Source organism: Hippocampus guttulatus, chromosome 12 (assembly GCF_054856545.1).
Source record: "Hippocampus guttulatus isolate MCC_2025c chromosome 12, RoL_Hgut_1.0, whole genome shotgun sequence".
Lineage (NCBI taxonomy): Eukaryota > Metazoa > Chordata > Actinopteri > Syngnathiformes > Syngnathidae > Hippocampus > Hippocampus guttulatus.
In genome coordinates, this window is record NC_141272.1 from 5,027,151 (window position 1) to 5,099,239 (window position 72,089).

The 72,089-nt window shown below is 42.1% G+C and overlaps 1 protein-coding gene across 2 annotated transcripts; it reads left to right on the forward strand.

Annotated features, from left to right (window-relative positions):
- The first annotated feature begins 1,225 nt into the window (after nt 1-1,225).
- zbbx (zinc finger, B-box domain containing) lies at nt 1,226-17,740 on the forward strand. Of its 2 annotated transcripts, none has more exons than XM_086125540.1 (8): nt 1,226-1,771; nt 2,067-2,180; nt 4,787-4,874; nt 5,073-5,127; nt 6,016-6,128; nt 9,409-9,619; nt 11,231-11,375; nt 16,420-17,740. In XM_086125540.1, exons 1-8 carry the CDS (start codon nt 1,602-1,604, stop codon nt 16,475-16,477), a joined length of 954 nt encoding a protein of 317 aa, XP_085981666.1. In that variant the 5' UTR covers nt 1,226-1,601; the 3' UTR covers nt 16,478-17,740. The 2 variants fall into 2 exon arrangements, with proteins under 2 accessions (XP_085981666.1, XP_085981664.1); XM_086125538.1 differs by lacking the exon at nt 16,420-17,740 and adding an exon at nt 11,963-12,106.
- Nucleotides 17,741-72,089: the final 54,349 nt, after the last annotated feature.

A 72,089-nucleotide genomic window follows, 5' to 3' on the forward strand; every position in this document is an offset into this window, starting at 1 on the left:
AGAAACGCTAATTTTGGCTACTATTTGTGTATTTTGGAAAATGTTTATTGATGAGATAATAATGACTGCAAACGAAAGGAATGCTGGGATCACGTGCTTCGGTTGTCGCGGAAACCGAAAACAACATCGCTGAACGGTCACGTGCTTCTGGTCAACAACAAACGACAACGAACACGTTTTTTACGACAACTTGAATAAAACGTTTTAATATTCTCTTCGCTGCTCTAACAGTCAGCCTCACACCCACTGTTTTAAAATATCACGTCAGGTGAGTTTAATCTATGTCGCTACTTGACGGTTTTAAATCGTCGCAGACACGAATATATTTGTGTTTGCCATGATGTGACTTGATATTTTAGAATGACTAAATATGTTTAAGGGTGACTTAATGTTCGTGTGTTAGTGATGTAATATATTTGCTTTGGTGACTCGGCTGCTTTGGATATGTCTGTTTTGAATGAAACAGTCGTTCTTATCATGTAAATGCTAGTGCTTGTTTATTTATTTACCGTATTACACTCTGTTCCTTTTTTCCGGCTCAACTCACACTAATAGCCAAGTTATTTAAGCAGCATTTCTCATTTAACTGTTTTATGTTTACTGTCTGAGCCTGTGAGTGGACAATTACCAATGTGAATATCTCAACAAGCCAGGATGACAACAATCTGGTTTCCAAACATAGTGACACGTCCTCAGGTATTTTTGGAGCTGAGTTTTTGTTGTTGTTTTTTTTTCCGATCGATATCTGCTCTGTGATTGACTGGTGACCAGTCCAGGGTTTACCCTGCCTCTTGCCCAAACTGAGCAGGAATAGGCTCCATGATCAGCCGCAGACAATTAATACATTAAATCATGATTATAACTTTATGGATAGATTGATGTTCATGCACTGTCATGACAAGATGAACTATTTATCACCATCACTATACTCTACTCTTATCTCAATAATTGATTAGAATTTGACAGTCTATTGAGGCAGTACAGTGTACGAGTGGTTGTAGTATTTGACAATCTATTGAGATGTGCTTCATTGTTCAGAGATTTGGGATTCAAATCTCAGCTCTGACCTCTGCTTGTTCTCCCAGATCTTGATTGGGTTTTCTTCTCTGGTTACTGCACCTAACTATCACTTGCCAAAAACATTTACGTTATGTTTACTTACATGTGCCCTGCGATTGGCAGGTGACTAGTTAAGGGTGTACCCCACTTTAACCCGTTAGGCTCCAGCTCCCTCACGGCCCTAATGAAGACAAGCGCTATGGAAAATGGGTCAACTGTTGATATTCATATTGTAAAATCTGAGGTGAAATGGAAATATTTGCTTTGCCTTTTGTTGGATGTTTCCCCTTTTGAATGAAATTTAATAACCCGCATTCCAAAGCCCTTATGCTTTCATCTGTGTTGCTGGCTGTTTCTCTGCTCTCCTTATCACAATCCACCCCAATATGTCTCACTTAACTAATTTCTCAATAGCCCTTTAAACAATTACTGCCAGTTCTTTTAACTACCCTGCATAGCCTTTGGCAACTCTGTCTGCTCCGGTCATGGTTTCTCAGCAGCATCCATTCAGAGGTCATTGACAACAGTGCTGTACTGTGCGTATGTTATTTCAAAGTGAGTGTGAGCGTGCACTTAACAGCATTACGAGTGGATCTTATTGCAGACGTAATAAGCCACCAGAAAGACCCAGGCCACCGAACCCAAAAGGAGACATGAATTTAAATGACTTTGTGGCGCTTCCCAAAGCAAAATCTTTACAGTTCAGTGCCAGGTAAGTTGAAATAACATCAATGATGCGATCAAAACAAGTTCATCCATGTCATTTGTCTGCCATGTTTTTTTTTTTAACTTGCTTGGTTAGACATACACCTCATTTTGTAACCAGAATTACGACAGTTTGCAGTTCAGCATGTTTAGTTACGCCACTGCACTGTCCGTGTGTACTTACCCTGTGACTACACGGATCTGCCATTTGTATGATTTACTATCATTAACGGGCTTCATAAAAGTGTGTGTGCGTGCATGTGTGTGTGTTTGTGTGTGTTTGTGTGTGTGTTACCCGATAGGAACCCACAAGGCCAGCAGTTGGAGACGGTGACTCTGGCCCAGCAAGGCAATGAGCTGGAAGAGAAACTGCAAAAGCTGAAAGAGAGTATGAGAAGAGAGAAAGGCGAGAGAGGGTGAGTATCAATGCGGTGGGGATAGAGGAGGCCTGTAAAAGTCAGGGGAAATGGAAGTGGACATTGGAAAGTGTAACAGGAGACAAATAGCAGAAAATATCAGAAATTAGTGAATTTACTTTAAGCTGTTAAGAAGCCTCAAATAGTGGCACAGCCGTTTATTTACTTGACTATGTAGAGTAGGGAATCAGGTGTTTGGTAGGAGTAATGTTGTTTTTATGCCAATCACACCATTTTGAATTGTGACAATGACTTCAACGGTCACCATTTTGCGCACATAAGTTTGGAGACCTGATTTAGTTTTCTGACATGTTTTGTGAGCAATTTCATATTTGCCATTGTAAATGTAACGATAGATTAGCACATGAGCATTATTCCCCAATCATATCATCAGTTCTTTTCTGATTGGCAAAGTACACCTCTTTTAATGTTCCGCTTTAGGACATGCAGGATTCTTAGAATGAAATCCTCTCAGTATATTCCCCCTCTAAATTTTCCTCCTCAGTACAATAGGAGTGAATCTTTGACAAGCCTGCCCTGCAGCTCTTCAAGCTGTGATTTATACTCTGGTTCTACGTGTTGTTGTGTTTCTTTATTATGCACCACTTTTGTTTTTCTCTTTGCTTGTCCCCAAGATCACACCGCTCCCAGAGTAGATGAATGGCTTATCCTTGCATTACAGGCGGATTCCGTTATTTGGGCCCCAAAAAAATAGCTGGACAAATTTAGTTTGCTGAGAGGAGGTGGAGGCTTGGAGCAAATATTGGAACATCCTTCGATGATCGGGTCTGCCTGACTCCTAGCTGTGGCTTTGACTTTCGGGCTCGAAGAATTGTAGACACTACTAGCGCTTCAATACATAGTTCGTCTTCATGAATTATTTTCCTTACCTTCTCTTTGGTGGAAAATGGTAAACGCCTTTACAGAAGATAGATTTAGCAGAACGATAAGTTTTCCATCTGTGACCTCTGAGAACTTTAGTTTTTCAATCGGTCGAAACACATGAATACAAAGCAGAAGGGATGTTGAAATGAAATTATTATCACTTCATGCAAGTTGTAAATGTAAGTATGTGCTTCTGAGAGTGTTTGGCACTCCACTGTAATTATGGCTTCATAAGTCCGATAAACAAGATTGTGTGAATGTGCCCTTCTTGTTGAATCTCTAAGAGCAACTTTATTCTTATGTGTGGAGCTGTGTCTAGATTCAAGTGGAGTCTGTCTGGATTAGATATTGACATATTTGTTAATTTAAAGTCCACATAGATTGGGAGCAGGTCCTGAAGGGACAACTTGTCACCCGTGCACCAGCAGAGGTGCGCCGGAGTTGTCTCCCTTGGCGATAGTCAGTTGCCAGGGAGATGGCGCTGGGGCGATTACCTGACACCCACCCTTTGTGTCAGCACAACACACTAACAGAGTTCAGGAAGGTGGCAGCTCTGTCGGCACATTCAAACACACATTCACACTCACACGCATATATTGTTTGACGTTCTGTGACAGGTTGCCAGCTCAACCAAAAATAAACAGCCTTCACAATCGCATAAATAATTCAATGTGATGAGCGTGAATAACTCCCGTCTGAATGAAGAATGCTTTTTTTTTTTTTCATCTTCACAAAACTATTTCGTTAATTTAGTAGTCCTGTTGCATTGTATGTTGCCGGAGAAATTGCTTCGACTACTTCTAATACTTCTCCATGGTTTTAAACCGTTGGTGGTGATTCGTTATGACATTTGCTCATCCAGCTAATAATGTCTGTCTGTTGGAAGTATGCCAAATTGTGTGTGTGTGTGTGTGTGTGTGTGTTATTGTATATCGATGACTGAAAAACATGATTTATCGACACATCCAAAGTATGACATGTGACTGATACAAAAAAAAAGACTTGGGGAGGTGGAGCAAAAGTAATAAGAAAACTTCCATATTCACTTTTACCATATTACCATACCATATTTTGTGTGTGTATATAAAAATGTATATCAGAATCAGATTTATTAGCCAAGAAACATAATTTTTCTTTCCCCTCATTGGATTTGTTCCCTTTTTTTAAAAATTATTTTCAGTACAATCCACACATTCTGCAAGATATTTCATTTGTTAGATTGGATCCAAGAATGTGAAGGTGTATCTTTGAATCCAATATCTTTTGAAAAATGACTTTGTTGTTGAAATGAGCTGCTCTGAAGTGGATGCTTCCTCTTTTCACTAACTACATAGCCTCTTGGTACCTGTGCCTTCAATAACATCAATGACTCTCTTTTATTTTACTGGTGGCAAGTGGGTCAAACCAAATGAGGTGAGAAATCAAAACAACAACCAAGATTTATTGGCGAAACAATACGCTTCCATGCTATGTCCAACCCGGTATGTTATCCGTGAGTAAAATGATAAAACAGGGCTGTGAATATGAGACACCAACTACAGAACAACACTGTGAGGCATAGGTATGAGGTCCCGATTATACCGGTGAGTAAAGGATCTCGGGTTCACATGAGGGAATGTTTAAAAACGAAAGTATTTAAGACTCTAGAGAGGTACGTGCGTGTAGAATTGTTGATCAAACAAAAATTGACCAATACCTACTCATTGTCTCTCTTTGTTTAGGCAATCAGGAATTTTTCATTGGAAATCAGAACAATTAACATCAATAAACAGCAGCAGTATGACGCAAGGCACCAAGAAAACCCAAAAGGTAGCAATTTTTTTTAAACTCGATTTGTACATGTGGTGACATCCATTGGATACTATTTGAATGTAAAAAGAAATAAATGATGTCGCCAACTTGAAAACAGACATGAACGCAAATGTGCCACCCCAGGACTTTGCAGACAAACCTATTAGGTAAGAGCCTGTTGTTGCAAGCGTAAAACTGTTCGTTCCCTGTCCCCAGCAATTGTCAGCAGGCAGGGTGAAGATCCGAGTGCTGAAGGATGAACCTGTAACGGGTAAGTCATCAGTGACGGTCTGGGCTTGATTTCTGCCACTGTATTTCAAAGTGAATGCCGGGTTCCTAAATTTCTCTCAATCGCCCACATGAACGTTAATATTTAAGAAGCTAACAACAAAGCAGCACAGTTGTCTTAAGTAGATGGATGATATTGTCCATCCCACCGTCCTTGCAGCGTCTTTTGGCAACACTGTCGTTTTTTTTTTTGTTTCCATGTCTCTTCTATTCTTTCTTCTATTTCCTATTGCATATTGCTGTAAATGGATACACATGACTTAATGAGAACATGTTCAACTTAAATACAAAGAAGGAAATTCCCATGAGAAAAGTACATATGTTGATTTGGTGCCGACCTACATCCCGAACAAGGAGTAAACATTTATGATCATGAAATTACGTGTTGTTTTCGGTGCTTATCCATTTCCCGAAACGCACAAAAATACACAGTATGTTTGTGGAAGAGATAAGCCAAACAAGGTACAGTATGTCAATTTTTTTTAGGATCGGAAATGCTTAATACCTGTCAAAATGCTGAGTGTGGATGGAATGGCCACTCCAAGCTTAGTAAAACACACCAAGCAATTTATGAAGTTAAGTCCACTGACTTGCATTAATCTACAGTGCTAGTACACTGACAAAAATGGTGTGTTACTCCATTTTATTTTGTCAAGTGGTTGAGCAAAATAAAATTATCTGGATCAAAATACAGCGATATACATCTACCTTAAAACAAACAAACATCGTGTGGAACCACTCGACAAAATAAAATGGAAAAACTTCAACATACCCTATTTTTCAGCATATGGCACGTTCAATATGCCAGACACACTTGCAAATCTCATTTTGACGACAATGGTGACATCACGGTCTGTCTCTGCCTCCTTAGCTCCACCTCATCTCCCTCTGTGCGAAACATGTTGCTGTCCTCAGACGACAACCAGACAAAGCAAAATGAAGGGATCATTCTGTGGACAGGGAGACAGCAGGACTGGTCAGCAGGTATGCAGAAATCCACAGCGCTCGTTGATGGGATGTCAATAAAGTCTTGCTATCCGTTATGTATTTTAAGCCTTTCTTTGTGGGCTGGTTGAAAGAATTCATCGGGTTTTATGGCCTCACAAGATGCACAAGCATCCACGTGGACCAGACTCGATATTGTTTCCTTTCCAGTTTCCAGTTTTGCTCTCGGTTATATCATCACGCAGCCTTTTCAGGAGTTTCAGAAGAGGGGGGAGATAATGTCCCCACTTTTCAAATAAATCCTGATGATGAACTTGCATTTTACCTATTCCATATACAGCATGTCTGCCTATTTTCTGATTGTATTTTTAATACTACTGTTCCATTTTATGACCTCTGCCGCTTTTAATTCTGGTTTTCTGTTCACTCCCATTCCTATATCAGATGTCCCTCCTGTCAAATAAATGTCCCTTCTCTCTCGCATCTTTTGATTTACTCCACTCTGTGCCAGATATTAACACCTTTTCTTTTCTCTTTCCTGTGGGCCTCCTTTGCCCCCATGCGAAATTGGATTCTCTCCCTCCCTCATGTCGCTTGGTGTTTTTCTTTCTTCTTTGTTTCACGCTGATTATGGTTTCGCTGCTCAGATTTATTCCAAATGACGTGTTTGCACCGTACTATCCGATGAGCTGGGTCAACTGACCTTTTTCATTTTTATTTCTTAAATTAAGTTAATGCATAACATGCACATATGGTCATCAACATCAACGACATGCAGAGATGCTCGCGAGAGATTTAGCAGAAAGCTAAAGATGATCTGTCACATCTGAGAACTTTATTTTTCAATTGGTCAAAATGCACTAGTATAAACCAGAAGGGGCGGTGCTTGAGTGACGCTAAATTGCACCTCTATGGGCTATATATATCTGCAGTAACCCTTGTGATGGGCATAATTACAAACATTACAATCATCAGGAAGAACATAGTTCCAAAAAATTATGTATAATGGCAAACTTGTCACGGTTGATTTGTTCGGGACCAACAGGTGGCTCTGTGGGGCTCCTCCTACAGCGGCACACCTGTTGCTCATCATATCATTAGTAGGTATTCTGTTAACTCATTCAGTACCAGCCAATTCTGGACCAAGTCTGAAAAGACGTTTAAAAACGTCTTTGGGAGTGAATGAGTTAAAAGGACTCCCAGCCCGACCACTCGGTGCCAGGTCATTGTCGTCGTTTCTGTCATTGTTGCTGTCACTGCTGCTGACTTTGTCCCCTTGGGTTTTGTTGGTTACTTTGGATTATTGTTGTCCCTAGGAATTTGTTTGTTCCGGATTTAGTTTCCTCAGTATTTTGTGAATACAGTTTGTCATGCCTGCTTTTTAGGGTCCTCCACCACCACGCTCGTGACAAAACTGCTCTCCAGCTTCACTTATGCACCTCCGTCACATCTGAAAATACCAGAAGACAAGAATTTATTGGGGGTGGCATGGTAGTTTACTGGTTAGCACGTCATTTATAATGACGGCATATATCTCTCTGAATCGTTGGAATATGGGCGGAAATCAGAGTACCCGGAGAAAACCACACACGCACGGGGTAGAACATGCAAACTCCACACAGGAAGGCCAGAGCCGGAATCGAACCTGCATTGTGAGACGGACGTGCTAACCAGTCGATCATCTTGCCATCCTAAAAATTAATTCATTCAGTAATTCAAGATTTATTTCTTGCATGACTCAGTGTGCAGGCGAGGGGAAAGTGACAACAACAATATCAAGGAGTGAACAACACAGTGAAATTATGATTAAAAAATAAATTATTTGTACAATCACGACAACCATTTTGCATCGGCCAGAATGATGTGCCTGAGGTAACTGGCTCATTGTCATTACCACCACCTAACAGCCCTGCTCCTCATTACTCGTGGACCCCACTTGAGACACACACACACTATGCTTAACACTGTGCAGTATTCCAGACCCATTCAGGCGAAAAAACAGGGAACTAATTTCCTCCTGTGTTGCACAGAAGAGTGTAGTGATATGCTGCTTGTTGCCTGATAGTATGCTTGATCCCGGGAGAGTGGCTTTAATTTATCCCCTGGCGAAAGAGGGGAAATAAGGGCCAGCTTTATAGCACCATTAGAAGGCAATACACCCTTGTGCAGTCCAATGTTGTACTTTTGTGAAAAACACACATTCATGCACACATGCACACACAGAGGTTTGTAACATAGGTATTGAAACACAGAGTCCATTCATCCATCCATCCATTTTCTGATCCGCTTCATCCTCACAAGGATCGCGGGGGGTGCCGGAGCCTATCCCAGCTGTCTTCGGGCAGTAGGTGAGGGGACGAAAGGGGAGAAATAACAGTGCTACCCAGTCACCCAAATAATGCCAGATTGCTTCCCGGCCATTGGTGAGGTATACGCAAAGAAGCTTTGAAACCCTTGGACCTACACAGATAATGTTCTTTGAAAATGAAAATAATCCTTTTTCTCAGTGTATTCAGGCACCTGTTCATTCTCAGCCCCTCACTCTGACCTCTCTTCTTGTGTGCATGTAGGATTGTACGACATACATTTACAGTCACAGCATCATGCTAAGCATGCAGACTTGAGAACACAGAAGAAACATCAGTGTGCATTATAGATGTGGTTTGCCAGAGTTCCCCTAATGGGGGCACGAATTCACCATATCACTTTCAGGTGTTCTTAATGCTCTAAGCAGGCTCACGAGATTATATATATATATAAATATATATATATATGTAGAGAGAGACAGAGACAGACTGTCAATCGTCAACGGATTAAATGAATTTCAAGCATTCTGACTGATTACAATTCAACGCATATGTAGGCCTTATATTTAGAAAGTGAGCACACAGTTGACATTGATATGGCACGTTGCACTTATGTCCGCTTCAATGAGGAGCTACCCAATTAGTTTTTGATTACACTATTGTCACCAAGCATCTACATTGCGCTTTTGTATCAAATGGCAATGGAATTTTTACTTGTTTTTGCCCGCACAAATTGGCAATTACATACGCATGGGCTTGGAGAATCTCATTAAATGTCCCTTCCATTTTGTCCCTTCAATTTACTCGGCTATGCAAAGGCAGTAGACAGTATACCGATTAGAATTGGTGATCCTTCATCAGGAAACATGATTTTTGTGACAAATTTAATTTCTATTCATGTTTTACAGTGCTGTTATAGTAGTAGATTAGGGATGATTAGCGTGAATCACATTTTGGCACGCTTTCTAATTCAGTGCTTGTCCCTTAAATTTTTTTTGTTTGTTTTATTGCAGATGTTTATTAGGAATTATGATGAAAAGACAAGAGCGGAACTAACTAAGAAGGAACACAATAAGGATGCGAAAAACGATTTTGCCAAATCTCTTCTCGGTGGAGAGTATGACGAGGAGGAGTCGGCTAGATCTTTCCAGGAGGCTCTCAAGGAGTGGAGAAACCAAAGGTGTGATGATGCCATCGAACCAGTAACAATCTGGACTCAAACAGGTGAGAAATAATGCAAGATCATCCTTTAATTTGTGGTACATCCAAGTTCAACGGCTAAAAATCAATGATCAATTGGCTTCAATTTACATTCTACCATCACCATTATAATTCTTTTTTTTGTATTATTATTTTGATACAAACAGTACCCAAAACACTGCTTTGAAGTCTACACCCTGAGAGAAAAGGGAGATTGGCTATTGCAGAACCATTTTTTTCCTCATGCCCTTATAAATGTATTTTGTTGAAAATGTTTTAATTTTGGGCGCTCCGGTGGTGCAGTGGTTAGCGCTTCGACCTCACAGTGCAGAAGTTGTGAGTCCCGGCTCAGGCCTCCCAGTGTGGAGTTTGCATGTTCTCCCCGGGCCTGTGTGGGGTTTCTCCGGGTTCTCCGGTTTCCTCCCACATTCCAAAAACATGCATGACAGGCTGATTGAACACTCTAAATTGTCCCAAGGTGTGAGTGTGAGCACTAATGGTTGTTTGTCTATGTGTGCCCTACGATTGGCTGGCAACCGGTTCAGGGTGAACCCCGCCTACTGCCCGAAGACAGCTGGGATAGGCTCCAGCACCCCCCGCGACCTTTGTGAGGATTAAGCGGATCGGAAAATAAATGAACGAATGAATGAATGTTTTAATTTTGAGCCGTGCGAGCATCACACCTTCCAGGTTTTTGAACAATTTTCTTTTTAAGTAGCAAATGATAATGAATGAGTTTCATGAGAAAACATGCCCTCACGGTAATCCCACTGTCTCCAATTACATCGAAATTCCGGCAAAACTTGTTCAACAGTCCTATCCTGCCCGCCGTGTTCATGCGACATCCCAACTTTCCTACTCCTGTGCTATTTTCACAAAGTCCCGAGTGGTTCCCGCTGCCCCCTTTCCTTTCCCTCTACGCTGATGTGTTCGGGGCTTCCAGAAAGTGCTTGCCGCTGCAGCAAGAAAAATAATCCACGGCGGTTGCATATTGCGATAATGAGAGAAGGGCTCTGGGTGGCTGTACGCCACTCCACTGCCCCGATTCCCCTCAGCCATGTGCATGTGGATGTGTATTTGTGCAAACCGCCTTCCATCTCATATTGGCTCTGCATGTGCAGCAGAGCATATGTCTGCATATTTATGTCTGTGCTACTCGTGGTGTTATTCTAGTTTTTGTGTGTCTATAGTGCTTCCCTGTTTTCTCTGCCTTACTATTTTTTATACAGACCCCCCGCCCTCTCCCTCTCTGCTCTACTCTGGAAATTACTGCCAACCCCTTCAGCTCTAATTATTTCTGTCAAGCCACTGGCACACGGGTCCCCTTTCAAGCTGCCACTGTGGACTTCTTAAGTGTTGAGAGCAATCATAACGTTTTTCTTTATTTCCTCCATCTGCATTTTTTTACTTTTGTAGTTGTTCCTGTTGTATTTCATACATCCCGTTGCTAGTCTATATGGACCTTACTGATTGCCTGCCTGTGTTTGTCACTGACTGTAGGCAGCATTGAAAAGACGTTTTCCCCTTTTTAGAGAAGACCTTGTTGTTGCACATTCTACTTTGGTCTGACACATTGGCGGGCTTTGTTTGCTCTCTCTCTCTCAGCCAACTTTATTTTTGTATATTCTCCCCCAGTATCAATGTCAGGTAAAGCAGCCCAAACTGACTTCCCTCCAGAGAGAGGCCATGAAGGAGAAGGCAGCAGCGTACCCGTCCAGGTGCAGTTCCCTGAAACAAGTCTTTCCTATATGGACAGGTTGCTTCTCAAGAGGTACCGCAGGTACAGATTCATCCACATGCAACACTTGAGTATTGTTTAGTATTTCAGTATCGGTGTTTTATTACGTTTTACAACATTTACTTCTACGATTAATACAATGCAGCTGTAGTAGTGGTGTGCAAGACAATTCAATACATATCGCGATACAAGGGGTGCGATTTGATTCATCCAGTTCATTTTAGTCGAATAATTTGTTTTTAGTTCAGCGAGATGCAACTTAATGTGACCTGACTCAATTCACGAGGGTATGATGTGATGAGTTGGTTTGTTGTCATTTTATATAAATGACATCGTCAGTACTGTAAATGTGGCCTTCAAAGGTATATTCGTTTGGTCAAATCAAACCAGCAGTCAAAAGCAAAATTTACTTCTTAAATTTTCCAGCCACGCATGAAAGGGCAAATTTAAGGAAGTGGTTAAAACACATCCTCCTTTTGTGTTTGGGTTTTCTAAACATTAGCAGTCAAATGGTTGGACACATTTCCTCAGGCTATTGAATAACAAACTTTGATTGGCAGTACATATTGTTCTATATAAACGTCCTTGGAAAACGTGCACTTACCCGTTGGTTGTGCTACTGTGAACAGGTAAATTGCACGAACATTGATGGCGGCCAGAGACTATGTCGAATTTCACAATTCAAAGACCCATCAAGTGGACCAACATCAGTCAATGTGCAAGAACATATGACAAATTAATGTGATTAATGCTGCGTAACAAAGAGTGTTAGATTCAACACGTGATTGAAAATAAATCTTAAAACTATTGAATTCTCGAATAGCTGTGCTTTTACTCTATATTCCTACACTTTTTTTTTCCAAGCCTAGATGTCCATTATATGTTCACGAATATGCCTCCTTAAAAGAGTCCATTTCCGAATCATCTTGATCACATTTTTTATATTTGAGGTATATACTGACTTTTGGGGGCTGCTTTTACTATTGCACTCATGCATGCACAGTTTTTTTTTTTTTAACATTAACATCCTGCCTTGCCAATGCCTCTCTTTCTGCCTCTCAGTCTCCACATGCCCCTGGTTCACAAGGCATTCTCCCAGCACACGTTGTGCTATTGACTTCACGAGAGCTCGGCTTCCGCAGATCCCCGTAATTATAGCCCTTTATTTAAGCGCCACCTCTCGGACTGAGTAGCCCACCGGAGACCGGGGATGAGCGCTAGAGTGCACTTTTAGGTCCCACTGACCACCTGAGCAGGACCGCTTGAAGTCCCCCGCTGCAGCAGCCTTTGAGTGAGGAACAGAGCAGGGAGCCAATCTAAGTGCAATAAGCCTGCAGCCATGTTGGTGGCAGAGCTTAATGAAGAGACGGAGGGACCGGCTGGCTGGTGGAAAGAAAGCGCGAGACGCTGAATTTTAACACGTATCTAAGAGTGAAGGTTGGAGTGTGAGCTGTTTTATCGAACTCACTGAGGAAAGAGGTGTATTGAAGTCGTAAACATCACCGGTCCTGTGACTTGAGGGGTTGTCAGGACGATGACCTAAATTCTCCGGGAGCACCTCCTTCCATCAATGTCAAAGTCAAAGTATCTGTGATTAAGGCGCTGAGCCCTTTGAGAAAATCTGTACAGCGAAAAGTTGATAACTTGACTTTATCACCCGTGCCAATCAGATTATGGATCATCACCTTTTCTTTGTTCGCATAACACACACTAGAAAAGATGAAACCAATTTTTAGAGAATATTGTGCAGAGCGTGTTGAAGGTAAAAAAAAAATATATATATATGTGGATTGTTTTGGTGCATAATGCACTTCAGACAGGTTATAGTGTGGTGCCATTCTTTCAAAGATCTCTGTTCAACTTTCACACCCTGTAGTTTTGCAAAACCCATCTCAATCCAATGATCGTCACAGACCCTTGTAGCCTGCAGAGCCGATGAAGAAATTAATCAGAGTCTCATGTAAAATTCTACAACCTAGCTGGATCATAAATCAGATGTGACCTTGGAAGGATCTCGTTTTCACATTTCATCCTCTTCCCCTGCTGCTTCTTGACACCTCTGGGAAAGATCTATATTGGTAGACACTGCAGTTACGCTCGACCTTAAAACTGCCACATCCTGATTTTTGTGCTCGGTTAGCTTGTCCGGTCAATTTGACCATGCCAAATGTTCCGGCGGACCATGGGCATGCTCTTTTACATGACCTCGGTGCACTTGACAATTTGGTGGCTGAAAATGGACTAAAATCAATGTCACGTTTTGGATACAAACATTTAGTTCGTGTAAGAGATTGATGATCAATGAGCAGAAGTCATTATAAACACTCCTCGGGGAAGTTTTGCTGTAAACAAACAGCGCATGCAGTGAAACACATTCTGAATGTCAAATGAGCAATGGCCAAGATGGAAAACATAAACAAACAAAAAAATGATGTCACTCTGACCTCCATCACGTGTTGACCATGGTTATTATTCTTGACGAAAACTAGAGAAATAAACAAAGCTAAAAAGAAAAACAAAACATTTTCATGAACAAAATAAAATGAAAATAAACATGCTTAAAAAAAAAAACTTATTGGAACTACATTATACATTTGCAAAACTAATGAAAACGAAATAATTCTGACCTGGTTTCTGAATCTGAGCCGTGATTGGTTATTACCTGAGCCCTGAGCAACTGTGATGTTATTTTCAGTTAAAAAAAAGTGGCAAAATAGCCGTGCCCTGAGATGGCTAACAACAGGTAGATTTGGCTGCTTAACTCATATTGCACAAATGCAATATTCATCAGAATGCCATCAGAATGCAAATGTGGGGGTTGTCTTCCCCTTTAAATCTGTGGACTATATTTGATCTCTACGTGTTTGTTTTTACAATGGTTTTAAAATAACCTTTCTTCTTTACTGCACAATACCTATGGTGAGATTTTTTTTTATTTTTATCTTGCACACAATACATACACACACACACACTAACGGACACACAAAACCTAAAGCTCATAAAAACCAAACTACAATTAAGCATTTTCAAGAAAAAAAAAACTTTTAAAAAATAAAAATGAACAATCATGAAAATTGAAAGGGGAGCCATTCACCATGCCGTCTTGCACTACAGTCACAATCATGTACGGTTTTCTTTTCTTTCTTTCTCTGACATATTCAAACGATTCACATCGGAAGAGAATGTTCTGAGAGTACAGGATTGACTTTGTATCAAACACTTCAAACAATGGGTCTGATTTGTATGCCGACGGTAATAATTGATATGGCATTGCTTGGATGGTAATTCGAAGACTCCTGTGACTTTAGGGAAATGCAAAATTAGATAGATGCTGATAAGCTATTCCTTCCAACAGTTACAACTTTTATAATGCATAATAATTACGTGTTTGCCAGTGTCTCATCTCCTGTCTTTGATTTTGAGAGAGTGGGTGGCCATGAATAATTAATTGTGTTGGCATGACATCCTGTGGGAAACACTTTTTTTTTTCCACTGTCATTTTTACTGAGCTGTCAGGTAGTCCCACATGATGAGATGGAGGGAGTGTTCGCGGCAGTCTTGAGTCAATGTCAGCAATGAGGGCTGTGGGACAGATGGGGGGAAACTTGCAGCGACTGAAACATAGATCAAACAGTGTTTGATTTTTACTTATCGTGCACAGTTTATGTCAGGGTTGTAGTGGCCATTTGCAATTCGGGAAAACCTCCGTACGGCTGGTGCATTCTGGAAAACGATTTTGTTCACGTCGGCCACTGTCCCAACAAAATGTTGGTACACTATCTAGCTGATTTCTGTACAGGTACAAAAACAGTTCTTTATTTTCTCCAATAGTGGCTGTCAGTGGTCTAATAAGCATCCATCCATCCATTTTCTAATTTACTCAGCCTCACAAGAGTCAGGGGTGTGCTGGAGCCTATCCCAGCTGTCTTCGGGCAGTAGGCGGGGTTCACCCTGAACCGGTTGCCAGCCAATCGTAGGGCACACATAGACAAACAACCATTAGTGCTCACACTCACACCTCGGGACAATTTAGAATGTTCAATCAGCCTGCTAGGCATGTTTTTGGAATGTGGGAGGAAACCCGGAGAAAACCCACGCAGGCACGGGGAGAATATGCAAAGACCACAACGGAAAGCCGGAGCCAGAATCAAACCTTTCACCTCTGCACTGTGAAGCCGGTGTGCTAACCAGTCGTCGACCGTGCCACCTCCCAATAATCATATGAACGAATATTTATCCAGTTTATTTGAGCCAAATGAATCCTTTCGCATGAATCCAATTGAGTGTCCTGATCAAGTGGCTTTTGAAAGTAGTAATTGTTCATACTAATATTTATAAATCACACCAAACCTTCTGGTGCTCCTTTGAGAACCACATTTTGTGCACCCATGATTACAAGAATGATTTTTTTTTTCTAAAATTACGATGGAATTTCCAAACAATTTAAATACCTTTTTTTCTTAACACGTTTCAAGAAATATTTTCAATAACTTTGTAGAAGCTATTCTTGTGTTCAAATAAAAATTATGTGATCGTAGAAGTAACGAGCACATTTTCTTTGCTTTGCGCACAGTGCTGGCCAATCAGTAAGTCATCACACTCCACCGCTGAAAGTCCAAACATTTCAACGTCAGCCACACGGCCACAGAGGTCCTCTTCCTCTCCCACAATCCACACATCAAAACCCCACTGTGGTTCCCCACAAATCTTGCACTTGCCATCATTTCCACATCATCAAACCGAGATCGCAAACATTTCCCAAACTCCTCTTTCATCTTCTCCTGATCTCTCTATTTATGCTAGTGTTATATGTGCATTTCTATCCCTTTCCACCGTCCTTCTCTTTCAGGTCAACTTTCACAGGTTCATCAAGTACAGCCTCGCTCCCCCTAAGATTGCCAATCAAACCCACCTCTCCGATTAGAACAGTTACAATCATCCCGGTTGCTCCCAGAACCTCATCTCATCACTGAAGCTTTCAATTTCCCAATCACCACCTAACAATCTCCAATCTCCAAACCAATCCTCCCAACAGTCTCCTGGTCAATAATTGACTTCAATCTTCTTTATCACCACTTTCTTGCAGCACAAATCCACTTACAAGGAACCTTAAAACGGTTACGGTCTCGTGCACCTCTTTATAGCAAGGTGCCCATTGAATCCACGTGGATCAAGCTCATCTTTCAAATATGAGCATAATACAGGTTTTATGCTATCCACGCCGATGACAAGTGTCACTTCCATGACATCTGATGAATGGTATCAAAGTTTCTGTGAGAGTTGTCAGGACGGAAGCCATACCAATAGGTATGTTAAATTTGTGATATCCTTGCTACTCATGCACGCATGAGTATTTCTACTGCGCATGTGTCCTTTTTTATTTTCCCATGGGCATCGTGCTGCATGATCCATATTTTTCCCATCAAGGCAGCGAGGACGAAATGTCCCGTGATAGTTGGGATTTGGCCCAATATGAAGCTCTTCAAAGTGTATCATAAAGATCAATATTTAACAGGTGGCAGAGAAGAAGAAACCCAACAGGTACCAAAACCACAACCAGTGATTCAGACTACCAATACCAGACTTGAAAGTGTTACTCAACCCGGTTCGGGTATCCACAGCTGTGTGGACCCAGGTGGTTTTGAATCCGTTCAGGCGATTGTGATCTGATATACCAGCACTATGCTGTAACATTTTTCGTCATCCCCACCCCCACCCCACATGTTTTGTTATTAACCACAACCAAAACGTGCTGTTGGTGTTTTTGCAAGTGATTCGATTTTGAAAATTGTCTCCCGTGTCCAACTTTTTGCCTGAAGATGCTTTCCAATTTGCAAGCATTTCTCATATCACAAAGGCCCCCTAATAGGATTTAGAGCAAATATGTAAGAACGCGGAGCTTACAAGAGAGATGAAAATGAGTTTTAAACCCAGAGGAGTGCCGCTTGTGTGCTCGAAAACGAGAGAAGAGGGACAATGCTTCTCGATCCAAGGGGAGATTTCCTCAGATGTCTCCTTTATTTTCAGCATCCATTCATCTTCTGAACGGCCGATCCAATTTTTGTGTTGATTTAACACTGTATGTCAACGTTTTCAAATTGTGGTCGGATGCAAAGACCGACTTGTGATTACCCCCGACTCCCATTAAGGAATGCTGTTCAGTTTCTCTGGAATTTAATACATCTCCTATAACTGAAACTAGTGTTGTTTGCTGATAATACCAAATATTTTCTGGTTTGGCAGAAACAAACTCATAAAACTTAAATGAAAAAAAAATAATGTTGTTTGGGTATTGCAGATCAAATCTACAAATACAAATCAAGATCGATGGAGTACGGATTCTGATTGACAGGGTTCCAGAGCATAAATTCATAGGTGTTATCAATAGTACATTAATAGCAGTACATTATGAGTGTGTCAGGCTTGGTATACGTGTGTGTTTTTCTTTCATGATACCCTGACGGAGATAACCAATGAAATTATTACTGTATATGTTTTATGTTCAATAAACAAACCAAACCAAACTTCTTGGTCATTTGCTTGTCACCAAGGGGCAGACCTCACAACCTCTTGAGTTGTGTGGTCACAAGTGTATGTGTGCACGTGACATCTTATGGTCACCCCTTCGTAATTCATTGTGTCAGCTTGGCTACACCACTGAAAAATTCGCCTCTCCGCCCCATGACGGACCATGCGCGCCTTTGGTCTGAAAATCAGTTTTTCAGTGAGAATGAATTCTCGCAGATTTCCATGCAAGTGAGTTATTTATTTTATTTAATCTTTTTGAGAATTGCTTTTTTCAAACACTGGTTGACCGCCCCTGCTCCAAACGGTGTCAAAGATTTTCGCTATTGATGGGCCAACCCCGTGAATAGTATATATTTTACTGCTGGAAATGAGGGTCCTCTGTGGACTTAAAAAAAAAAGAAAAAGACAGATACAGATACAGAAGCAGGCTTGCAGCCATTAAAAATAGCAATTGCTTGTGGAAATGGGTCATATATATATATATATGTTTATTTTACCTTTAACAAAAAATAAATAAATCTTTAGTATGCCTACACAATCTCAATTGTGCATGCTTTTGTTTTAGGTTGGGTAATACTGGTGTTATTTGTAAATCACAACCCGCCTCATAATATTCTGATTAAATCAGACCACACATTAACATTTATTGAGCCACATGATGCTCATTCTGTTTACTCGCCTACTCGAGGCTGTGATATTACCAGCATTTCTTAAATGCGCATCCTGTTGCAATTTAATCTTATTCATTGATTTTTTTTTTCATTTTTAATTTCCTACTATGCTTCCATAGCAAATGTCCTGGGGGGGGGGGGGGGTTCCCGTCAACATTCTGGTTCATCAAGCTTTTTCTATAAGTGTGTCCATTTCAAGCCTGTGAGGTTGACAACGAGTTACTCCACAAGTCTCCTTGTCTCAGCGGGCAGTCAGCACTTCGGCAAATACAGCGCGGTCTATGCCACAATCGGTAAAGCTCCAACTTTAATGAGAGGGAGATGAATTGAGATGGGTGGGAGTGGGGTTTGGGAGGGAGCAGGAGGTTGAACAGGGGATCACCTTGACAACACTTCACACTCATTTAAGTCCCTCGATCATCTCCATCTGCCCTCTGTCATTTTTTTTTTCACGGCAAGGCTGTGATCCAACCGCGTTTATAAGCTCCACCAAGCAGTCAATCAGAAAATTAGGTAGTTAGTGTGTAATCTATGTCAGCCATACATTCACACAGACACAAAACATCACTTGAACTGGTTCAGTTTTCATTTTGTGTCATTGATTTTAACAGGCAACTGGTTTGAACAAATGATTCACATCCACCTCAGAGTACAGATGTTGTGGGGTCCGGGCTCCGGCCTTCCCGTGTGGGGTTTGCATGTTCTCCCTGTGCCTGCGTGGGTTTTCTCCGGGCACTAAGGTTTCATCCCACATTCTAAAAACATACTGTACATGGTCAGTTGATGGAACACTCTAAATTATCCATTGCTGTGACTGTGAGTGTGAATGGCTGTTTGTCTTGTGCCCTGTGATTGGCTGGCGACCATTTCAGGGGGTACCCTGCCAACTCCCACAAGACAGCTGGGATAGGCTCCAGCACACTTGCAACCCTCATGAGGACAAGTTTCAGAAAATGGACGGCTGGATATTCAATCAATTAACTGAAATGGAACCGTTTCAAGGGACCCAGCATGATGTGCAACACATAGGTGGCATCCTTGTTATCGTGCAAATACTCTGTAGTGAACATTTAAATGAATCAATTATTATACATTTGCATACTAATCAATACCTAAGGCCACTTTTGGAACGGAGAGATCAAAGAAAAAAAAACGTCAAGTTGGATCTCTTTAAAAATGCTCTGGTATATGCCGTCTATTCTCAACTCTTCTCTGTTCACATCCCTCAGGATTTTCCTCTTTTCTCTCTCCTCAATTCAGACAACTCTGTATAAATAAGCCATGGTTCTCTGTAGTTTTCTTTTGAACCTCACGGTTATTCCCACTTTGGAAATTTATGTTCATGTTCCAAAACACACAGGGATGTGTGGAAGTGCATACTAATGGAGGACGGCTTGACTCAGTGAGGCTACTATAAATTGTGCCAACGGGGGGTAGCAGAGAGCACTTTTTGCCACCACGAGTGGCATTTCATGCGCCCTGGCAGGCTGTCAACTTACTGAAACCTATTTAAGAAGCAGGTGAGACCAATAACACTTGGCACAACAAACGTAAACATGAAGCACACAAGTGATTTTAACTTCTCACTTGCTTTGGCAATAAAAACTTTTAATGGAGGCCTTTTGGAGAGATAAGATTCGTATCTGGTTCTGCACTCTAAATGTGTCACTAAGCTAAATTAGTGACTAATCTTTAGCTCGCCGTGTCTGCGTTGTAACTGATTGAACCTATCTGTATGTGCCGGCGCATTTCCCAATCCCACGTGTCGCTTAGTTTGACTGTGCAGGTGGTGCTGTAGCACAAAGTGGCGCCAGTTGACAGGCAGGAGCAGGCTCTGTCGGGGATAAAATGCAGGAAGAACGAGCACCGATTTAAATCATCACACAGACACGTCACTGCACACCGTCCCTCAGAAGGGCCGTTGGTGCGTTTCCAATGGACGGTCAATCTATTACCATGGAATCGGAGGGATGACACGATACTCTGTCATTGGGATCATTTCTCTATCTCGAGCTTTATTTCTTTGAACCCCCTTCCCATTTCACCCGCTCCCCTCCCAAACTAACTTGCATCGAGCGATCCACTGATACGGTAACTCCCTCAGCATACATCAGCAAGTACATGAGTGTCGTAACTGCCATCCATGGACTAGTGCAACATGTTTGCCATCTGAATCACGGTCTCGTTGTACACGTTTAGGCACATGTATGCAGACACAGTCCCAAGACAATCAACTCATACGATTGATACATGCGGTCTCTGTAGCGTTCTGTCGTGGTGAAGAAGGAGCTGAGCCGGAAGGCGAAGCTATTTATTTCCTGGTTGATCTATCGACAGTACGTTCATACCCTCAACAACGGTCATGAGCTTTGGGCCATGAGCAAAATAACAAGATCCCAGATACAAGCGTCGGAAGTGAGTTTCCTCCGCAGGGTATCCGTGCGCTCCCTTCAAGATGGGATGAGAAGCCCGGACATCCGGGAGGGACTCGGAGTTGAGCCGCTGCTCCCCCACGTTGAGAGGAGCCAGATGAGTTGGCTTGGGCATCTGATTAGGATGCCTCCTGAATGCATCCCAGGTGAGGTGTTCTGTGTATATCCCACTGGCCGGAAGCCCCGGGGAAGACCCAGAACACCCTGGAGAAACTGTCATCCCATCTGCCATAGCAACGCCTTGATCCCTCCAGTAAAATTTTACGAAGTGGCTGGGGAGCGGGAAATGCGGGCTTTCCTGATGATAGCACATGCTGAATAGTGTGTCTCCTTGCTGTGCCACATTCCGAAATGTGATTGCATTTCAATGTTGACATGAGTATTTAGTAAAAAGAATGTGTATATAAGTATGCGCCCCCTGCCCCCTCTAATGGGGAAGTCACTGCCACTCTTGTTCATCCAATATCCACGACGAAAGCATTTGCTTTGCTGTGATATTTTTGTTGAAGTTTTGTGATCAGCTTTCTTGTTCCTGTTATTCACACCATGAGTCGCGTGTCATCCATTTCATCGTCACCCTAACCGATTTGAACAATTCTTTACCATAACAGAAGTCAAGTTTGTGAGAGGGGAGGGGGGACAAAGCCGCTTTGTTGTGCTTCATCAATCTCGCTCTCGGTCTGTACTGTTGACTGTGTAATGGATCATTAGCCACTTGAAGGACTTCTGCTTTGACAGCTTGCTGTTGGCGAGGAGGCCTTAATATGCTGTTTAATGTGTGTGTGCGTGTGTGTGTGCGTGTGTGTGTGCGTGTTTGGCAGTTGTTGCTGTTTTGTGTGTATGCATGTAGCAGGCATAATCGGAGCTGGAGGCCTTAAGATGAGCAGAGTACTGTGAATATCACACTGAGACGTGTAATACCAGATTAACACATACCATACTGAGGGCTTCCTAAATAGCTCCTGACATCTTTCTCACACACACACACACACACACACACACACACACACACACACACACACACACACACACACACACACACACACACACACACAAACAATGATAATGCTTCAATATCACTGCAAAGATCTTATCTGTGTTGTTCCTGTTTTTCAGTATTTTTGGTTAGGGGGCTTAAGACAGGAACTAAGCCTCTAATTTTCTGTAACTAGTCTACAAAGGATGCGGTTTTAAAATCCCATAATCATACAATTCAACACTTTTCCTGGAAAAATATGTCGCAAAGAACCAACGTCAAGACTACAATCATGTATGAAAGTTTGACCAAAGTAAGATTTCCTGCAGGTGTACATACTCATGGTTGGATCGGTCGGATTATTTTTTGCCAAACGCTATTTCTGGCTTTGGGGCATGCGTGCACTTTCAGTAAGAATCCTGCTCACTTTGATAAGTGAGGCCTCTGGTATCCAGGCTTTTATCTATGCAGCTCTTGCATTTAGGTATAAAAAGTAGATAGATTTCCCCCCAAAAAAACAACAACAACCAAGGTGAGACTTGAGACAGAAATGCAGGTGACAGAAATAATAAATGGTGATCACACTGTGACAATTTTTTTACCTGGCAATGTGAAAAGAACAACAGCGATATTTTTCAAATCTGACCCAAGCCTCTTTCGTATGCAGATATAAATCAGATGTGTATCCTTCTGACTGCAGTCTGAATGCTCATGTTGCGCTCATCTGACCCATTTGTCATCATAATGTAACAAACATCACAATTGTTTGATAAAACAGGCTGGCCCGAAAAGCAATGGCAGAACAGAAAACAATTCAGTGGTGAAAAGAAAATACTGGCTGGGTTGCAAACAAAAAAAAAAAAAATCCTTGAAATTGCCAAAAAAATGCATCAGGATGGAGACCTACAGGAGAGTGTGTGTGTGTGTGTGTGTGTGTGTGTGTGTGTGTGTGTGTGTGTGTGTGTGTGTGTGTGTACTGCATTCAAAGTGAAAGAGGGACACGTACTACTTCTGTCATCAGTTTGTGCTTAATAAGGTTAGGGTGGCACTGTATCAGGTCACATTGCTCATGCATATAAACACTGTCTCTCACCCCCCCCCCCCCCCACTCACACACACACACTCGTCCCAGCACCGAGGTTACCTTTGAAGGTGATGAATTAGTTTAGAGGATGGTGCCCGTGCCAATGGCAGCTGCTGCCCCCTCTGTGTAGGTACTTGCAAGAGTGCAAAAAGATAAACACCAGGAACTGAAGCCAGTTTGTCATCTCAGTAGCAAATTATTCAGGCAGTCTCTTCTCTCTCTCTCTCTCTCCTCCTCTCTTTTTTGATCTTGGTGTGTGTGTGTGTGTGTGTGTGTGTGGGTGTGTGTGTGTGTGTGTGTGCGTACCAGCTTGTTGTTGTTTAGCATTAGTCCTACAAGCCATTGCTTTTCAGATCTTGGCTATCCGTGTCCTCAGCTGAGTTCACCCACCCCACCTCGTCCCTCACCAATGTATATTCGAAGACCGCACGACAACAAACCAATAGCCAAATTAATCAATTGTGCCTGCATTTACATTCACATTTACAGCCAAATGTGGATTGATTTGAAAGATATTATGGAATGCCTCCCGAAAAGAAAAGCCGGTTTTATTGCCGGTTTTAATCACTCACGGCCACTGGGACTCTAGTAAATCAGCTGCAATCATCACGAATCTGACTGTGAAAAGGCAGCTTCAGACAGGCAATAAGGGAGAGACAGGGAAGGATGATCTTTGTCTGTGTCTACTGAGTTTATTACTTACGAAGAAAATGGCCTGATTGATCTGCTATGTCGATTTTGGGATGTTTGCATGCACTCACACTCACTCGTATTCACACTCTCTTGACAGCGTTTGTGTGTAATTTCATTCAGCAGGCACCACCAATCGAAATTGTGGGCATTTATGCTATTGAATCTGTTCAAACTTTTGACTGGTACTGCATGGACTGAAGAAATCCAGAGTGCAAAGAAAATGTTCCCTCGTGAGGTGAATGAAGGGAAAAACGTCATCTTCGATAACAAATAGCCTGAAGCCTCGTCTTTTCCACATTTAGACAAGGGTCAAATACTCATGAGCATTTTGGTAGTGGTGCATTCACACAGCTGCCTTTCAGACATTTTGCCGAGGCTTGGTTCTTGGACAAGGTCCTATTTGACCAGTGATCATTCTGGGGCATCGTCTGCCTGTCACCCAAAGTCAACTGGTACAGATGACTCCTTTCCCTATTTGCGGTTGCCATTTTCGATGAGGTTTTTCTGGACAGATCCCAAACCTCCTGACTTCTCTATGCTTGGGAGCTGCACTGAGCTGGGCTGCCTTGCCCTCTACAGCTCCCCAAAATGGAAATGAATGGCTGCATGGATGGGAACATGCACTACACACTGCTCAACATGAAATATTGATTGTGAAAGAGAACTCGAGGTTTTCTAAAAAAGTATGTCGAGTGTTCTCATTTATGTTGAGCACCGGAGATATGTATCCCATCCATCCATCCTGCCACCAAGGAAGTTGAAAATAGTAAAAGATAATGAGATATGTTGTCCGTCTGCCACATTCTTCAACACAGTACAACACTCAGACATTTAGACCAGACAAAAAAAAAAGAGATTAGCGTAATTTGTATGACCACCGCAGAAAGTTGAACACATATGTTGCGATGGAGGAATGAAAAATTCTCAAAACACGAGGGTGTAAATGTCCTTTTATTTGCAGCCACAGCTGCGAGTGAGAATGTGATCCAGTTCCATAGGAATGTGTTACTTGCCCCTCTGCTTTCCCGAACCGTGTACCCATTCCTCGCTCGACATGACGATCCATTTCTGCAGCATTTCCCGCACTGATTTGCAACTTCCTAATTACATTTCTGTCTTCCTCCTTAGTACTGCTTAGTACTTTTGTTGTTTATTTATTTGTAGTCACTCCTGATGGTCTCCCCAGTGTTCCACACTAATTTCTCATTCAATCCCTCCATGTCCACCCCAGTTTCACGGCACGTCCCCGTGCCCTGTGTAAGCAACCCTGGACCGACTGACAAATCAATACATCACTGTAATCGATTCTGTCGTGTGCTGGGGTGTTTAATGAAAGCCCCTCCTTCCTCTTTCTCCCTTTTGCACTTGGGTTATAGCAAAGTCCAGTTTAATGCGAATGGAGCAAAGGCATCCATGTGCAACAAAGCGCTACCTTCGGATGTGGGAGAGAGAAGGGTGGCTGACCGGCTAGTGAGGTCGATGTGATTGGTGAGGGGGGGGGGGGCAGGTTGTGTTGTTTTGGGTTTACCAGCACAGTTCCCATGGTGATGGATCGCTCAGTTGGTTAATTTGAGACGGTAAACTTTCAGTGTAAAAATGTTTAACCTTGGGAGCAAAGCACATGGTGCCAGATGTGACTTAAAAGTGTGTTTGTGTACGTTTGCACTCACAGCTTCTCTTTGACAACATCAGTCTCGTCCTGCTGCTTGCAGTTTGATCAATTGCAGGATGTTCCAGCTTTGACCTACTCCCGCTGTGGAAAAGAGGGATGCAGACTTCACGAAGGACATCAAGAAAAAGTCAACCACGAGTGAAAGAGAAATGTTCAAAAGAGACAATGGCTGACAAAAAAAAGACAACAAAAAGCATCCCTGTGTCTATAGTTACAGTGTATGTTACTGCACAGCTCGTCATTTCATATGAATTTAAATTTTCATACTGCGAGACAGATGCCATTTGACTGTCGTTGCTGGACAGTCCCGGGGCGCTTGTGTCTTGCGCCTGTTATGGGCAGCATTTTTCACAGCCCCACTTTGTTCAGCGGAGAGATCGGTGCTGTTGAACGGTCTGCGGCTGGATGGATGTAAGGCTTGAGGAGCCGACGATGAGAAGAAAGGAGCGTTAGCGCGGAGCACCGATGCGGATGTGGAACTGGGAGTCGCGGCTTGGAATTGAAGTGGATTTACATGGGACAGGAGATGTGAGCCAATCTCTTTTTCGTCAATGGACGCTACAGCTTCGTGTTTGCTTTCAAAAACTTAGCTTGTAGCAGACGTGTGCACATTTTCAGCATGACGTCTCTGATCCACTGGTGAAAGGACACTTTGATCCTCTCCTCTTTCATCTAGAACTGCTTCAGACAACATAGTGTATGCAGAAAATACGTGAAAATTGCACGACTGTCTGTGTCCTGTGTTCTGTTATTTTTGTTATTTTGACATCAAAATGGCGCCGCGAGAGTGGCTGCCTTTCCAGCAGCTCCTATAGTTTGTTGTTCTACTTCTTCCTTTCATAACTTTGCTGCTGTGAATCTGGAATTTCTCCATTGTGAGACTAATAAAGGTTTTCTTATCTTTCTTATCTTATTATCTCGCCACTCCATCCATCCATTATTTTGACCGCTTATCCGCACGAGGGTTGTGGGCGTGCTGGAGCTTAATCCAGCCAGTAATCGAGGTACACCCGGACCGGTTGCCAGTTGCCAGCCAATCACAGGGCACACATGTGATGTTTTTGTAATGTGTATGAGTACATAAAAGATCGGCTTTAACAAAAAATGTGAATTGGGCATCATGCCCTACATTGTAAATGCAGCCTACGTAATGGAACAGGCAAACTTCAAAGTACGATCCCAAAATAATTTCATTTCATGTCAAACTCTGATTACAACATTACCCTAATGGCTTAAAAATGTTTGGATCGTGACAGACATTTGGCAGATATATCCTGAACAAGCCTGAAAGGAATGCAAAATGCTCCGAATGGTGAATCGTGATTTCCAGCAGCCTGTAAAACATTAATGAATAACACGGGAATATTTGAGCTCATCCCTTTCCACCCTTTCACTCTTCACACTTTGTGCTCTCTTTTCACAAGATTTGCTTCGTCCACTTTAATGAGGAACACCTGTTTAGAGCTCCTCATTAGGCATCTCTTGTCAGGCCCCTTTTAGATTTGCGGTGCGTCTCACCTGCATTGAGTGCGTGCGTGTCTGCACCGGTTCAGTAATGAGCATACCAGAAAAAAACATTTTGCAAATGTGGGTGGTTGTGGGTCCTACTAAATGTTTCATCGACTGTATTATGTGTTCTGCTTATCCTCCGCAGGATGGCAAGGGAACAGGATGTTATCAGAGCTGAAGTGGAGTCCAGCCTCCATACATCACCAGTAATTCGGAGTCGTGTTGTATTTAAACCAGGTATGTATGGCTATAGATGACTAGAATGTGTTCCATGGGGCCCCTTACAGCTATTTGGGAGACAGTGTGCTACTATATGTTACGGAAAAGTTATTTGACAAAAAAATTCCAACAAGTTCAACTCAAATCAAACTTAGAATGAATGTCAGAACTTTCAAAAAAGGGGAGCAGGAAATGCCATTTTAGGCCCATGTTGAGAGTATTGTGACACGTGAGATGTGTCATTGTGTGTGTGTGTGTGTGTGTTTTTGGGGGGCAGAAATGACCACGACACCTAACAATGAATCAACAGTACCTTGCCATTGTGATGCTTCAAGCAGGACGCTCACAGACGGAAGTGGCCCCTGAGCTTCGAGTGTCATTAGCAGGTTGCAATAGAGATACCGAGAGACTGGAAGAGTCACAGAAAGGACGTTCCTCGTGTCATGATTCGTGTTTATTATTATGTGATGACAATACCACACTTTTCATGCAGGTCATATCATATTATTTTGTTGTCTTCATCCGGCCTTTAAATATTGTCTGACATTAAACCGGACCGTGGGGCAAAAAAGGTTGGGGACCGCTGTGTTGGGGTGCTTGTGAGTGTATTTTTGTACTGCAATTGTTGGGGCTCAACACACAGCTGGGCAGTTGGCGGCTCACGTTTTATTCAAGCTCCATATAAAAGCTGAAGCTTCTTTTATTCCTTCCGAGGAAAAAAGGGAGCATTTCAGCACATAATTAAATTAGATGAAAGGCGAGGAATGAGCGACTTCCTCCTCCTTAAACACAAACGACTTAATCCGAACCTTGGGCCAAATATGAGACAGACGGCTACAAGATCATGGGGAGGATAAACATCCCTTTCTGTGCATCTCTGCGTTTTGTCACGTGTCTCCTCTAAACGTCTCCATTATCTGTCTGAACCGACGGAATATTTTGTCAGATTTCTTTTATGTATCCTTTCATCTCCCCTTTTCCCACATGCTTGCGCATGTTGTCATCTCTCCTGCGCCCTTGTTTCCCGAGTTCACTTTGCCCAGGTCTCTTAGAGCAGTGAATGCACCTCCGGCGACACACGTCATTGTCAGATTCTGTGGGCATTGAATGCATCGTTGTGGAATAATAATTCTGTCACAGATGTCATTGATCTGTCACTCTGCGTATGCCTGGAGAGACTGACAGTTGATTTCGATCTGCTCCCTTAAACGATTGCTTTAATGTCGAGCAGTTTTCATGCATGAATACCTGGCTCCAATACTCTACTTTGTAGTCATGGAAATTGCTTTTTTGAGTGTTAGCCGTCACAGAGTGAAATAATTTGGTGAAAAAAAAATCCCATTGTCTTTATTCAAGGTGCAACACAAAAAAAGCCAGGGGGGCAGCCGGATCATACAGTAACAAGGCTCGCCGCTAAGTGAGATTCAACTTTGGTTGGCAGGCTCCTCAACTCAACTTTGTTATGCATTCACAAATGAAGTCGTCATATTTAACAGGCTTTGATGTTAGCTTTGTCCACATTTTCATCATGTGCAATTGGAAATGAAGTTATTTGTTCTCAGGATATCGGGCCGTCTCAGTGTTATGGGCTTACCCCTGTTGAGCCCCCCGCCCATGCACCATCTTCCACACTGATGCAATAAAAAGGAGGAAACTGTGGATACCTCCCAAAAAAAAAAAGAAGGAAAAAAAAGATAAAGAGGATTCATATTACTGATAACATTTTTATTATGCTAACAGTCATTGCAGTGGGAGTTCTGTTTGTATTTTTTTTCTTCTCTCGTATCCCCACGTGAGGCAGAACAAAAGCACAGAAGTGTCGGCTGCACTCACAAGCAACACACTACCAAATAGCGTCTGTGGGTCACAGTGGGTGTTGTATTTTGTACGGGGGTGTTGCAATGCGCATGCTCGTTCCATGTGTGCAAGCCAGCATGGAAACCTGTTGTTCCACCAAGTCTGCAACAGACCTGAGGGAAACCACATGACTGCTAATTAGCGGCACAGAGGGAAGTCACCCCGGCGGCCAATCAAATCTGCTTTTGAAACAGTTTTCCCCCTGAGACGCCTTAGAAACGGGGCGGCTGAACTACCAAGGCGATGGGATATGATGTTCCAGCCGATCACCAAATTAGAAGAAAACGCTACGGGAAATGTCCGACTGTGTCACTCGCCATGTTTTTCTTTGTTCTGCTTGCTCTCTGTAGTGCAGTTGTCTTGTTCTGCCATGTTGTCTTTTCCGAGGGTAAATGATGAATCTGTTCAGAGACAGAGGAGTTCATTCAGAGTGCATGCTCAAGAGGCTTTGTTTACGTCACACAGCATTGGAATCTATATACAGTACCGCAGTTGATCTGATGAGCACACGTACTGCACTGTGTATGTCACCGCTTACAGTTACTTCTCGTCATAAGACGCCAAAATCATGAAATAAACAGGGTGACATTTGATGCACCAGGATAAGAAAATGAAAGAGCATAGATAGATGCGCGGAGACAGTGGCATACATTCAGGATGACAATATGACACATTACACCGAATTTGCAATGAGTTCAGATAAAGGGGGCTCATAAAAAAGCAATATAACAATGCAATGAATTGGATCTATGCGGTCTATAACTGAAGGGGATCCTATTCATCTCCAAACCAAATGAGCAGAGCTGTACAGTGCATACACATACACATCTTTGTGCGCGTGCTAGCAAATTAGCATTTTCTTCATGACAAGAGCCAATAGATTACTTTGAAACATATGATTTGTAGGACCACTTCCATCTGCACTCCTATTTATTATTCATCTCCACGTCCATCTGTCCCTCACCAAGATGACAAAGGTCAAACTGTCCTTTGAGCCGTGTTTGTGCTGACACACATAAGTACACTTGGATCAATAAGCATGTATGTATTGTGCCGTTTCTTTGTCACCCCAATGTGTGAACCCAAACAGGCTTCCTTTTAATCCCGGAAGGGACAACATGGCCCCCCAACCAAGAGCTGTCACAGCGAAAACTCCAACACCGTTTGGGGGCGCTCACCGACAGTTGTCGTCATTGAAAATGTCTGAACAATAACAGGCCAATTTTAACATTCCTTAATTCCTTATAAATTAACCACTGGTCATGTAAAAGCAACAGAATTTATATGTGTTTATATACTTGGCACATAGTGTTGCAAATGAATTTTTTTTTTTCAAAAAGTCAATGGAAAAGGGAAACGAGTAAATCCTCGGATAATCGCTTCACTGAGCCTTCGGTATATGAGGTCACACATGATGTGAGTGTTAAGAGGCTTATTGTTCCCTTTACACTGGTTGTGTTTTGTTGGACCTAAGTGTGGTTCCTAAGTGTGGAACCTAAGTGTGGTTCTATATTCGAAGACGGGTCAAGTGGAGGCAAGTAGATCATCGTAAGCATCGCATTGGCTCACCACAGGCATAACGGCATTTCTCGAAGCAAGAACTAAGCAGGAAGAACTATAAATTGTACTTGTGATAACAATGGTACAGAAACGTCATCGTTTCACACCTTTACGTTCATCGTGACGGGCAGACACCGTGGAGGAGAACACAAAGAGAAGGCAAGGGGATGATTGGCTGACCTTAGGTCAAGTTTATTGGCTGACACGGAAGAAAGAGCGGTTTATGTGACGAAATGAAAGCAGTGATCGACTGACAGCGGGCGGTGTCTCTCTCAATGCCGTTGTCATGGCAAAGGTTTATCGGGTTGCAAAGTCATGCTTGCACAACCACTGAAAATGTCTTCCATACGTTGACATTTATACACTTTATCATTGAACACTTTGTTGTTCTCAGTTGCCATGACCTTGAAGTGATTGTAGGCAGTGTCTGTCTAATAACAGCGCCCACTCAGTAACAAATTGTTTTCCAATTGATGTCACCCTCGACAAGATGTGCACTTGCGTTACCTTCTGTTTTATTAGTTTAAATGACCGACGAAATCAGATTACGCCATTTGCTGTCATTTAAAGTCCTCCGTCATTTTAATTTTTATGGAAGTCATATGTGAGTTGTTAATGTCGCATCTAATGAGAACACCTGCATTCATTTTTTCCCCCCTTGTCAGATTTATACATTAGTACAACAGTGATTACTCGGCAATGTTATTACTTTGTTGGCAACGGATTTAAATATATATTTTTCAAGCAAATAATGACCAGCCAATAGTCAATAAATTAGCGATCATACATTTTAACCTTACGTTAGAAGAGTTAGATATAAGCAAGGCAGCTTTAGTCGTTATTTAGATTTTTCATCGTTTGAAAAGAATCATTTTGTATTTATTTGCAAGGCAGCATATTTCGTTTTCTGTTCAATTTGAGTTCAAAAAAAGTCAGTGCCTGGGCATTACATTTGACAATAAAGTTTATCCAATTACATGTGAAAATTAAGAAGATGAAATGAAACGATCTTCATTTCATAATCAGTCGTGCGATGTTCTTCTGTTGGAGAATCATCAACTCGTGCTGTATGAGTGAGGGGGTACTCATGGCGTGACGAAAGGTTTTGGGAGTACAGAAAGTGTAGGAAAGTTCTGTGCTACAGGAATTTGAACCTATAAGACATATGTATCGCTGAGGACATTTAGTCTTGCTATTACAAACGATGTCAAATGAAATCATTCAAGGAGAAACACAGAAGACTTTTAAACACATAAAACAAAGGCACCGAGGGGACACACTCACTTGTATACTAATCGTCATCACACCAAGAGTGACACCCTCCATGAAGGCTGGGTGCCTCTAACAAACTATATCTAGTCCTAGTCATCACCAAGCCATTTCTAGAATGTAGAGCCCAGCGGTTTGCATTTTTAACACATTAAATACAAAAAATTGGAATGGCAGAGATGTCCTTTGGGGGGGGACGTCAAATCACGAGGGAAGAAATCAAAGTGGCTGAGGAAATCTCATAACAATAGATCCACTGAGGACATGAGGGAATGGGAGAACTACGTGCAATTTGGATGAGCCAATGCATCGCATTTTAGCAAGAGGACAAGGCACTGGAAAGATGGAGCGGGATGAATTAAGGCAAATGATTTGGATATTTTACAAAGCAGAAGCAGGCTTATGCAGAGAGAGCATGGTGTGTTGTGATCTAGACCTCATTTCATGAAGGGAAAAGGCATCTTTTTTGAATATCTCTCAAATCAATGTTCTACATGATGTGCAAAAAATACACACTTTCTGGTCTGGTTTTCTTTCGGGTACATCCACTCAATGTAATGAAAGATGCATGATATAGCACACATGGCCTGTCTCAACGTGTTTGCCATATCAAAGATAACGATATTCCATTTTGACTGTGACTGTCACAAAGGTATCTATTTAATAGTACGTGTGAACCATATCTAGTCTATAGTCGGATGTAATCGTATGGATCACAATGACTTTTCTCTAAATTCATCAAACTCATTCAAATATGTAAGTCTTATTTTTAAAAAAAAATAATGATTATGACTTAGCTCATAAAATCTTCTCATGGGAATGACTGAGGAATGACAGTATGTTGCTCGCATGCATGGCTATTTTCACTTTGTTTGGAGTTGGAAAAATAACAGTCAAACTTTGTGTGACAACTTTCTAAGACTGTCCAGTTTTGTGCAGTGGGAGCTTCTAAACGTTCACTAAATGTCCCAGTGGGGTGCTTTAATCCTGCGCTTAATTTTAAGAGGCATTTCCCCGTAACTGACTGGTGCACAATCCCTGCATTTGTCGCCCTAATCTTTATTTATCCTCCTCTCTTTAATTTACATCTCGCCACCTGAAAGCCAAAGCAAGTCACTCGCGTTCAGCCAGTCACTCTGTTCTTCACAAAACAAAATAAATAACTACACAGACATCTGATAAAGATTTGGTGCAGGCAGTGTGAAATGGTAATGGAATAGCCAATTGCAATAATGAGACACGCTGTATCCTCTGTGGCAACAAAAAAACGATGGAATGTTTGAACAAGGCAGAACAAAAGTACCCACTTTAATTCTCATTCGAAAGAAGCCAGGATTTGTTTGAGCCACATTGATTATATGGAAAACTTTCTTGTGTTTTCAAATGAAGCTTTCCTGCCAGAGTCAGTGGAGGTGCTCTATTTAATGTTTGAGCATGTGTGAATTTGTGCTGTTGTATAGAGTAAAAAAAAAAAAGACTCATACTTGCTGGGAGTCACACAACCTATGTTCATTATTTGGACACAAATGGAGGGGGTGGGAGGGTCTGTCCATCATAGCTGTTAGCTTAGCTAGCGTCCTCCTGTTGCCCACCTCCTCCAGAGTATCCAGGGAGCAGCCCAGGACAGAGCTGGCCCTCCTGACCATTCGGTCCAGTCCATGACATAAATAGAAAGTATAGAAAGACTTTCCGTAATGTAAAGGTACCATCGTGTAGTCGTACCACCCAATGACAGTTGTGCGACAAGGTGCACAGTCATCGAGCCGAGTTCAAGTGATCAGTGGTGCAATACAATACTAGGACAGTTGTGAGGTTGGTGCGGTTAATCGTTGCACCATTTTTAAGTGACCAGTGGCAGTAATTGTCGTATAACTTTTGATGTGCAATTAGGCAGATAGTCCTTGAGCGCTTTAAAGTGTCCGGTGCTGTGGAATATTGATCAATGACAATTGTTCGACTATGTAGGGAGCTGGAGCTACAATGATCCGTGCAGTAATACTATCCCACAGGGGTGTGCAAAAATGCAAAGAGCCACTCTAGATTTGAGTCACTATTTAGGGAGTTAATGGCGAGAGGGCATAAGCTGTTAACAATTTTCTTATGCGAGAGAGCCCTTTGCGATGTGGGGGGGTGAGGGGGGGGCGGCAGCATGTGGATATGTTGTTATTGCTTCAAACCCTTTGTGTTTTAGGTGGTTAGGATAGAGGATCTTTGACACATGTATTGTCATGAATAAAATATTTTCACAGCACGTAGTTTTCACACATGCATCTATTTTGTCCATATTGTATTTTAGTCATACATTTGGTTGAGGAATGGTTGTGGTCTTGTGTGTCCCCACAATTGCACCAATCAACAATTGTGGCCCCCACCAGCATTTAAGTCGCCCATCCCTTTACTATGATGATTACATTGTAGCAACAGAACATGATTCAAGTCATTATTCTAGCGTGCAAAATCTCTGCAGTATTTGCGCAAACTAAATCTATTCCCTGACTGAAATCGGCTTGTCCCTTGACACCCTTGGCACAGCACTGCTCTTTAATGTTCTGCTGCATTCTTCCATTCCATATGCCCAAATCATACACAATCTGTTATTCTTTTTTGTATCCAGGCACTACGGCGAATGCTCCATTGCATTTCAAAGTGCTGAAGAATGGCACCCCTCCTGCCTAATGAATATGCTTTATGCGTGCATGCTGTGCCAGCGATCGCTTGGATAGTTAACTGCATAAGTCTCAACAATTCGATGGCACGTACAGTATATACACGCACACAAACACACATACAAGCATGCACATTTGGTATCCTCTGAAAAGAAACATCCTAAATAATGACGGCCCTCTCGTTTAATGGCAGTTCAGTGAGCCATCCAAGCAGAAGTCAGGGAGAGATTCATGAGCGTGAACTTGTGCACGTCTGTGTTTGTGTCTCTGTTGCAGATGGCAACAGACAGTTCTCTGGGCCTCAGTGTAAGTAATATGAAGGAAATGGTCCTATTGATTACCTAAAGGGCATTGTACAAAAATGTCATCGTCCATCTGTATCACTAACCAAGCAACTCATGTCACATATTAAAAAAAAAATATTAAAAAGTGTGACAGGTTATCATGCGCTCTGCTAGTGGAACGTAATAGCATTCGTCAGCATTGAAAAACCACAGAATCATGCCACCGAACAACACTGAGCACCATTGTACATTCCATAGCGATCCAATATAAGAATTTGAGTAGCAAAAAAGACTTTGCAAAGATAATAACATGTCATAGTGATACAAAGGTCATTATGGCATATGCATACAATATGTTTGAATCATCTTGTGTATCGTTAGATTTGTGACTAATCAACGGGTTCAACATGCCACAGAACTCACCAATTTTGGCACGCATCTACATCTTGGTGAAATCATATGCACAACAGAATGCCCCAGAAAAACACACATCTCCAAGAAAATTTGAAATACTGTATTTTCCACACTATGAGGCACACCGAAAATCATTCAATTTTCTCAAAAGCCAAGAAGTGCGCCTTATAATCCGATGCGCCTTATGTATGCTGTTCCACAGTCTCTCTATATTTCCCATTGAGTTGCTTCCCTGTTAGTGTTCTGCCCGACACTAATTGACATGTGGGGGTGGGGGTGGGGGCTGTATTATTACATTAAATAATATGTAATATTGTAATCTGTCCTGGGTGGGAGGTCTGCGCTCTACTGATATCTGTTCGACCATCCATCCATCCATTTTCTGATCTGTTTATCCTCACAGGGTTTGCGGGGTGATCTGGAGCCTATCCCAGCTGTCTTCGGGCAGTAGGCGTGGTACACCCTGAACTGGTTGCCAGCCAATTGCAGGGGACACATAGAAACAACCATCCGTGCTCACATTAATACCTCTGTACAATTTAGAGTATTCCATTAATCTGTTTTTGGAATGTGGGAGGAAACCGGAGTACCTGAAGCAAACCCACGCAGGCACGGGGAGAACATGCAAACTCCACACAGGAAAGCCGGAGTCGGAATCAAACCCTGCACCTTTGTTCTGTTGGCCGCCTCTCCATTCTACCAGTCAATGAAAACTTCCAACAGATTACAGAAGAAGAAGAAGAAGGGAGAGTGAGCCCAGTGCGATTCAGGGCCGTTGTTCAAGCTTGGTCTTCGTTGTCCTGCTCGTAAAGCAGTGGCCTGTGAATCCTGATGATCCTCTATTTAAACAAGAGCCATCTCCTCTTGAATTAACTGCCGCCTGTCAGCCTTAATGTGCTCTGTAACTTACTGTGCTATTATCAGTCTGGATCACAGCTCGCAACCTTTTCTACCGCCATGACACACAATTACAACCCATTCAATCTACCCTGCAAGTATAGAAAAGGCAGAGAGCATACTAATGATATCCCTCGACACTAATTGGCATTTTTTACAGTAAAAAATTTTAATCACTAACTTGGCAAACTTGTATACTGAAGAAGATCTGCGTTTTACTTTCAGTGAAAGTTGTACTCAGCAGGGCCTATGGACTCAAATAAGCAAGGCCCACATTTTGATTTGGTGTTGATCGGACTTTTAACTTTAAACACAAACAAAATATATATGAATTTAGATATGCAGTATGAATAAATATGTATTTACAAACATGTATAGATAGCATTTGTTTAGCAGTCTTCAGTCTTACACAACAAACCCTCTAAATCAAGTCCACAGACACACACACACACTTTTTTTCCGAGTTATGGGGACTTGGTGTGTGATGTATTTGTCCTGTACCCCACTTCACTGCGACTGGCCGGGCACCTGTCCAGGGTGTCCGCCACCTACCTACCCGAAGACAGTTATGAAACTCATAAAAATGTGATTTCAAGACATTCTTCATGAGACCATTCACGGAACTGGTGTTGCTTCTTCCTCCAGATGTGTAGGCGATGGACAAGTGGACGGCATGTAACCATGCCAGGTGCGGAGTTTTTTCAATTTAGCAATTGAAGTTAAAATGTTGTATTTAAGGTCCAGTAAAATAACATATAACATGATAATATTTCTATCAATAGTCAAGTCAAGAATATTTTTATACTATGTAACTTTATTGATTTCATTGTGAAACAGGCGTAGGTCGCAACTGGATGGATGTTATCAAACCGGAAGATGGATATGTGAAAACATGGAATTGCGTCAGCAGGAAGTCAAGACGCCATGTAGTCTTCAAGAGGGCAATACAATTGGAGGTCAGTTAAATCCAGCAATCCACATACATTTTATACTTCTGGGAGCATCGTGGATATGGACATGTTTGTGTTGTTATTAATGCACATATCTCCTTTTCTTGGAAAATCTGTTAATTTGGCGATGTTTGTAAAAATGTTAAGATTGATGCTAGCACTCGCTAATTGAGTTAGCACGATGACTTTTGATCATCGCTAAATGCTGGCAACCGACGCCGTACATAAGTGTGAGTGTAATTAAGTTGGGGGTTTTTTTTAAACGTCTTTAACGAGCGATTTAATATTATTTCAGGGCAATGTTGTGTTCTTATCTTTGTTAGCAATAGTTAGTAATAAATGCCCCTGTCTTTGGACATCAAGATAATTGTGCATTATTTTCACATCTTCAGTGAAGGGCAGAAGCTGTGAGACATTCCATTTTGCCTCACTCTGCTTTCTGAGGGCCTGTGAGAACACACATTCACTCCACCCGGTGTGAGAGATTTGTTTGAACACCCGTGCATTGTTGACGGCATCGTCATCACCTGAACTCAATCCTTCACCTCCAATCATATTTGCAATTTTCTTGAGCTTGTGGCCTGACTTCAGCGCCAAGGATGGTATTTTGAATGCATTTGTTTCCTCATTTTCCTTATCGCTTCTATCACATGAGGGAAATTAGCTGGCATGACGAAATCCACCGTCCCTTTCAGCTTTCCATTTCTCTTCCCTTGGAGAAGCAGTCGTCCTATCTCACGCATCTTTTGCCGGATGTAGTCATGTTTTGAGACATCATATGCCATGTCTATCGAAGAGTCCCTGATCACTTGCCGTAGCCCAAGCGGGAATGTGGGGATTGGTTGAGAGAACAGTTGGTCATGAAAGCCAAGTGATAACATGATGTTGCAGTACAGTTCCATGGAGCTGCTGTTTGGAAATGGATATTTGAAATGTATCTCATATTAGCTATTGTATTGTGCAAGTGGTCATAATAATCCTTATTGTAATAATAATTATTATAATAAGAAATACTTGATAACAATAACAATCAATTTCATTTTCCAAAAATGCCTCTTCTAGTCAGACAACTAAAGTTTAAACAACCAACTCATACTCAGGACTGTAATCTGGCTTGTGCGTGCGTGTGTGTGTGTGTGTGTGTGTGTGTGTGCGTGTGTGTGTGTGATGAATATTTGATGTTTTGAGTCTCACTACATCCTCATTTCTCAGATCAGAGTATTATGTTGGGACCAGTTTCTAAATAATACATGAGGTCACTTGTTTTGTTCCATCAAACAAATGCTAATTTTATTTATTTTTCATTGTGTTTTTTTTTTTGGGGGGGGGGGGGAATTGTCATTTATTGGTTTGGACCTTTTGTCAATTATTGATCGACCACAAATACCACTTTATTATAATTGTTTTTGGGGCGTTATAGATTATTCTGGTCACTGATTGTGGAGTGATTCACATGCCTGCTTAAAGTCATGTGTAATCATGGGTGTGAATGTTCTATCTCCACAAGTGCCCCATGATTGACTGATGACCAGTCCAAGGTGTAGTCTGGCTTTCACCCAAAGTCTGATGGGATTGACTCCAGCTCCCTGTGATCCTGAAAAATGATAAGTGTTTTAGAAAATGGATGGATGCCTTTTACTCCATGACTAATGCTTTGGGGAGATGGATGAATGCGACATTTTTGATTGTGAAATCAACAAGTTTACAATGATTGCCAAGCATTCAACTTCAATTGATTCAGCTCCTGGTGAAAATTACATTCAATGTACATTTCCAACATTTTCAGCATTTCATGCATAATAAAATTGAGACGTTTCTGGATCTCGGGAAAAGTATGGCGGACAATGATTGCTTGCAATTAGCCATGTGGTCTGTTAGAGTCTATTTCTCCTTTTAAACACCCCTTGCCTACCTTTTGAACTGCAAAAAAAGCGAGGCACGTTAAACTGTTTGCAGATTAACGCACCTCGCCCGTTGCACATTATGCAGCACCAAGCTGAGTCAAGAATGTTAATTATATGAAACTTCGTGTGTGTGTGCGTGTGTGTCTCCGCATGTGTGGTATGCTCACTGGTTAAACAGACCCCGACGGGCAGAGCCTTTCAAAATGGTCCTCTCTCGTCCACATCCACTCCCAACATTGTGCAGACAAAGTGCAACAGTGTGCGGAAGGCCGAGGAAAGAGAGAGTAGGGGGAGTAATCCAAAGCGAGAATGCGTTAGCATCAAACGGTTCATAGTAACTGGCCCTAATTAGGACCAGAGGGAGAAAAGGAGTTATTAGCTGTCATAAGCAAGTTTATCAGACCCAAATAGGGCATACAGAACTGTGTGTTTGCGTGTTTATGTATGTGGGAGTACTGTATGCATCTTCATGGGGTTTCATGTGAAGGAGATCTGCAATGGCATGCACAAATAAGCAGCAATTTCTTAGCGAGTGTGTGTGTGTGTCTTTTACAATATATTTTTATATATGTACTGAGTACAGACGAAAACCCCACCCTGATAATTTCCTATTAACCTGTGTCTGAAAAAGCAAAGCATGGAGAGTCTCTTTCCCCCAAATGCATGCTTGCAGTCAATGAAATGGACCAGCAGACTCTTGATTATCTCATTTATTTCTCACCCATTTCCTCTCTTTATGCAATTATGATATACAGTACTTACTAACTCTGGGGAAATACACTTTTTTTTCTTGACAACAGCAGGTTTTGTGGTGCAATAAAAAATAAAGTGGAATGTGTGGTACCTTAAAACGATTCCTGATCTCATCGTTTTTTTTTTTTTTTTGCTGAATTTCTGTGCCGTGGTACCTCTACTTAGGAAATTAATTGGTTCTGGAAGAAATTTCTTAACTAGAACATTTTGTAAGTAGAGAGACGCGTTTTCCATGTAAATGACCTAATTCGTTCCATACTGTATTTTTACCTTTTGTATCTTGAAATTTCTTTCATAACAAGAGGTCATTTTTTCCTACTGAGACGTTTTGTAACTTGAAAATTTACAAAATGAAAAGACGTTCGTAAGTAGAGGTACCACTGTGTTGGATCCCATTCTATTGAGCAAGTGGCCATTATCTTATAGCCAGTCAGAGGAAAGCATATTGTTATAAAACATGGAGTACTAAAGGGGGCCAGCTTTTCCTTTTTTTTCCTGACAGAGCATCAACCGAATCTTCAGAGCCTTGACATCTTGCAAAATGCCCCCCCCCCCCACCCCACCCTCTCCACACACATTTTAAAATGATTGTGACTACTATTATTACCCAATTACACAGAAGAAATTGACTATTTTCCTTATGACAATAACACCACATCAGAATGAACAGTGGATGCCTTCAGGAAAAAAAGCTGACAATAAAGCTGACTCTCATAATCGAAAGCATAACATTCAATTACTGCAGCAAAAGAAAGTCAGCGTATGTACATTTGTTTTTTCCTTTGCTCCTAATTTCCTTTTATTTTTTTTTCTTAACTCACACCTACTGTTTGCATTATCATATCTTCCTGCTGAGGGATGTTATTGTCTGAATACCTCTAATGTAGAGACTCATTACCCATTTCCAAAGTTATTGCAGCTTTGTGAGTCTCCTCAATAGGAGCCCACGACTGAAGCAGGAAATATGACTGAAAACATGAAATTGGACTTTAATGAGTTCAATCCCCGTGTGCTTTATGTTTATGATTTGTATCCCACGGTGAATACATTGTATGAATTACGTGAAGTTTTCAAAGGAGCCGTGCCTTTTGGCGGTTAGGAAAGTAATACACATTAAAAAGTGGGAAGTAGCTTTTTAATGGGACATTCAAGTGGCACTTGTCTTGACAAAAAGTTACAATTAAGAGATCGTGTCTTGTTCTGGATCTGGAGAAAACCGAAGAGGTTCACGGACCGGGCAGGCTGCATTAGACTGACGCTGATGCAACATTCTGACTCGTTTGTTCCCAGAACCATCAGATTTTACTCCCTGGTGATGCCAGAGCAACACCGCCATTAGAAATTGACACAGCCAGTGTTTGCACAGCCATACCCCACTCACAGACACACACGCGGTTGCTCTTTCCTACCCATGCATCAGTCAGCAGACAGACAGCAGCCTTGTGAGCAGCAGGTGTGAAGTGCAGCAACTTATCAGCCAGCCATTTAGCAGCCGACGACCTGTGGAGAAAATGGCCCTGTCATGATAAAGTGTTGTGCCGCACGTTCAATTACAGGTCAGAGGGCAGCACACATATTAACATGCGGCATCCATCACCACAGATATTGATTGTTCCTCTTTGTGTACGCGTACGGTCTGACGTGTGTGCACGTGTGCGATTATGTGTGTGTGTGTGTGTGATGCTGTGACGGATGCGGTTGGAGGGTGTTGGGTCATATCATTCAACTTGAGAGGCACCAGTGTTTTTCGCTTAAAACTAAACCGAAAGCAAACAGCCCAACTGACTCCCGGGTACTACATGGGACAATTTATAACACCGTTATCAGCTGGGGTTCCAAGAGTGCCAAGCAGATACAACATAACTAGTGTAAGCCGCTGCTGGTCAAACCTGGTACATTACACACATAATACAACACACATAAATATCATTACTGACTTTTAAAGTGCAAGAAACACCACAAATGTTAATGGAAAAGATGCTAGCTCACAGGTTTCATTTTAGCAGTAACCGATCACGTGGCCGAGAAGCGCGCCTCGACCTGTGTCAAGAGTGACATATTGTTGACGGATGTAACAGAGAATCCGGAAATCTTTCAAAATAAAATATCTTTCAGATTCAGAAATAAATAAAACGGTAGTAATGCAAGTTATTTCGTCTTTCTGTGCGGCCCGGCACCAAATGACCCATGGATCGGTACTGGTCCGCGGCCCGGGGTTTGGGGACCGCTGGGTTAGCGTACAGAAAATTAAATACGGTAAGCGTTGTCTATGTGGCTGATTATTTTGGGCGATGTTTGAAGAGCCATAATCGGTCAGTTTTCCATATGAGCAAATGTCAGGAAACATTGCGCCAATTGTAGCAATTCAAAGTTCACCATTGCAGCCTGGAGGGCGGATTCCCTTCTCAAAGTTTCTTATTTTTCTCCAGATCTGTTTTTCTTTTCTATCATCCTGTGGAGTAAAGATCAGGGGATGTCATTTTGTCAACTGCATGGATGTGAATCCCTTTGAGACTCTTTTGTGATTAAGGGCTTCATGAATAAATGTGACTTGACTTATTAAAAAGAAAAAAAAAAGCTTTTGCACCCAGCAGTCAGTATAAATGCATACATTGCTTTAATTCGCAGCTTGCTCTCGATTGACCTTCCCCGTAGAAACTCTGCTAACACATCAAGGGTTGAAGAACAGCCGAAAAAGAACGCTGAGCCAATCAATTCGCCGACAAACACTGCAACATCAGTGAGGTTGAAGAAAAAAAAAATCTTGCAAAATTCTTCGACACACACTGACAAAAAACACAGAGAGAAACTAAACAAAAACAAAGTGCTGATGTGCATGTGCAGACATTTAACTTTGCGCAGTGTTAATGCCCAAGCATGCATTGTCATCAATAACACTGTCAATCTGGAGTGCATGACAAGAGTGAGATGCAAATCGCAGATGTGTAATAGAAGAGAGACAAGAAAAACACAAGGGTGAATGTGAGAAAAGAGAAAATATTAACTGAGTTAAAGAGGTGAGCTCAACAGCACAGAAACAGCACATCGTGATTCATGCATGGGGAAGGAGTCACCGTGGGAGTGATGTGCCGAAAAAATAGCAAGGCATTTGTTCAGGTAGGAAAATTTTGGCATAATTGTGTTGTCTTAGTGAGCCTGTTTCACCCCCTGTGAGGCTTAAAGGAAGCAACGCAGGGAATGTTATCCAGTGAGATGAAAATGAGCACCAATTCAGAAATAAAACCACCCAAAAAAACATCATGGGGGGGGCCAAGGCAAGCTTAATTTTGCATAAAAAGTAGAGAAAGTGTTATGACGGGTTTTTGTTGTTGTTGTCCCCCTGGCTGATGAATGTAGCTGTCAAAAATCATGTCCAAAAATGACCCGTACCTCCACATATATTAATTATAGTAAAAATAATGGCCACCTTTATTTCCAGTGAGACTTGTAATAATCTTTTTAATCCAAGATTTTCATTGGATACGACACAGTATTGACGAATTAAGACAAATAAGGGCGGTGATGGGGCTCATAAACACTGATGGAAGCCTTTTTGGACTGAATTGGAAGTGAACTAGCAGGGAGTCAAACTCTCTCACAAACAAATGTCCAATGTTACAGGCTGTCGAAAATTCACGGCTAATTAATAAATGTGAGTGCACTTAACATTTCAAAGGTCATATGCTAGCACCATTACTACAAACATCATCTGCATGTCAAAACGCTTTGCTTTTAGAAATGCTGATTCGGATTTTTGCCAACGGTGACAGCTTGTTTCGCAAGCATTCATGTCCCTCTTGGGATTCATTCAGAAATTTGATGAAATCTCACCGTTGGATAAGGCAAAAATGAGTTCATCCTCATCTATCACAAGTGCCAGCATCATTTAATTGAATAGATGCAATATCATTAACTACAAAATGTTCGCCAGCTTCCAGAACCAGAGTCCAACTACATGTTTGCCATTCAGAGGTGTTGATTTATTGTACATTCAATATACTTTGACCAAACAGTTCCAGCCTCTCTATTTTTTTTCTGTTCTGTTTGTGTTCTTTTGTAAGCTCTGCGGTGGTCTGACATGGTTGGAAGAAATATGAAGTATAGTGTCCCCAATGTACTGTATAATTCTGGAATATGAAATATCAGTCAGCCCTGGTGACTCCATGAAGGAACATGCCCTTGAGTTTATATTTACGAGCACCACAGTCGATGGCACGGGGTCGATCATATTAGCCACGGTGTCCTCTGTCTGCTTGTTTGATAATGTGTTTGTCGGAATTGTGTTCTGCTGCCTTCACCGCGGCGTGTTAGTTGACGACATCCACTTCATGCACATAACCCCACATGCAAGAATTAGCAGGACATTTGGAGGAGGGTAAACATGGACTATTTCATCAGCTGTGGGAGCAGGCGATATTTGTTCCCGTGGTAACAGCATTGCCGTCTATTTGATTCAGTTCGTATGTGTATTTGTATTGTATGCCTCGGAGTCTGTCCGTGCCGATATGTGATGGAGGCTAATCTGAGTGCGTTTGTTTGGAATAATAAGCCTGCGTTCAGCATTTCACATGTGTACAAATGCACATTGTGCGCAGAACAAACAAAAAAAAAACTATGGAGGCACATCAGGACCACAACAAACAAATACTTTGGAATATACAGTAGATCTGTATTTTAAAGAGGTACAATTTTGACATTGTTCATGTCATTTTAAAGAAAGGAGTCTCTACTGTTTATTCTTCCCATACTTCCCCTTGTTAGTAATTTTTATTTTTTACACTCCTCTTAGGGCAAGCTTGTGGTCACATCTGATGATAGGTCATCCCATATCTGTGATGAGGTTGATGATCAGCTTCAACATCATCTTGTTCTCTATCTAGCCTTTCTTCTGTGGCAACAGACAGCTTTGATTCTCGTCTTCTTTTGATTTTGATGGACAGTTGTGACATTTTCTCATTTTCTCTGATAATGGATTGATGAATGACACGAGTTCGCTTCCATGACCACTCTGTCGCTCGGTGCTTGCTCATACTAGGTTCAGCTTGATCCCTCAATGTGTGAAAAGACCTGTTCCATATCTTGCGCTTTGCGATGACTTCGATTGTAAAGCGACAGGCAGGGAACTAAATACACGCCAACTGACAAGACAACAAGAAACACCTGGACAAGGCACAAGGGGGCTGAGGGAGCTGATTGGAAAACACAAGGGAACACATAATCTGAAACCGCTTATACCCACGAGGGTCACGGGCATGCTGAAGCCTAATCCCGTTGACTTCAGGCAGTAGGCGGGCTACACCCTGAACTGGTTGCCAACCAATCACAGAGCACACATGGACAAAAAAACATTCACACTCACAATCACACCTACGGACAATAGTGTTCAATTAACCTAAAAAAAAAAACATGCATGGTAGGTTTTGAAATGTGGGCGTAAACCGGAGTATCCGGATAAAACCCACGCAGGCATGGGGAGAACATGCAAACTCCTCACAGGAAGGCCAGGGCCGGAATCGAATCCACCGTGACCTTTGCACTGTGAAGCGGTGACTGACCACCGTGCCGCCCAAAACTAAAACTAACAAACCCAAAACAACAAAAATCCAGATCATGACATGGTCAAATCCAGTCCAGGATGATGGTTCATCAAATGTGAACGTTGGCCAGTGTGTGCTGTATGTCTTTCATATGTGACAATGAAATGCTCAGTGACATCTCTCTTGCTTTTTACTCGCACTCCCTTACTTGGATGTGTAATTAGGTCCCCTGACACATCTCTCATTGTCCAGGTGTGTGTGTGTGTGTTGGCCATGAACAGGAAAGACTCCATTTATCACATCAGAGGTACAGGTCTCTACAGATTTGAGTTTAAGTGTTCGTTTGGTGTGAAGTGTATTCTTCAGTGTTCCTGTGTGTGTTGCCCTCTGCGTGAACGTGTGTGCGTAATAGCATCACATGTGCATGAGACAATATAAGGAAAGAGTTGAAGGACAGTGTATGTTCTTGGAACTAAAATAAATTAAATAAATGACACCCGAGTTTAAAAATCTTCCCTTGCATGTAGCATCGTCCACTGACTATGGGGGGCAGTGTGAGCCTAATAATTTACTGTAGACACTTAATGAGTGCATACCAGGCCTGGATTTAGAATGTCATGTTGTTGGGGGTGTGGCGCGGTGGTCTACTGGTGAACACGTCGGCCTCACAGTGCAAAGGTGCAGGGTTCATTTCCGGCTCCAGCCTTCCTGTGTAAAGTTTGCATTTTTTCTCCGTGCCTGCGTGGGTTTTCTCCGGGTACTCCGGCTTCCACCCACATTCCAAAAGTATGCGTGGCAGGTTAATGGAACACTCTAAATTGTCCGTAGGTGTGAGTGTGAGCGCGGATGGTTGTTCAACTCTGTGTGCCCTGCGATTGGCTTGCAACCGGTTCAGGGTGTCCTCCGCCTACTGCCCGAAGACGGCTGGGATAGGCTCCAGCCCGCCCCGCGACCCTTGTGAGGATGTAGTGGATTAGAAAATGGATGGCTGAAACATTGAATTTATTGGTAAAAGATGTCTGGTTAATCTCACGGATCAGAAAATGGATGATGGATGTTGCAGGGGGGGGGGAGTACGCGCATGACAACAGTTTATTATGACTAAATTATAGAACAATGACTGTTTGTTTATTTAGCTTTATAACATGAAATGCAAAACAGCGCATGTGAAAAATTAGGTGCTAAATGCCATACCTACATTGTACAATGGTCCCGTTGAATACAGATTAAAATTTGTGTAATTGATTATAAGAACTTTAATAATATTCAGTAACCTTAAATATTTCATACCTCCGCAGTGGGACATTAAATGAGCAAGCGCACTAATAGATTTTAATAAGACCACATTTTAATCAGTAGAGGTTATAGGATTAAAGCACACACACACACACACACACACACACACACACACACACACACATTACTGCATTGACATATGAAATTGCTGTCAGGGTTTACGGAATGTTCCAGACAGAATTGGACTCTGAGAAAGAATTGATAAAAATTGTATTTACACCAAAAAACAACAACAAAACAAAACAATGCAAGACCGACAAAGTACATCAAATGATACTGGTACAATAGCAGGAAAAACGACAACCAAAAACGCTTGCAAAAGGCAAGGACGAATAGAAATGGAAATTGCTTGTCAAGAAAAGGACAAGAAAACCCAGGATGTGTTTGATATCAACCGTGACTATGATTCACAACAAAAAGACTATTTCCAAAGGTAAATGCAAAAACGTGGTGAGAGGAATACATGCAACACTTGGCGAGCAAGGCGGACAAACCCACAAATGCGTAACAGTTAGGCAGTCCTTAAATACTTGGATGATTATGATTAACAACGGGTGCGCAGCTGGAGGGAAAGCCCTCCTACGCCACTTGCTGGAGACACACACCTGTTTACTGTTCATGGATGAATTCTATTCTAAACTTCTCCAATGTATCTCAAACGTTCTCTGGGGTTGGCAGCCCCATTTTCATGTCAGTGCTGTTTATACAGAACAACAGTACACAATCGCGCGCGCGCACACACACACACACACACACACACACACACACACACACACACGATGAAGACAAACAACTTTTAGCTTTAACAGGCTGTATTGAATGAATTGTTAAACCGGATTGATGAACGTAACCTGAGATCCCGAATGTCAATATTAGTTCAATAATTTGGCAGATTATCAATATTCAAGCCTTGTTGGTCAAATGTGCTTTGAGTGCTTTGGCTTGTTTTGTGACACTGCTGACTTTTTCCGCAATAGCTCACATGAAGCTGTCCTAGATGTGTCAAACTGGATGAGAGACAGACCCCTTATTTACCCCTCAGGTTAAAATCTGTTGTTATTCTCTTAATCTACAGATATCCAGCCGATCGGGCCCTGAGGGCAAGAAAGCAACAACAACAACTCTAAATTTACGTATGCTGCGTTACTGGCAGCTATGGAAGTAAATTAGCTCATCGTAATGGAGCAGCCATGAAAAACGCCATTTTTTCCCCCCCACAACATCTGATCAAGCTGCTACTGAGCAGAGACTGTGCGGTGTTATATATTTTCGACATGAATTGCTATGTAGAGATATCAGGGCATAAGTGACCAGACATCACAGACACACCAGGGAAGGGAAAAACACAGACAGGACAAAATCATTTCAGTTCTCTGTATTATCATTGGGAGTCCATAGGGCAGACCTGCGTGTTATTGCACAGTTGCTCTTTTTAAATCCCTTCTCTGAGTGCGTCTGCATTCCAAATGCCGGTCAACAAAGTACACCACTTCTGCAAGCCCTCGAGCCTCAGGGCTAGAAGTATTGCAGACTAACTGGGGATTATTGGCTTGTAGTTGTCATTTCCACCTTGTTATCGGCCTTGAAGTGAATATCTCCATCGCAATGCACGCAGAGCTCACAGGACTGTGCGGGCCTGAGCCAAAATAACCCTATGATTTGTTGGGCAGCATGCTGAATTATTGATTGGATCCCATGAAAGATGATGACGATGATTAGACTTTGTAGTGTGCTGGGTTAGCTCAGGGCTGGAAGCTTTGATTAAGAAGAGTGCCCTTCTTATCTGAGCGAAAGGAAAGCGAACAGCGTTAGATGAGCGATGAGGAAATACAAAATATGATACATTGATCAGTGAGCAACAACATTCAAACGTTGGCGCCATACAAAGGAAAAAAACAAATTTAGCCCCCCCCCCCCAAAAAAAATGCAAGGAGTTGGTGATGCATTGAGACTAAAAAAAAAATGTGACTGAAGGTGAAAAAAAATGAAGCATACAAACAGGATTACCCCACTGTCAAAACAGTGATTTTTTTTTCCACTCCATGGGCAACCGCTCTGGGCAAAGAGCCCAGACTTAGCTGATTTTTATTTTCTTTTGCCGAAGTAACTATACTAGGTAGATGTCATGCAGAATGTTGTCCAATTTTCATGCGTGCTTCCTCCCAGCACTAAAACTTGGGAGTTAAAAGTTTGTCTGCGAAGAAGAGTAAACTTCCAAATCCCGGGTGCATATTTTGTGTGGCTCGAGTTTGTTTTCACCGGTTCGGCGAGAAGCGGAAATGACAAGTACTGTGCTTTTCTTTGAACTTTATGATTTATACAGTGGCGTACAAGTAAGGTACAGCTGCTGCATAATGGAATGTTCGTTCCTACAGTTGGTGTTGCCAATGCATTGCCCATAGAAGTGAAATATTGTCAAAGAACATTTTGGCCTGGATGTCTTTCTTTTGTTTCTTTTTGACTCAGTTGCTTTGTTTTTCTTCTCTTCACATGTCCTCTGGAGCTCTGCATGCGCTTGTTTGTTATGTCACTTTCTGTTTGCCACGTTTTTATACCTTCTATTGTCTTTAAGACACTGGAGGGTTCCTTCTAAATTGGAGCCCATTCAATAAACGTGAGTGTGCCTCGAGGCAATAAAAGCTGTTGCTGTGCGGATATATATCAGCACAGATTATACAGTGCGAGTGCGTGTACTTTTGCGGATGCCTGCCCTTGTGGGCACATGCTCAATGCTCAATGTGCAATCAAATTGAATGTGGTTGTGAACACAAACCAGATGTTTGAGCTTACTGACCATGACTGGACCTTTTTGTTGAAGGCATTTCATGACAACCTGGAAAGACACCAAAAGAGTCCAGTATGTTCTAAGAGTATTTGTCGAGCAGCAGGAGTTGGTGTGCACCTCAATAATGCAGTTACATCAGCTCACCTATAAACGCTGCTGACAGTTTAATGGCCCAGAGTTACAAAGACGAAATGTGAACATAAAGCATCCCAAATGTGCTCCCAAAGGCAAGTCATTTTCAACACTGCGTGGGGCCACATGTAGTACTGCATCAAGTGCTTCGCTTCGTTAAATGCGATATCATGAATGAAGCATGACTGTAGCCACCCATGCAACCCAATACTGTCAAATGTTCATAAATCCAGCAAGTCACCTCACCTCTCATAAAGACATACTGCTATTGCTATGTGTGGTTTGTACGTGTGCCTATGCCTGCTTGGTTTTCCGCCACTTGTAAACACGTCTGCCTACACGATGAACATTGGATTTGGTGTGACCTTGATGAATCGCCACTGCATTGCAGAGGTCAGCAAAATGGCTCAAGCTTCGAGAAAGCTTTCTGACAGCTGATGGGAAATGTGTTACTTTACCTTGCGTGCCCGCCAGAAGATCTCAGGTGGTTGGTGCAGAGCAGGCATGTCCAGCTCCTGGCCTGGAGGGCCGCCGTCCTGCCTGTTTTCCATCTCTCCCAGCTGCAATGCACCTGATTCAGATGAGCAGCTCATCAGCCGGCTCTGAAGCAGCATTAGAACCATCCTGATGATTTGAATCAGGTGCTTTGCTCCTGGGAGAGCTGGAAAACAGGCAGAACAGCGGCTCTTGAGGACCGGGTTTGGACACCCATGGTGTGGAGGATGTAGGGAGAGACCCTCAAGGTTGATCGGACATAAAGCTGATGAATGGAGTCAATCAAGAACAATGCTGACACAGACTAAAAAATAAAGAGGAACTGGCCTTGAGTGAGTTTCAAGCAGGAGAAGCTCTGTAGGGCAGCAACAATGTCAGCGACAAAGCATTGGAGTACTGGCACTGAAGGAGAAAGAGCTCTGGATGGCAGCCCACTGGCTGGCAAAGACCTCCAGGAATAAAGGCAAGGTGGTCATTCCAAAACAGCTGTCTGTAGGTCAAAGCCACGCTACCATAAATGGGACTGACTTGGCCGGCATGTTGGCTGGGCGTCTGTGCGGAGCACTGCACGCTACAGGGCTACTGCCATCTTCTTGGAAAACAGTAAAGAGAAAGGGAATTATGACCTGACAGGATTTAAAAGATATTTGACAGAAAATGTATGCGGTGCCAGCATGCTATCAGGAAGTCTGCTGTGTTAATAGCTGCAATTTTATTGCGTTACGGATAACGAGAGGAATGAAATCCAATGGCAGTAAACTTTCAAAAGCAAGATGCTAAATGGGAGGTGACGTTGCTCTAATCATTTCAAAAAACAGTGGGAGGAAAATTTTGCGGTGGTGGGCATTCCGTCAGTACCAGCAGGTACCAGGTCTGTTGGTCCGTCAGTACCGACTCCCATTTTGCTGGCGGACTTATGACCGATGGAAACTCTGAAATATTGACAGAAGTGGGGTTTTTTTTCCTGTACATCTTGCGTGGAAAATATGGTAAGAAAGTAATATATATGGAAAGATGTGATTGGATTGTTTTGTGCATTAAGGCCAAGGCAGACTCAGAGAAGGCCTCACCATGAAATGAGGAAGAGAAGCTTCACAAGTATCATTGCTGTCGCCGCTGTTGTCTCACTCCATTTTACTCTGTCTTAAAAGTCACCTCTGAAGGCTCAGGCGTTGGGTCACATTGCTTGCTTTGACGTGATGGCAATAAAGAGCGAGAGATTCACTGAAGCATGCCCATACTTTGTCTGGATACCCAGACTCCATATTTGAAAAAGGTCTATTAAACTACTTAGTTGGTCACAGCACCAAAGTGCATTTGATTGGAGTATTTTTCTTTCTTTCTTTCTTTCTTTTTTTCATCTTGATGTAAAGCACATTGTCCTAAGAGAGCAAATGAACGTTTCTTATTACCCATCACTTTCTCATCTTGTCTTTTTGATTGCCTGTCAAACTCCCGTCTCCCTTTCGCCTTCAATTTCCATCCCTTCTTATTCCCTCGTTTCTTTCTTAGCAAACCTGTCACAGCTGTCTGTTGTGTCATTCACACTTTGCTGACAACGGGGCCTCAAATGTGCCTCTCCCCTTTTGCCTAATCCCGTTTTCTATCTTTCATGTGCATGCTCTCTTTATATCCATCAGATGGGCATGCCATCCTTAGTCCTGCATGAGGTGAATACCCACATAATGCTTCCCTTTTTGTAATACTGTATACACATAAATAATACAGCAACATCGTTGGCCCTCCAACAAAGTTGGATATTATCTATAAAATTGGCAAACATTATTGTTTGATAAACATTATCCCCGGCATAAAAATGATATGGAGCATTTATTTCAATTGTATTTTCTCAACTTCTAAGTATTGCATTGACAGCAAGTGGGACAACTTTGTCAAAAACAGGAAAGTAACTCACTTCATCTTTCAATGGTGATTCACTTGCCAAATTAATAATCATTAATTGTCTTTGGTTTCTTACTTTTGTAAAGAAGAGTCTGTCTACTCTACTTTGGACGGCCAAAAAAGAGAGTCCGTAGTGGAATGATGAATATCATACCGTGTCGTACTTCTTTAGTGTTGCCGCCTCGCCCAATCTTGTCACTTGTGTTTCTGAACTGGCGCATCGTTGTTGATCTGCCATTTGGGCATGTGCGCATTACAAGCTGCTTTATGTGTTCAGTAAATATAAGCAGAGTGATTTCGATATGGGTCACTTGATAGTAGACATTAATGACTCAGTCATAAACATGGTCATAGGCACTAAATCAGAATTGGGACTTGCAGTAGAAAGGCAGCCGTAAAAGTGTGGTAAATAAAAATGGTAAAATTGTATCGGAAGTGTACTAAAACCCACCTATTCAAAATCGCATTCGTCTCTTCTTTTATTATTTGTAATTTTATTTGTGGTTTTATTGTTTTGTTCTTGATTGTAAAGTGTCCTTGAGTGTTTTGAAAGACGCTTATAAATAAAATGTATTATTATTACTGTTAAATTACATTACATAAAAATAAAGATTCGATTCAAGAAACAGTTAAAAGAATCAACGATGACATAAAAACAATAAACACAATAAAACACCAAATTGATGCCGAGTCTCATTGCTGTGTTATAATCCCCAAAATAAAAATGTGTTTTAAAACCAGTTTTCAATGAGAAAGAGAAAGGGGCTTGCTTGCCTAGTTTGACATTGTTGCAAATGCAATGGGGGGAAAAAAAAAGCTCGATCCCCTCTGAACCTCCGCTTAGTCCTTTGTACCTCCAATAAGCATCTAGTTCGCTGACCTGAGGAGTCTTCAGTTAACGCGTGGTTTGGAATGATGGGGGCAGCCATAGTGCTCTTAAAAAAATCTGTCAACATTTTTGTATGTAAAAGAGTACACTGCATGGACAGAAAGTAGAAATTGTAAATATTTTTAATTTTTAAAATTTTTTATTTTACTAAAAACAATACATCATTGCTCTTTTGTCAGGTGTGGAACTAGTTATTTTCCTTTGTTTGTCTTATTCAGTGGGATAAATTTATTCTAGACTGTTGGGTCTCAAACTGCAGAGCTGAAGCTGAAGCATCGTTCAGTGTTGGCACGTCGGAAAGAAAGTTACCCTCCGACTGGCTTAAAAGAAGCTGAGGCTTTGTATCATATAACTACTGGAGGCATTTGCGTTGGAATATGTTACGGTTACGGGACATGAAGTGCAAATAGAAAATCAGCTGTCATGGCTCGCTTTCTTTTTCACGCAAGTCTTGAAACTCTGCTCTCATACAGCTTCAGTAAATACAAATAAGCCCATCCCTAAACCTCACACTTGGCACCTTTGTTGCTTACAAATGCAAGAAATGCAGGGCTGCGATAACACCGTAAGAGCTGCTTCCAGTCTTATTTTGCAGAGCTGACAACCCCAAACAAAGGCAAGTATGGTAGACTGGAGCGCAGGTGGTAATGCGAAATGGAATTGGAGAATAAAGTGGAAAAAAAAGCACACCTGGATGGATTGATTTTGTTTCGTGAAGTACCGTTTAGTACTAATGCAATGCACTACACTGCAGATTCATAACAATCCGACCAATTCTGAGATGATAATATTATGATGCAGGCTGCAGTTTTCATTTCTTATTTTTTGGGGTGTGAATCAATAATGATACTACCGGTACCAATAATATATTCTTAGATTGAATCAGTCTCAACTTCATGATCATCTGAAGGGTTCTTCCTCCTCACTTAGAATGTCAATGAGGTATGTTGGTACTCTCGAGGATCATTTTGAGAGTCCTATCGGTCTCAATTAGGTTGAGGCTTATTTTTAAAAAGTGAGAGGGCAAGAGCCAGAGAGGTGGTTGGACCAACATTCACTCTAACAGAGAGATGTAACATTGCCTAAGTGAGTTGCCCGTTAGGTTTTTCCTCCAGGAGGCACGAGACAAGACATGTACTGAAATATTGAGAGGAAATGAGAGCAATATGAAGAAAAGCGTCACAAAAAGACTGACATTTTTGGGGAGCGTTTGTAAGAGTGTGAAGATTGGCGAGCGTGGTTGAATCAGCGGCATTAGTCTCACAGACCCCCCCCCCCCCCAAAAAAAAACCCTGAAATAAATGAAAGAAAAAGTATTGAAAAAAAGACCATGAAACAGTGTGTGGTGGTGAATGGCCTTAATTACATCTATTGCTAAGCTTGGAAAAGGTCTAATTCATGTTTCAAACATGAGCCAGATTAATTAGAAGCAATATCTGAGCTATTGTGCCCTTCCACGGCGTCATTCAGCCTTCATTACAGCCACTTGAAATGAAACCGCCTTCAGTCAGATTGTTGCCATTATACCGCTGAGGATTGCTGCTTTTCAGCCAGAATTACACAGTCAAGTTCCCTTTGGGTTTTGCTTGCCCTGTCTGGGAGGAAGATTGGTTATTTTGTGGGCATCTGTGAGGGTGGGGGTGGAGGGGGGTGGGGGGGGGGGAATGCATGCATGTATGCATGCATGCATGCATTCCCCTGGACTGGTTAGTGTTGATTGCTCTGGTGCAGCTTTGAGCAGAATTGAGAAACAGGTCTTAGTTCTAAAATAATGTCCTACTGAACATCTTCGGTCGAACAACGTGCTTTTCTTCAAGGTCAGCTATTGCCGCTCAACCCTTACAGATACTCTGTCTAATGCCCGCATTCACTTAGTTAATATTCCCGTTTTATTGATTGAGTTTGTGTGCATGCATAAATAACAGGCTGATTCGTTTAGTGGACCCAGACTGTAAAGGATGTTTTTTGTTTTTTTGTTTTGTTTTTGTAAATCAGAACCATTTTCCGAGAAGAAGGAAGGAAGATCAAGAACGATTCAAGCAATTTTATCCATGACATGGAAGTGGAAAATATCAAAATAGAAAAGCAAATTAACATCCTAATTGTGTGATCAGAGACACACCTTTGCAGGACCTGTTGGACCACAAGTCTGGTTTTTATTGTACTGTATATTGGTATGGGAATGGGAATATGATTTCAGGAAATGGAGCATGTTACACATTTCCATGAGTCCTTCATGGATCCTCCACTTTTTTAAGTCATAACATAGCGGTTTGTCAAGGCCATCACCCACAGCAGGAATGTGAATTTCCTCATTTGTCGACTCACGTTTCAGGACCATTTTCACATGAGTGGACGTGTTCATTTAGTTTGTTTTGAGGCCAACAGCACCGTTTAGTTCCACTCACCACAAAAAGTGATGGGAACCCAAAATGCGAAAAGGAAACATGGAGGACAACTACGGATTACATGACCATCTTGCATAGAAAAAGATACTCTTTCCATACTTCCCATAGCAGATGGCGCAGAGCGATGATGAACAGAGGATCTCAATAAATACCACGGCGCGTGGTATATTTTATATGGAACAGCTAGCGTAACGCATTTGTCTGCAGAATTGTCCACTTTTTATGACCGGTGTCTTTTACTTTCTTCTTCCTGACCTTAGCGAGGCATAGCAGCGAGGTGCATATCATGTTTTGGTTACGGATGCTATTTTCTGTGACTATTCCGCACATGTGATCAAATGTGAAGCAAAGGGAGCTTGGGTCTTTCTTGTCACGGAACTGAAGCAGTGTTGCAATTGAAGCTAGATGTAGGAAGAATGACGCGCAGCCGTTAAAGGTCCAGTGAAATGATATCATGCAGCAAAATGTTTCCTCAGAGATTGAAAAGAACATGAATTAGTTGCACAGTGTTTATCCACAAGCATGTCGCACCAGCAGTGTATCGATCGATATTCACACTCTCAAAAGAAAAGAGTAGCATGGTTCAAATTGACAAGCCAAGTGCTTTTTGAGTTCGAATGACGATTGCCTGAAATGGTAGAGGGACATCGAATTCATTGCAAATCATTCTAAAAGGGCTTTGTGTTGGCTTACTTTGGTGGAAATACCGAGCAGAAAGAATCATGCCATGTATTTGTCTAACTGTTTGCAAGGCATGTTTGTTATGTATGACTGTGTAATATGAGTGCCAGGTTAATGCTTTTAGCAGAGCTTTCGAAATATATTCAGGCTGAAGAAACAGAACCGCTTTCTGCACCTCATTGAAAGAAATTGCTTTTCTTGCCTGTTGCATATTTTGGATCTTGACCTGAAGTAGCAGGCAGCCCCGATAGTGGCTCTATGTGTGATGAGAGGCAATTTGGGATTAGAGTCTTCTTCTATCTCTTGCTTTCTTCGTGTTTGTAATGAGGAGTCTCACACGCACACAATGGCGTGTCGCACAGATGAATTTCAATGTATTAAACTCTTGCCGTTCCTGCTCCACCCTTTTGATCGACACATTTCTCTTACAGCTAATCACATACCTTTAGTTGTTTTTTAACTTGACAACAGCATTGTTGATCCTGAAAATTAAACGGATACACGTTTTTGAGAGAGACCACAATTGTTTTGGTGGCAATGGAAATGGCATCTGTGAAAACTATAACAATTGTGTTGGCATGCATGAATACTACACTAAGTTCCAGTTCTGTTTGGGTTCGTGATGGGAATGACAGTTCGCTTGAGTGGACAGATTCATTAGAATTGGTCAAGAGTCATTCATCAAATCCTTCCATTTTTTTCCCCCTCATGGAATCAATCAACCCCAGAGATACAAGAGCCCACGTCTGAGTCACCGGGCTTTATTAGACATCACATTTTGCTGATGAAGATGGCGCTTCATGTTCGGCTGTTGCCCTCGTTCCTCGCCACCATTCCCGATCCAGCAGGTATAACTAAAAAGATAATTTTTTTGCTGACCAAAGCTGACACTCTGCTGCTCTGTGTAAAAAGACCGACCGGACAAAGAAATGCTCGAACATTTTGCAATTAAATGACATCAAGATTGAAACACTGATGCAGAGTAGTCAAGTCAACTCCTCGACGAATCAGTTAAAACTAACTGCAACAAACTCAGACAAGTCTTTTTCCTGCTGCTCTGTATGTAATCAATGGCAAAGCCAACAAAAAGTTGACAAATATGATCAAAGAAATGGAATGTACCCCATCTGTTGATAAAGTGATTGCCTGTATGAGAAACTTTCCGAAAAGGAGAAAGGAAAAATGCTGTTTTTGGTGGATCGATGTCATGTAAACGTTCTATCGAGCCTCTATCCCCTCTCCAGCTGCGTAATCCCCATCTTTCTTTTCTTTCACTGCTCTTCAACATTTTTGATTCTCCCACCAAACTGTGCAGAATGGGATTAAGGCTCCTGACAGTCTCACTGGAGGGGAGATGGGGGGCTGGGGGGATGCTCTTCCTCTGCCCTCTGCTTTCATTCCTTTTTTTTTTCTCTTGCCGGCCTTACTTTTCCTCCTCTCTCCACCAACCCTTCCCCTTTTTTCCCCCTCGCACACAATTCTCCCTCCATTCTCCCACGACAAAATTGTCAACCGTAAGAGATTATATGTGCTTGAAAACAATGTCATATGTTCAAGTAGGCGGACATTAAACGTCAAAAACTGTCTAACAATTCAGTGGGTTTCCGGTTGCCCTCCACCACATCTTGTCAGACTTGTCATCTTGTTATAAACAGATTGTGGATTAGGCAGGTGGCGAGGTTATCTGTACCTCCTGCTGTTTGCAGCATGGAGCGCTATGGGACAAACGCTTGAGGTGGCAATCAGAGTGGCTTTGCTCTGATGGTGTTGTGCAAATAACGTCAGTCTGTTGTGGAGGCTGACGGGACAAGACATGTGGTGAAATTTATGAAAACAGTTTAATGACCAAATCTGTGAAATGAATAGTCAAACGGATGAGGTGGAGGCAGGAAAAGCACGGAGATTAATGCAACTTTTTTTTTTTTTTCCAAGATGGCGCCCGAGTAGGCAGCCTTCAGCAAGTTCTCTTCAAGAGCCTTGCTTTTTTGTTCTTTTTTGGTATTTTTGTCTTTTGTTTTGTCACATGTTGTTTGTTGTTTCATCGTGGGGACCTGATATGGACTGTTTTCAGCGCTTTTTGGCCACGACATTCGTCAAACGAGAAGTATCTGTGCTTGGTGGTTGCGCCTTCTCGGCAGCACGCCTGTACCAGCACAGATGTTGATTTGGAGGAATGTCGCCGCCATTGACTGTCGGTGCTGGACAGACCTGGGGTGCTTGTGTTTTTTGCGCCTGTAATGGGCAGCATTTTTCACAACCCCGTTTTGTTCAGTGGCTATGTCGGCGCTGTTGGACAGTCGGCGTTGGTGCGGCTGGATGGATGGCTGCTGAAGTTGAGGATGAGGAGAGAGGATGCGTATTTGGAACCGCGAGTCGCCGCTTGGAATTGAAATGGATTTCCATGGGACAGGAGAAGTGAACCAATCTCTTTTTTCGTCAATGGATGCTACAGCTTCTTGTTGACTTTGAAACTTAGCTTGTAGCCGACGTGTGCACATTTTGAGCATGACGTCTCTGATCCACTGGTTAAAGGACACTTTGATACTCTCCTCTTTCATCTGAAACTGCTTCAAACAACAAAGCGTGTGACGGAAAAGTGGTTAGGACTGCACGGCTGTCCGTGTTTTATGTTATGTGTTGTGTTTATTATTTTACTTTATGTTAACTGTTTTGTGAAGCGCTTTGTTACAGCTGTCGCTGTTGTGAAAGCACTATATAAATCTGCATGTATTGTATTGTATTGTATTGTAACTAAAAAGAACATACAGTGGTACCTCTACTTACGAACCTCTCTTCATGAGAAATTTTCAAGTTTCGAAACGTCTCAAAACGAAAAGATTGCCTCTAAAAGATCACAGCTTCATCTCTGTTAAATTCAAAAATTTTAAATTCCAAATAAACAATGGCTCATTCTGCAAAAAAAACAACAAAAAACATTGTCTTCTTCCCTTTCCTTTTTTGTCTCTGAATTCTGCCCAATGTTAAATTGTTTACCTGAAAGGGAGAGAATCTGTAGAATAAGAATATTGGATATAGGATGGCTTCGGTGGCATTCTTATCTCTTTTTCCCATCAAAACCATCAGCGAGGTCAAATCCTTGGGCACCTTCTAATGAAATGAATGTACTTTGTAAAGAGCAGCAGACCTGAACTCACTCACAAAGCCACTGACAAAGTCACTAAAAATGAGAAAGGCTTCTGTTATGTTTCGGTCTGGTTACGTTTGGTTTTGATTCCTCGTGTGCTCTTTTTTCGCCACCTGTTCTCGTTATCAGTGTTCCTTGTGTGTAACCAATCAGCTCCCTCAAGCCTTTGTGTCTTGTCCAGGTGTTTTTCATTGTCTCGTCACTTTGCTTGAATTTAGTTCCCTGAGTTTCTCTGTCAGTCTTTGTTGGGTCATTGTGAGCTGTGACTATGTGAGCATACGTGTGCTCCTGTCATGTTTTGTTTCCTGTTATAGTTTGGTTTGATACTTGTGATTTCCAGGCATTTTTTTGAGTACTTTGACTTAGTGTTTTTTTTCCATTGTACACCTGTGTGTATTTTTTGTTAAATACATTTTGCTCCTCCCTGCCTGACTGCTTTTTGGGGTCCTACAACTACCATCACGCAATACTTGACAGGTTCTTTATCTTCATGGAATACCGGCAATGGCTATTGTCCTCCAAGTTTAAGTGCAGGTCTTGGATGTTGGTCGTCACCGCTGTGCTTCTCAAGAGGGGCCATGGGAATAATTCGATGGAGCATCGGTGAAGAGAGGTGCCAACTTGATAACCCCATCATGCCCGAGCTCCAGCGTGTGATGTGTCACTCAACACTGCAGGATTCAGATAAGGGAGGTGGTTGAATTTTGCTGCCCGTCTGATAACCCCGTGGAATTACTTGTCTGGCATCTCCAGTTGGGAGCCGGCACTTATTTCCCTGGACGTTTGTTACGAGTGCACACCTAAATGATTCCTGGACGGGTGGATACATTTCAGGACTGTAACATCAAATACGTTTTGTTTTTAATTTGTGTAAAGAACTCCAGACAAAGATTCATAAACGGTTTTAGGGCTGAAAATTGTTGCAAAATGGAAAGATTACGAAAGCAATCGCTTATTTATGATTCAGTTTTCAACTACTCTACTAGTGTCATTATCCAAAATTTTCTACTCAGTCATATAAAAAATGTCCTTATTCGTTGAAACCGAGTCAGGCAATGTGTTCATGTTGATCAGTTAATAATTAAATGTGTTTGAATGTGTCTTGGAGAAGCGGTCGGAAGGAAAGACTAAGGTCACACAGCGACCTTTTTTGAATACTATTTTGTGTACACTGCAGCCAACATGTCCAAATTTTGTCGGATTTTTTATAGTTACTTTTGTTAACACACGTCTGTGTTTGTGGACCCTAATAGTATTACAAAAAAAAAAAAACCTGACTCAGATAACGGTTTAAATCTAATGGCAAATTTAAATAGCATTTCATGTACAATTCACCGAGGGTACTGGCAAAGAATGAGAATGTGGAGGGCTGAGAGAAGCATTTTAAAACGGTACACGTGAGCTACGATAGTGAACATGCTTCAAAAGTGCGTCCGATGCCTCCACGTCAGGTCGCGACGAAGGTAGGTAAGAATGCGTTAGTAAATGCGTGCGGTAACGGGCCGATCGCGGTAGGTTGGTTGATCGAAAAGTAGATCTTAGGTCAAAAAAGGTTGGGCACCCCTGCTCTACAGGATGCAGTGCAGGGAAAAAAAAACATTTAATCATGAAGGCTTATTGTGTATTTGTAGCCAACTTAGTCATTTTAATAGTAGGCTAATATGGCTCACATAGATACGTACAGCATGTGTTACCTTCGTTATAAGGCCTTTATTGTTGCGGCTCCAGACAGATTTTTATTTTTATTTTTTTGGGTCCTAGATGGCTCTTTCAACATTTTGGGTTGCCGACTCCTGCTGTCTACCGTCCTCTTTGATTCCCATGAAGGATTTTAGTTTTCTATTTTTTTTTTCCATCCTCCGGGCCCACCTTGTCACTTGGGGGTGGTAATATGAGTCACTGCGGGAAGGCCTATGAGCGCTGTCAGAATCAGAGACAGATTAGAAAAAAAAGCTGTTATTCAGGCGTCAAGAATGACCTTCAATTGCTTGGTTGAACAATAACTGGCTCATGGTACGCAACGTGTACTTGGTGTGTCCCACAATGACACAAATGTCTAACCTCAGCTTATGAAAGAAGTATCATTGTCCCGCTGCCTAACCAGATGGCTGGTAGCATGACGTCTTGCTGTTTGCTAGTGTGCGTGTGTGTGTTTGGGAGTTGGGGGTTCAGGATGGAGACATGTTTTTTTTCTCTTTTCTTTATTTCCCATAGTGTGTATTCGCTACAGGCCCGTCATCTTCAACATTCCTCATGCTGAGACGAAGCTAATGACACTCTTAACAGCCCCTGTGTCCAATACATTCAAGGGATGAGTTCAGAAGTTCAAGGTTAAAAGGTTCATGTATTGATGAAAGAGGATGGGGGTGGCACTGAAGGATGGCCGGTCGTGCTGTGAAATGTCATCATTTATTATACAAGATATACAGAAAGTCATTATTGAGGAATCTCTGTGCATGTGTGTGTGCGTCTGTGAGCGCATACTTGTGTGTGCGTGAGCAGTCTTTAGTCTTTGAATTTTCACTGATGAGAAGAGCTGCGAGACTTCTTATGTGCCACTCAACATGACTTTAATTGAGCATCAATCTTATTTGTGGAAATGATGAACCTGTAACGATGGCGATTTGCTTATTGCCCCACGTGTGTGTGTGTGTGTGTGTGTGTGTGTGTGTGTGTGTGTGTGTGTGTGTGTGCGTGCGTGCGTGCGTGCGTGTGTGTGTGTGTGTGTGTGTGTATATGTGTGTGTATATGTGTGTGTTAATGCGTGAGCAGGCAAAGCTTTACAGCAGGTCAAGAAATCAAGTGAGAGACAAATCTATATTGTCACGCACAAAAACCAGAGAAACAACAAACACATATGCACAGACACACATCTGCTGCTCACTGATTACGACGGAAACAAACTGTTTCCCCCGTGTCCCAAATCAACAATCATTTGATGATTTGCCAAATAATAAAATTGTGGGGTGTGACAGTAGTAGGGCTTGCAGCTCGGTCTTTTGATAGGAGACTCCCTTGGGAGCAGAAGCACTGGTGTTTATCACTTTAGCCAGTTCTAAAAGGTTTGATGCCTGACTGCAAATAAATTCCACATCCAACAGAAGCAAAGAGTTTACTTCTGCGGATCAGACAGAAGTGGTGACATTTAAATCCCCTTCCTATTTAGTTATGTTGCAATCTTTGACTCTGAGTTACTTTTCCCTAATGAAGTCGGCAGAAGCAGCCCCCAAGTTTAAATCGGTGTGTTGCAACGCGATGAGAATACTCCAGTTGAATCTTTTTTGACATTGTGGATATCATGACGTTACCTGATAGCAGTCAACTCAGCTCTGGGTGGTTTTGAAGTAGGGGTTCTTAAACTGTTTTCTTCCGTTTGCCCTGAACCCACCTGCGAGGCTCGGTTATCTGTCCCACCTACCGCTACGTATCTGCTTTGAACACGTCCACTAGCTCCACTCACAACCTGCTTTGAATAAACGATGTAGTCGTTTCATGTGGGAGGAGTCGCAACGCATGCAATTTTCCTTTGCGTTTCCTGTGTGTACACGTGGCCTTTGCTCTTCTATTGGACATGCCGATGATAAATGAAGTTCCTCCCATCCATCTTGTCTTTGTAACGCTTATCCAAACAAGTTCATCTACAAATGTTACTCAAAATGATCTTATTAAACGTTCTGGATTTGTATGGTAAGGAGTTTTTGGTCAGTAGCAGAGACCTGTGTCTTTGTGGAGTTGAAATATGAGCGTTGGATCGCTCAGTACAGCCGAACAGCAACGTATTACATCTGTCAATGGCATCTGTTTAATCCTGTGTAAAGTGGCGCACAAGCGTTGTCAAGCATGTGCAGAGTGGAATGTTAGAAATAATGGCAATATGCTGTCCCTTGATACCGGAACGCTTTGAAATGTTGCATGAAGGGCCCTCAGTGGTTCTCAGAATCAACTTGGGTCATGATGAATAGATGAAGGTATCATGTTCAAGAAGAACACTCGTGCCATGAACCTTACAAAGGAGAAACGGCACTGAGGTAGATGAGGCTAAAATTCGGCAATCAGGAGTGTAAAAGAGAGCATCCACTCAGGTAAAGGAAAGCATGAATAACCGTCAGGTGAGACATCACATCGAAATGAACGAATTCATTTGCAAGCGAGAGATGAGGAGGTGAAGAAAGGGATCAGCGACTCTTGGGCTCGGTGTCAATCAAATCGACATGGTAAGCTTCCCGCCCACTGTTCTAGTCTGTGAAATGGAAAAAATAAAATGTGTGACTGTGCCACGTTTACCTCTGAAGTTCTTGATGTGAAAATGGCCAAATAAAAGTAACAATACGGCAGTAATAATAACGGACTAATGGAGTTAATTAGAAACATAGTAGTGACAAAATATACAAATTGTGAACACCGTGCTGCACTGCACGTTGACAACTACAACAATGAACATATTTTCACATCGATACCACTGCAACAGTAACAATTATAATTTTTAATGACGCAGCGAAGGCAGAACTTTGGATGAAACCGGCATTTGATCTCAGTGGCTTGACGGTAAAGCCTTTCACAGCTCTTCTGATCTGGGTCAATCCTGAACTACTTTCATACATTTTTTTAATCACTTCCTGACTCCCTAATGTTGATGCGAGTTAATTCTCTCGTCATGCAGTGTTTTGATTTAATAGACAGTAAAAGTGAGTATTCCCTCTTTTGCGGTCATCTCTTGGTAACGCAAACAATATTGGAATACTCTGATGTATTAATTAAAATTTGAAGGGATGGCATATTGCTCTGGATTGCACGAGATGCAAAATTAGAGATTGGAATTCCTCTGTGTGTACGCTGTGTGTGTCTGTACAAATGGACTTGCCTAATGGTGGTGCTTATTCACACCAAGCCGTATTTTGGGATTTATAAATATTTGTGGCAGAATATAAGACAGGCTGGGGAGTGTGTGTGCGTGTCAGCGTGCGAGAGCACTAAACAGACGCGGTATGATGAGGCTGCCGCTCCTACTAACTGTTTATCCCCATTACTGCTGCCAAGGAGCTTACCAGCTAAATTGGGCAAATTCTCACCCTCAAAGCAAATCACCCACTTTGTGTGATAATGGAAATTAACTTTTTCCAACACATGTGCAGGGCTGAGGTTTCATTCTGTTTTCAATTCAACTACTAGCAGTGTAAAAATACAAGTTGAGGTTTCATCACTATTCCTGCCAACCAAGTGTCACAAATTTGCTTGAACCCTTTCAGTAGGATTGCAAAACATAACTAAGCCTCGGTTGGGATAACCTGCATCATTATAATTGCGCACTGGGGGATAGTGCAGAGGTACCGGGTTCGATTTTAGCTCCAGCCTTCCTGTGTGGAGTTTGCGTGGGTTTTCTCTGGGTACTCCGGTTTCCTCCCACATTTCAAAAATATGCCTGGCAGGCTGATTGAACACTCTCAAGTTGTCCCTAGGTGTGAACGTGGTTGGTTGTTCGTCTGTGTGTGCCCTGCGATTGGCTGGCAACCGGTTCAGGGTGTCCCCCGCCTGCTGCCCGAAGAGAGCTTGGATAGGCTCCAGCATGCCCCGTGACCCTTGTGAGGATAAAGCGGTTCAGGAAATGGATGGATGGACTTAACAAGCTCAAAATAACGGATAGCAAATAATTCAGATGAACGTGTGCGGGCTTATGTTCTCTCAACAGTGTCAAACTAAGTCACAAATTTATGGTGCGCTTTGTGTGGCCAAGAAATATGTGGCCGAGTCACTCGGCTTTTGTACAAAACAACAACAAAAAAATAAATGAGTGGTTGCATGAGAGCTGGAACAAAATCTCTTTGAAAAGAGTCGTTGAAAACGGAATCATACGAAAATCACTGGATCTCAATGCATGATTCGATGATGAGAGGACTGGAGAGTTGATGCTGAGAGCAGGACAGAAAAAGAGACATAATCAATGCTTATGTGTCATGCATCCTCCTTTTTTTCTCTGCTTTTACATCCCAGCCACCATCCCCAGTAGTATCGCTTCCCCCTGTCACCTCCCATGTCCCCCCCCCCCCTCAACACAGTCTCACCTGAGCAAGATTAATCGTTCCCGTCGAATTACATTACCTCCCGGCCAAGCTTGGAGCTGCCTGTACACATGGAGATGGAGGGTGGAGAGTAGGGCATCGAGGAGCTTGAATGCAAATACATTCTGCTCATTCAAGTCATTATATTATTTTAGGCCTGTGCTTCATTAACCTGAACTGTGACACTCGGTGATCTGCGAGACACATATACACACTTATACGGCTATGTTTTTCTACAGCTATGCAGAAATGCTGGCTTGCTGTAATGTGTTGATGACACACCAGCTTTAATTTTGAAGCAGATGATTCATGGCCACAGGTAATAATGCCTCAACATCCCACAGCACCTACTGCATAAAGAGCGGCTAGGCAGGGCAGCAATACTGTTGTTACTAGCACTCTAATCTTCTCATAACCGAGAAAATGAGAAAAGGGGCAAAACCATTCACATAAGTTTATTTGTCTGCGGATGTGCAAGCTTATTATTCAGTGCATGCAGCCCCCCCCCCCCACCCCCACCATTCATTGACGTAGTGTCAATATTTGTGTGTCCTGAGGAATGTGCATGTAGGGTGACCATTATATTGATCCAGCACAGTGTGCTCCATCACCCTGACAAGTATAATAAGGAAATATGAGACATTAAGGATACTTCTCTCCCCCCCCACCCCACACACACACCCTCGTCTGCTAATTTATTAAACATGCACTGGAGTAAACACCTCAATCTCTGCATGGGGGTGTTGGGATGGTTGAGGCTTTGTGAATTAATAACATGTACATGTTAAAAAAGGGCAATACATCCTTAGTTTTCCAAATTGGAATCGGGCATATTGCATTATGTAAATGTACAACTTATGGCATACAGCCTTACAAGCTCACTTGGTCAATAAAACATATGTGCAATTTGTACCCTATCCTGAGAGATTAAACACAATTTACCTTCACATTGCATTTTCATCACTGAAACTAAGTGTATTTTTCTAATAATGTTAAGACTCCGTACAGAAATTGACTCCAGAAACACGAACTCTGAAAGAATTGACAAAAAAGTGTTATGAACAAAAATGGGTCGCAAGACCGACAAAGTTCAACAAAGAACACTAGTACAATACCAGGAAAACGAGACAAACAAAAACACTTTCAAAAAAGGCAAGAATGAAAACAGAAACAGAAATTGCTTGTCAATAAATAGACCAGAACAAAACCCAAACACATATAATACAAAAACTGTGACTATAACTACAATGAAAAACCTGACGGGAACAAAAACGACGCACACAAACTTGGAACGTCTAGACGAATTCAACACTTGGTGGCAGTCGTGAGCAAGGCGAATTATCCGACAGAGACATGACAACATGGTAGTTCTTAAATAGTCACCTGATTACATTGGCAGCAGGTGTGCAAGCTGGAGGGATGGCCCTCCTATGCCACCTGCTGGAGAAACACAAGAACGGCCTTTTAAACTGTTGTTTTACTGATGGTCTTAAAATAGCACTGACACAATGCTATTAAGCGATGATGGAAGAACTGAATATCACACAATGGTTATTTGTCGAAACCAGTAGTCACAATTCATCCAGCTTGTTAGAGAGTTTGCCGGGAAACCACTGCTAAGCGGTGGCCTGTGTGGGCTCATGCGTAGCCTCTCAAGCGTGCCGGTCCAGCGTCCACATTTCCTTCTCTGCTCACTGCATCGCTGGCTGGAATTATAGACCAGGGAGTGCCAGGGGCTCTTGGCATCTGCCGGGATGTTTTGTGTGTTGATATAATCTGTTTTAACAGTTCACTTGAGGTGTAGTGTATACTGGTTGTAGTCTTTATTCAAACCATTGCACACATAGATAGCTCACATATAAACAGCCACACAAAAACAAAGCACCTAAGGGAGGAGCAACCAGGAACAGTTTCTTTGTGTGGAGCCTCGGTGCCATGCATTGTCCCTTATACATGACACTTTATTCACATCAATCCGGAGGATGAAAGTAGGAGTCATACAGTAAAAAGTCCTCTTATTGTTAATGTATTGATTTTTTAACACATCGCGTAGTTTGTTTAGTTTAAGTCCTGCAACACTCCCTGACACGAGATATTGTGTGATGTGCAACACCAGTTGGGTGTTCACTGTGCTAGTGTGCTTAGTCGATTTAAATAATGCAGATTTATTCTGAACTGGGAGCAATTGTGTGTGCGTGTGTGTATGTGTAAACTATGTGAACATTTACCCACTCCTTCATGACCATGTTGTTTTGTATTTTCTCTTGCGACTTTGCTCCTCTCTAATCCTATATTATACAACCCCAATCCCCCCAGCACACAGTTCCAATTTTATTTTACTTAGTTTAAATGTATTTTTTGTCCTCTTTCCAACTATGTGCATTTGCTTTCAAACCTTACATTGGCTACCAAGCTCTGCCTAGAATGGTACAACCCTACAGGCTAATCAGAAGAAATGTATTGCTTCATCCACAATGAAGGAAGGAACTTTGGAAAATTCATTGGGAAAATTAATTAATGAATCTGATGCAGATGGTGGAGTCAGTTACCTGTTAAAAAAAAAAACTTCTTCAGTTCATTTTCAGCCCTCAGCATATGTTGAGGAACATAAAATGGTGTTCCACTGGAGGAAAACGAGACTTGAATACTTTTGCTATGTGATGGACATTGTGCACCTCAAAATCTGAGTTGGAAAAAAAAACAATAAGATTGCGACTTGCAAAGCATCTCTCAGCAGCATGTCCAGGAGTATCTTGACTGGGGAGAAGTGGACAAGCTCACAGGTGAGGCCAGGAGGTCCTGAGATGTGAGATGAGCCATGACAAAAATGAGTTTGACACCCCTGATCTAAATCAACAAAACAAAAGCTTTTATGTGGCTGCTTGCTCCACCAACATCAAAGAAATTGATCTCTTTTCTGTTCAGTAATATGTTTTTTTTTGTCTGCCAGTAACACTTCCAATTTAATAACACTTCCAATTTAATTACTTCAAACTGATTTTGTAATTGTGTGCCCATGCTAAAAACTGTCCGAGTTGCCTATTGTACAAAGCCCTCTTTTAGTAACGGGGGTCACCACTGCTTTTTACTCCTTTTGCCAACAGTGCGAACAATCTGTTCGAGTGAGTGAACAGACAATTTAGCGCCTGCTATTTGCGATCCTTGTAAAAGATTGAAATCTGAGGAAATCATGCTCAATACGTCCACCCAGTCAAGACCATCTGTTAGAGGGAACGTGCAATGTCGCACCTGCTATTTGCCATCCGAGTAATTCAGACCCAAAATTATTACAAAACCCACCAGTCAGATGATTGCCCCCGTTCACGCTGATTCTTTCTTTTTGTCAAACATTGTTGTCGATCTTCATTCTCCTCTTCTCTGTCGATGCTACCGCTGTTCTATCAGAAGCAGTTGGAGCTGGATGCATTGCGGCTCACGAGCACATACAGGTGACGATAGTGGTGACGAAAGAAACTGGATGACATGGGAAAGCATTGGGGGACAGATCACAACCCAGATAGATGAATAGGCGTGACCATAAAGAGACTTGAAAATAAGCTCTGGCGAGTTGATGTACTGTATGTCGAGATCACTTGCTACCCGTAAAAATGTATATCCGCCTGAAACATGGATGTCTGTACATTTCAATGCATACCTATTTTAGAGCTGTGGTAATCAAGAGAAAACTGGATTCCAGACGGAGGTGTTTTAACAAATGGATGAGCAATCATCAAGCTCTCAAATGCACTACTGATATTTAAGTTTACGAACGGAAGTGAGAGCTCTTGGCAGGTTTATCTATTTAAGATTCAGTCACATGTGACTGAATCATGTGCTGCCGTCGGAGAATAACGGTCTGCAGTAAAGTGCAAAGGGGTAGCCGGGGAACAGGGTGAAGCACCACTCGAGCCAGGGGACCGTGAGTTTCAGAAGACTATTAGATGTGTCGGAAGGCCGATGGCTGGAGATGGACAACTGACGGCGGGGCCAACCGCTCACAGTGTTGCCCCGGGTAAGGAGCGTTGCCCCGGGTAAAGCAGTGAAAGCTAGAAATGTCAGTAACAGAATGGAAACTAGCCTTGAGTGAAAATGTGAGGGCTAAAATCAAATAGGGAGACCCTAACCAAATACTACAAGAGTATTCTTGGTCTGAGATATCTTGAATATTTGTCTTAGCGCACAAATAACATGACATGTTCATTGTCCTTATGCATGTTTGTTTAGTGCAGTCCTCAAATACTGTGTCCAGATGCTTTTATTTCATTCAACCACTTGATGAAATAATATTGAATAAATACAACACAGCGCGGCCCAGTGGTTAGCGCGTCAACCTCACAGTTCAATTCCAGCTCTGGCCTCCCTGTGTGGGGTTTGCATGCTCTCCCCGGGCCTGCGGGAGTTTTCTCCGGGTACACCGGTTTCCTCCCACATTCCATAAAACATGCATGGCAGGCTAATTGAACACTCCAAATTGTCCTTGGGCGTGAGTGTGAGCGTGGATGGTTGTTCGTCTCTGTGTGCCCTGTGATTGGCTGGCAACCAGCTCAGGGTGTCCCCCGCCTACCGCCCAAAGGCGGCTGGGAAAGGCTCCAGCAAACCCCCGCAACCCTTGTGAGGATCAAGCGGATCGGAAAATGGATGAATGGATAAAACACTTTTTTTTTTCAGTGTAGTTATTATTCTTGTATTTTGTACCCACTGTAGAATTCCACTTTTTTTCATTTTTGTGCACTGGCGTATATCTTGGGGAAAGAAAATAACAGGTTAGGGGTGTGTGAAAGTCACACTATACCCAATTTCCAGTTTTATTCAAGACAATATTCTTATCGAGAGTCGACAGCAGGAGTCAGAATTGTGTTTCTCACAGTTTGGCATGACATTTTTTCACAGTCTCGTGTTCTTGTCTCTTCACTTGTTAATGCAGACTTGTGCGTTTGTCTTTCATCTTTCGAACCGCTTCATCCTCACTAGGGTCGCGGGGGTGCTGGAGCCTATCCCAGCTGTCTTCGGGCAGTAGGCGGGGGACACCCCGAATTGGTAGCCAGCCAATCGCAGGGCACACAGAGACAAACAACCATGCACACCCTCACTCACACCTCGGGACAATTTAGAGTGATCAATCAGCCTGCCATGCATGTTTTTGGAATGTGGGAGGAAACCGGAGTACCCGGAGAAAACCCACGCAGGCCCGGGGAGAACATGCAAACTCCACACAGGGAGGCCGGAGCTGGAATTGAACCCGGTACCTCTGCACTGTGAAGTCGACGTGCTAACCACTGGACTACCGGGCCGCCCCGTGCGTTTGTCTAATATTCCAAATACTTTTTTTTGTAGTGCTCTGCCACGCAGCTCAGATGAAATGAACATCTTTTAAATCAAAGGCTTAAAAAAATGCTCAAGAGGATCACAAATACTTTAGTTTAGATTTTCTTGTTTGCTTTGTCAATACAGAATATATTGATCCAATAATTCTAATTGTTTTAATAATTAAATAGTTTTGGGTGTGTAAATACTTTTTCTATCACATGGTCCTGTTGATCACTGTTAAACATTTCTCATATATATTATATCGCTGGGGGCCAAAACCTCATGAGTCACAATTTTGTAGCTCTCATATTTAAGAAAAGAAAATACACTGCATACTACTGGTCAGTCCACATATGTGGGTGTTATTTTTAGAAAGTATTGAGCAATCTAATGTGTTGAACAGGGCTTGTTCTCTTTCATGATGCAATGTTTAATTATTGAAGAAACATGCCATTTTTGGGGTTTCCTGAAAAGTAACTATTTTGGAGGTAAAAGGACACAACCCGACACATTTTGACCGTACAGTGTCATCTAAATCACGGCAGGAAAATTTATAAATAGGCACGGTGAAGCTCAAAGTGGCAAAGGGTTATGTTAGGTTCCAAGGAAATGAATGCAAGTCAATACAATGCGTTCTTATGTGAGACAAACACACAGAGCTCAAGTGTCATCAAGCCATAAATCCTCAGTGTGAGCCGTTCAAATATTTCTCTGACCCCAGTCGCTCCATCAAAATGACTGTCCCCCTTGTACAGTATCTGTCATGATGTGTGGCTCTGTTGGCGCTTCCACTGTAACCTAAAAGGAAAACTATCAAAAGAAGGTTGTTCCAACTCTGAGCACACGGCCGAGCAACTGCCATTTGTTCAGTCTGAAATCAGCACCTGGTTCCCGGGAAATACAAAGTAATAATGTTCTGATCAGTTTTATTATAAAGGTGGCCGTCATGCGTGTAAAAGTTGTGGCTGTCATGCGCCGAAATGTGGTTGTATCTTTCTGTGATGCGTATCACCAAGATACAAGTAAAGATTGATGTATTTTTAATGTCACCTTTTACATGTTCCCCAATGGAGTGATTAAAACAAGCTGCCAACAGACTTTTTTATTTATTTTTTTCCATTTGTGCGTTTCCTAATCCAGGTTTCTCCAAGAGATGGTGTCATGCTTTCATCCATTCTTATTGTTTGAATGATTCCTGAAGTTATGTGCTACAGATCGGAATGTGAGACATTTACACTCTCCCAGCCTGACTCATTTGGCATGCAATGGCTGAGGAACATTGGCTTTCGATTAGACCTGCTTGCAGAGAAGAAGGAATGACATTGATTGGCCAAGGGAATGGGGATTGACATTGATTGGTCCCGGCTTGTTTGTGCGGCCAGGAAGTGATTTGCATAATGCAGACATTCACAGTCTGCTGAGGGTTTGTTCTTGGTAAAACCAGGCCTGAATATGAAACTCTAGATTTAACACTAAAAATGGGCATAAATGATGTCATATTTGCATACTCTTTCTAATATTCTTCTTTCTATTGCTTTGTTCAATTAGATACTTCGTTTATTTCACAATTTGACATCTAGGCTCCATACTAAAAATAAAAAAAAAAAACAACCACAAAAACAGCTGGGCTGATTGTGTGATGCAAAATGTGCACAGGAAAAGGTCACAAAATATTCACATTCACATATTAAGATATCTTAAAATGTATTTTATGATGCATGGTATTATAGATTTTACTTCTCCTTGTGTAATAACCCTAGAACACTCAGTACTATTATTGATCAG

What these genes read in the sequence shown, in the direction of transcription:
- zbbx (XM_086125540.1), top strand. Translation starts at nt 1,602, where the DNA reads ATGTTATTTCAAAGTGAGTGTGAGCGTGCACTTAACAGCATTACGAGT. An exon ending in ACAGCAGGACTGGTCAGCAG is followed by an intron (nt 6,129 to 9,408) that starts GTATGCAGAAAT and finishes GTTTTATTGCAG; the next exon opens with ATGTTTATTAGGAATTATGA. An exon ending in CTTCTCAAGAGGTACCGCAG is followed by an intron (nt 11,376 to 16,419) that starts GTACAGATTCAT and finishes ACTTTCTTGCAG; the next exon opens with CACAAATCCACTTACAAGGA.